Source organism: Phyllobates terribilis, unplaced genomic scaffold (genome assembly GCF_046119375.1).
Source record: "Phyllobates terribilis strain yellow unplaced genomic scaffold, ASM4611937v1 Scaffold_4__5_contigs__length_816908805, whole genome shotgun sequence".
NCBI lineage: Eukaryota > Metazoa > Chordata > Amphibia > Anura > Dendrobatidae > Phyllobates > Phyllobates terribilis.
This window is the reverse complement of record NW_027362764.1, coordinates 241691496-241763584: the sequence shown is the minus strand read 5'-3', so window position 1 is coordinate 241763584 and position 72089 is coordinate 241691496.

Here is a 72089-nt window from a genome sequence, read left to right as displayed (position 1 = left end):
TACTATCTATAATATAACGGGAGATGTGTCCTTCTGTCCGGAGCCTCTATAGACTGTGGCTGTGCACCAAGATTGAGGAGCATACACCAGCATGGTGGAGCATATACAAGGATGGAGGTAGCTTATACCAGGATGGGGGACTAGGATTGAGGAGCATACACCAAGGATGGGGGGAGAATACACCAGGAAGGGGGAAGCATATACCAGGATTGGGGAGCATATACCAGGAAGGGGAACCAGGATTGGGGAACATATACCAGGATGGGGGACCAAGATGGGTGAGAATATAGCAGGATGGAGGACCAGGATTGGGGATCATATACAAGGATGGGGACCAGGATTGGGAAGCAAACACCAGGATGGGGGACCAGGATTGGGGAGCATATACTTGGATGGGAGACAAGGATTGGGAAACATACACCAGGATTGAAGAGCATACACCAGGATGGGGGAACATATACAAGGATGGGGGCAGCATATACCAGGATGGGGGATGGGGGACTAGGATTGGGGAGCATATACCAGGATGATGGGAGCATATACCAGGATTGGTGAGCATATACCAGGATGGGGAGCATACACCAGGATGGAGATCCAGGATTGGGGTGTGTACACCAGGTTTGGGGAGCATAGACCAGGATGGGGGACCAGGATTTTGGAGCAAAGACCAGGATAAGTGACCAGGATTGAGGAGCATATACCAGGATGGGGGAGAATATACCAGGATGGGGGGCATACACCAGGGTGAGGGGCATATACAGTTATATGAAAAAGTTTGGGCACCCCTATTAATCTTAAGCTTAATGTTTTATAAAAATTGGTGTTTTTGCAACAGCTATTTCAGTTTGATATATGTAATAACTGTTGGACACAGTAATGTTCATGCCTTGAAATGAGGTTTATTGTACTAACAGAAAATGTGCAATCTGCATTCAAACAAAATTTGACAGGTGCATAAGTATGGGCGCCTCACCAGAAAAGTGACATTAATATTTAGTAGATCCTCCTTTTGCAAAAATAACAGCCTCTAGTCGCTTCCTGTAGCTTTTAAAGATTTCCTGGATCCTGGATGAAGGTATTTTTGACCATTCCTCTTTACAAAACAATTCCAGTTCAGTTAAGTTTGATGGTCGCCGAGCATGGACAGCCCTCTTCAAATGATCCCACAGATGTTCAATGATATTCAGGTCTGGGGACTGGGATGGCCATTCCAGAACATTGTAATTGTTCCTCTGCATGAATGCCTGAGTAGATTTGCAGCAGTGTTTTGGATCATTGTCTTGCTGAAAGATCCATCCCCTGCGTAACTTCAACTTTGTCACTGATTCTTGAACATTATTCTCAAGAATCTGCTGATACTGAGTGTAATCCATGCGTCCCTCAACTTTAACCAGATTCCCGGTGCCGGCATTGGCCACACAGCCCCAAAGCATGATGGAACCTCCACCAAATTTTACTGTGGGTAGCAAGTGTTTTTCTTGGAATGCTGTGTTTTTTTGCCGCCATGCAAAACACCTTTTTGTATGACCAAACAACTCAATCTTGGTTTCATCAGTCCACAGGACCTTCTTCCAAAAAGAAATTGGCTTCTCCAAATGTGCTTTTGCATACCTCAGCCGACTCTGTTTGTGGCGTGCTTGCAGAAACGGCTTCTTTTGCATCACTCTCCCATACAGCTTCTCCTTGTGCAAACTGCGTTGTATAGTTGACCGATGCACAGTGACACCATCTGCAGCAAGTTGATGCTGCAGCTCTCTGGAGGTGGTCTGAGGATTGTCCTTGACTGATCTCACCATTCTTCTTCTCTGCCTTTCTGATGTTTTTCTTGGCCTGCCACTTCTGGCCTTAACAAGAACTGTCCCTGTGTTCTTCCATTTCCTTACTATGTTCCTCACAGTGGAAACTGACAGGTTAATTCTCTGAGACAGCTTTTTGTATCCTTCCCCTGAACAACTATTTTGAATATTCTTTGTTTTCAGATCATTTGACAGTTGTTTTGAGGAGCCCATGATGCCACTCTTCAGAGGAGATTCAAACGGGAGAACAACTTGCAAGTGGCCACTTTAAGTAGCTTTTCTCATGATTGCATACACCTGGCTATGAAGTTCAAAGCTCAATGAGGTTACAAAACCAAAAAAAGTGCTTTAGTAAGTCAGTAAAAAGTAGGTAGGAGTATTTAAAACAAGAAAATGATAAGGGTGCCCATACTTATGCACCTGTCAAATTTTGTTTGAATGCAGATTGCACATTTTCTGTTAGTACAATAAACCTCATTTCAAGGCAGAAACATTACTGTGTCCAACAGTTATTACATATATCAAACTGAAATAGCTGTTGCAAAAACACCAATTTTTTGAAAACATTAAGCTTAAGATTAATAGGGGTGCCCAAACTTTTTCATATAACTGTACCAGGTTGGGGACCAGGATGAGGGAGCATATACCAGGATGGGGGAACATATACCAGGGTGGAAGAGCATATACCAGGATGGAGAACCAGGATAGGGGAGCATATACCAGGATAGAGTACCAGGCCCCCAGCGGCTACAGCAGGAGCTTCACTGATAATAGCATTATCAGTGAAGCTAACGATGTAGAGACTGGTTGAGGACCTGTAGTGATATCATGATCATGTGACCATGCTGTCACCGCAGGCCTTGCAGTCTGAAGAGCTTCAGGACCTGGCCACTGAACCTTCCCCATCAGAGTGATAGAAGCGTCCAATAAAATGGTGCCAGAGTCATTGTATGCACATACCATGCTATTTGGCACCATGCTCGTCACTTGGGCGTAGAATGGGTTCAATAGCTAATACAGTATATTTTCAACTCATTTGAATGGAAGATAAACAATATTATTCTGTAGTGGCCACTAGAGATGAGCAGTGTTCGACTAGAACTGTTCGCCAATCTCAAATTCGAGCTGTTTTGGGCGGTGTTCGAGTCGTTCGACGAACGCGAACGATTTGCAAAAAATTCGGTTGTTCGAGGTTATGTTCGATAACTGTTCGTGCACCAAAAGCGTGTCCTGCATGTCTGACGCTATTTAGAGCACCAATCATGCAGGGATTGTCTGCCACTCACTGTAATGCCACAGCCATGGTGGTTGTGGCATTACAGTGGTTGCCCAAATCGATGGGAACAGTGCTCACAGTGAAACATGAAAAGCCGGCAATTCAGCAGCGGCATACACCGGTACCCCACAATTTAGAACCGAAAGAATAGAGTATCACACATAGATTAGATAGATTGAAACATGTCAGTCACATATATAAGAATTACAGTGACAGTGTTGGATACTGTACTTGTCATTTAGTGTTAAAGGATTTATTAAAAAAAATATTAGTGTTTTCATGCACCGTCTCTTTAAAAAAGCCGGCCGGCAATTCAGCATCAGTACGCGACAATTTATAACAGAAAGAATAGAGCATCACACATAGATTAGATAGATAGAAACATGTCAGTCACATATATAAGAAGTACAGTGACAGTGTTGGTTACTGTACTTGTCATTTAGTGTTAAAGGATTTATTAAAAAAAATATAAGTGTTTTCATGCACCGTCTCTTTAAAAAAGCCGGCCGGCAATTCAGCAGCGGTACCCGACAATTTATAGCAGAAAGAATAGAGCATCGCACATAGATTATATAGATAGAAACATGTCAGTCACATATATAATAAGTACAGTGACAGTGTTGATTACTGTACTTGTCATTTAGTGTTAAAATAAAGGATTAAGTTAAAAAAAAATTGGCGTTGGGTTCCCCGTAATTTTAGTCTCTAGTGGAGGTTAAGCAGATGGCTGGGGCAGATGTTTGAAGCCTGGGAAGGGGGTAATACCCACGGAGCTTCCCAGGCTACTAATATCAGCCCCCAGCTGAATACCTAGCCTTTACTAGCTATTAAAATGGGGGACCCCCAAAAAAATGACGTGGGGTCCCCCCTATGTTAATAGCTAGCAAAGGCTAGGCAGACAGCTGGGGGCAGATATTAATAGCCCAGGAAGGGTGCCATGAATATTGGCCCCCTACCAGGCTAGAAACACCAGCCGTCAGCCGCCCCAGAAATGGCGCATCCATTGGATGCGCCAATTCAGGCACTTAGCCTCGCTCTTCCCACTGCCCTGTAGCGGTGGTAGTGGGGTAATAGGGTTGGGGTTGATGTCAGCTTATAATGCCAGCTGACATCAAGCCCAGGTTAGTAATGGAGAGGCGTCTATAAGACACCCCCATTACTAACCCCATAGTGAAAGTTAAAAAAAAACACAAACACCCAGAATAAAGTCCTTTAATTGAAATAAAGACACAATTCTATAACCATACTTACCGTCACGCCCATTACAGCTGAAGCTAACGATCTCCTGCAATAAAAGTAAAATAATAAAGCAACATCATCCTTACCTTTCCATGGTTCCCACGACGGCTCCAGCTCTGCTACATTCACATGACAGGCTGGACCGCAGCAGAACGCTGCCATCCAGCTTGCCATGCCGCAGACACTGAGAAGCGCAGGCATGCTTGCGCTCCTCAGTGTCTGGCTGTGACGGCATAAAGATGAGCCGAGGTCATATCCAATGAACTCAGCTCACCTTATGCACGTCACTGACAGCGTGGGAAAATTCTCCTGCGCATGCGGTGAGTGCAGGAGAATTTTCCCACGCTGTCAGTGACGTGCATGAAAACACTAAAAATTTTTTTTGATAAATCCTTTAACACTAAATGACAAGTACAGTAACCAACACTGTCACTGTACTACTTATATATGTGACTGACATGTTTCTATCTATCTAATCTATGTGTGATGCTCTATTCCTTCTTGTCTAAATTGTCGGGTACCGGTGTATGCCGCTGCTGAATAGCCGGCCGGCTTTTTAAAAGAGAGTGTCTTCTGAGCAGTTTGTCAGCTTTTGAACACCTTTGAAGGTGTTTTCTATATGTTTCTATGTGTTTTTGTTTGCCTGCCATTGGTTTTAACGGTGTTCGACGTTGTTCGACGGTGTTCTAAGGTGTTCAACGAACAGTTCCACGAACATCCTGGTGTTCGACAAACCGAACCGAACCCGAACACTACGGGGGTGGCTCAACACTAGTGGCCACTAAACAGTGTACAAACCTGCAGTATTCCACTCCATATATTGCTCACATCCAGCTACTTCAGATTTCAGCTTACAGGGCAGTGCTCAGGTTTCCGAACTCCACTAATATCAAATTGGTTACTTATCCTTAACCCCTTCCTGATGGGACTATTTTCAAATTTTTCGTTTTCGTATTTTTCTCAGCTTCTCCCAAGAGCTATAACTTTTTTATTTTTCCATCCACATAACCATATTAGAGCTTGTTTTTTGCTGGACAAGTTTTATTTTTGAATGACCCCATTCATTTTGTCATGTAACGTACTGAAAAGCTGTAAAAAAAATTCCAAGTGCGTTGAAATTGCAAACAAAGTGCAAATACACCATTGTTTTAGCTTTTTATTTACCATGTTCACTATACAGTAAAACTGACATGATAATATTATTCTCCAGGTCAGTGTAATTACGCAGATACAAAACATGCATTTTTTTTTTATTTACGAGGTGAAAAATTTTTTCGGAAATTTGTAAAAAAAAAAAAAATTATTTGTGTTAATATTTTCCGAGATTCGTACTGTTTTCATTTTTTGGGACATAAGCCTGTGTGAAGGCTATTTTTTGTTCCCTGAGCTGATGTTTTTACTGATACTATTTTGGGGTAGGCATGATGTTTTGATCCCTACTTACTGCATTTTATTGCAATGTTGCGGTGGTCAAAAATCATAATTGTGACATTTCAATTTCTTTGCTCATTGCGCGGTTTACTGATCGGATTAATTTATTTAATATTTTTATAGATTGGATTTTTATGAACACAGTTATACTAAATATATGTTTGTTTTACGGTAATTGTTTTATTTTTAATGGAGCAGAAGGTGAGTGATTTTGAACTGTTGTGTTTTTTTTATTTTTTTTTCATATTTTTTTAAACTTTTTCTACTGTTTACTGTATTTATTAAGCTGCGATCGTATGATCGCTTGTGCTATACATAGCAGTGCATTAGCTCTGCTATTAATAGTGAAAATCACAATCTCCTATTAACGCTGGCTTTCACAGCAGTATCGTAATGATAGGCACGGAGGTCATCAGGTCATCAGCAGACCCCCGGCTGTCATGACAAACCATCGGCGACCTGCGATCATGTTACGATGGTGGAATGATATGCCCTCCTACCAGCGTGTGTTATTAGCCACTATTAGAGATTGGCAGCAGTATTTGACAGGTTTATAGATGTGGGCAGAGCTATTCTCCAGCCATACCTCTTAAATTCACATGATGGCTGATTAAATCAGCCATCATGTGCCAGTAAAGATTTGGGCTCGGCATGCGATCTCGCATCAAAATCAGGGAGCCGGCATATGATGTACCAGTACGTCATAGGTTGGTAAGGGGTTAAGCTAGGTCATCAATTATTTAGTCTTGTTTAAAATCTTTAATTGATCTCTTCATCAATTATAGTCTTTAAACCCTTCCCAGCATTTGATAAGCATGCATATCTTAATCAGGAAGGAGTTTCTGCAATATCATATACAAGTATATCATGGAGATCATGAGGGAAAAGGAGCAGTGTCCTTTGAGATCACCATGAGAAGCCCCCTAGATGCCACGGTCAATAGCAGCTTCAGCATCAAGATTGTGAGAGGGATCTCTCATTCCACTGGTCCCACGCCTAAGTTATGGGGTGTTGATTGAAATTATGGAAATCTGAGGCCAATCAATGGCCTTTGGGTCTGCAAGTTATGGTGGTCTATTAAGTCCTAGGGTAAGAAAGGTTTAACGCGCCATATTTCAGTATAAAATTGACAGGTCTAATGCATTGCAATACATGAATATTGCAATGCATCAGTGTAGCAATCAAAATGGTTAATTTTTTTTGTTTTTTAATAAAAATAAAAGTTTAATAAAACTTGCCAAAAAGCACACAATAAAAACAGAAACAAGCATAAAATATCACAGAAAAATGTTTCACAATTAAAAACACAGTTTTTCTCTAATTAATGAACAAAAAAGTTATTTGATATTACCATGTCTGGAATGAACTGAGGAATATACCATGTTTTTCGGACTATAAAATGCACCGGACCATAAGACGCACCACAAATTTAGAGGAGAAAAATAGTAAAAAAAGAAAAAAATTATTTTTATGTAAAAATAGAAGCGGGATCACAGGAGGCAGGAGCAGGATCGCCGCTGCAGGAAGCTTGCGGCATCAGGAGTGGGGCGATGCTGTGGAACATGGCATGGGAGAATGGGGTGTCCAGGCTGTGTGATCCAGGACCCATTGATCTCCCAGTGATGGGTTACAGAAAAATGTTGCCACTGCGAGGCAGGAGTGGAGTCCCTGCTGCACACATTGATCTCCAGGTGGTGGGCTTCAGGAAAATGGCACCGGAGGCGGCGCATGACAGATTGAGATCTCGTCTCGTCACTGGCGCCATTTTCCTGGAGCCCACGGCTGGGAGTTCAATGGCTCCTGCCTCGCACCACCAGGACACCCCTTCCTCCCAGCCTATCGCCCGCAGCATTGCCCCACTCCTGCCAGCCATCAGCATCATGTAGTGGTAACCTGCCTCTTGTGACCCCACTTCACCGCCACCCTCCTCTTTGTAAGCTACATTCAGACTATAACAACTAGAACACTCACCCCCATTTCCTCCCAACTTAAGTCATAACATGGGTAACTTAATAATAAATTATAAAAAAAAAAGCAAAACTGCTGTTTTTTTCATCATACTGTTACACAAAAAATGGAATAAAAAACAACTAAAATGTCAAAAAAAGGGTATCACTAAATGTTATATTTTCTGCTATTGACATACTCTACAAATAAAATAACTTTATTCTGTGGGTCAGCAAGATTATGGTAATATCAAATTTATATAGTTTTTTTTATGTTTTACTACTAAAAGAAATACAATGTTTAAAAAAAATCATTTGCTTTTGTGTCGCCATATTCTGGGAGCTATAAATTATGTAATTTTCTGTTCATGACGCTGTACAAGAGCTTATTTATTGCAGTATAAAATGTTGTATTACGGAAAGGAGAGAGTTTCCAGTGTAGAAGTCTTAAGATAAAAATGTCTTTTTATTCCAACTTTTTAAAATGAATATCCAATCCTATATCACAATCATAGGGAGGGGAGGAATGTCAATATAACAAGCGCATTTCGGATATTACTCCTTACTCATTGCAATTGCAATCTATTAGATGCGAGAATTCTGACGCTTTGCCTGGCTCTTTTTACTTGCTCTGCTGGAGTGGCAAGTGGGGTAATAGGATTGGGGTTCATGTCAGCCTGGTATTGGCAGCTGACAAGAAGCCCAGGGGTTAGTAATGGAGAGGCGTCTATAAGACACCCCCAATACTAACCCCATAGTAAAAGATTTTAAATAAAGACACAGCAAGATTAAAATCCTTTATTTTAAATAAGAGTCCACACCATTTTTTACACATTTACTTCTCTCACAGGAGCTCAGCGCTGTACAATGCAGGAACAATTATGATCCTGTCAGTGTGTAGCCAGCTGCCAGGTAGAACTGTAGCATCTACTGATGTGACTGTTCTACAAGCGATGCGATCATCATGGGACAATGTGGGTTACGGCGGATAGGTGAGTATTATGGTGGTTTGATATTTTTTATTTTTTACAGAGGATAATGGCTTCAGGGATTATGTGTTAGGTGAGTAAAACTGTTTTTAATTTTTATTTCAATATTTATTTATTAACTTTAATTTTTTTTTTTACTTGAACACAGGATCCAGCTGATGAATACTCCCAGTGTATCCCAGAGACACTGTGCTGAGCATAAGAATTCAGCTTCATTGCTGAGTGCTGAAGTCATTAAGGTGAATGGAGTTGATAGCCAATGAACTCCGGTCACCTTACTGACGTCAGCACTATCTGACGTCAGTAAGGTGACTGGAGTTTATTGGCTATGAATTTCGCTCCCCTTTTGACATCAACATTCGGCACTGAAGCTGAGTTCTCATGCTGAGCTCAGTGTCTCCTGAATGCAGGGCTCTGTGGTCGCATCATGCCACCGCTCAGCAATGCATCCAGATGTAGCAGACTTGAAGCATGTCGTGGGACATATGGATTATCGGCAGAGAGTTGAGGATTACTGTGATTTTTTTTTTTTACATTAAATAAATGAGTAAAAGAGGGTGGGGAGTGCTTATTTAAAATCAAGGATTTTTTTCTGTGTTTTGGTCAATTAAAGGACTTTTTCTGTGTGTGATTTTTAACTTAAAATTATGGAATTAGTAATGGGGGCATTTGATAAACACCTCTCTATTACTAAACCCTGGGCATGATGTCAGCTGACATTACAAAGCTGACATCAACCCCACAAATATTACCCCACTTGCCACTGCACCAGGACAAGTTGGAAGAGCCGGGCATCTAATAGATGTGCCTTTTCTAGGGCGTCTGTGGGCTGCTTTACCTGTGCTGGTTAGCAAGAATAGGGAGGACCCCACGTCATTTATTTATATTTTTATTGCACAGGCTCCGTCTGGTGAATACTCTCATCAGCATACGTCTGCTCTCTCTGCTATCAGCGAGACCAGACCTAAGGTGATCAGCGTAATACTCTCATCTGATGATGTCTGTGACCGGTGATAACCTTTTCATCACCGGCCCCAGCTGCTGGTTCACACGCTTTCATCTGTTTGACAGCGTGGGAACTGCAGTGCTCTGACCAGCGGTAACGAACTTACCACCCATCAAAGCTGTGTTTCCTGCACTGTCACACAGATGACAGTGTGGGAAATGCTGTATGTTCCTGCCCCCCATTCATTTGAATGGGGTCCAGGTTTGGGTTCGAGTTCGGGTGCCGTTCTGGTACGCTAACCAAAGTTTTTTTTAATGTTCGTCCGAACCCGATGAATCCAAACATCCACGAGTCTGGCCATCACTAGTCTGAGACCATTACACTCCTGCTCTGTGATCCATTTTTAGCTAACAATTTAATTAATACAGAGAAATATATAAAGAAATCTTATTTGTGCATCTCAGCAGCTCAGCCATGTCCCTTCCCCTCCTTTCTTTTCTTTGTTTCTGGCTATGACAACTGGCTGAAGCAAGCGGCTCCATCTACTACCATCTCTGCAGTAGATTTACATCCCTGGGCTAAGAAAAACCACTTCATCCACTCCTTGGTCAGAAAAAATGAAAAAAGTTAATCAGGAGATTAGCCCACTGTTCTCTTTATTATTTCTATAAAACAGTGAGGGACAAATTATGTCTTATTTCCTTGTACCATATTAATTGAAGGAGATGTGGCTTCACTCAGAACTGGATATTCATTTTACAAGGAACTTGTCAGTATGTTTTTATATATGGAGGCAGTGGTATTCCGGTTTCAAATTTAAATTATACATTTTTTGTAAAGTTCTGATGTGCTAGTCAGTCTAGCATAAAAATCATATGCAAATTAGGCGTACCTGTAATGGGGGACTATCAATGCATGCCCCTAGTTCCCTGTAATGTTGACTTTTATTAAAAATCTCCAAATATAAAATGTTGCATTTATGTAATAAATGTCTATTTTGTTTTGAGTTCATTATATTTTTGCCATTCTATGTATAAGAAAAACGATCCACTTATTACAAGGAAACTGTTATTAAGCATTATGATTACTAAAAAATAGGAAATCATATTTTTCTAGAAATAACTAAAGGAAAAGCAGCAGTACTGGCAATTTGAAGGAGGTGGTGCACGCCTCGATGGACTTAATCCAACAGTCACCAACAATCACTGGTGGGAAGAGCCTGGAGAATATGCCTGCATGCATTTCTGACTCAAATATGGTTTCAAATATGGTTTCTGGGAATAAGTTTGTCGCAGTATTACGCCACTTTTATAGACACACAAGAACAACTACCAAACCTAACCTAAATTGCATTTAACATGCCAAAAAGGTTAAGAAACAGTTTTTTCCTGCATAATCACTTGTAAATAAGGCTAAATAAACCAGAGCAACCCAAAAAATATCCTTTTTAGCGTTTGTTCACACATACTGTTGTGACTTTTTTTCTCCTTTTACAATTGGGAGGGTCCTGACATTTTGTAGGTCCCTCTGTCATACAACATTTTTAGCTCGCTATGCCCCAGCATTTTACAAGCACAGCTAGAACGCACCAGTAGGTATGTTGATCTTTGACCTGGGAGGCCTCAGGTGGCTCTGTAACATGCGTTTTGGAGGGACAGCTGTTACTTAGACATTTTGGCGGTCCCTCCATCATTGACACTCAGATAGTGGAATACATATTCCATAGCAGTTTACAATATGCCCATTGTAGCATTGGGCTTGACCCTCCTCCTCCTCCTCCACCACCATGTGATACTGCGGCCCTAAATTCAAATGTTCAGAGGGCCTGCAGTAGGCAGAAAAGCTGAGTTTTGGGAGAGCCCCCATGTGGCCCTGTAACATACATTTTGAAATGCCCTCCTCTAGAAATTTTGGAGGTCCCTCTTGTGTATATTTGAGAGTGCCCACACTTATTCATATTGCAGGGCCCTCACTCTATTATTTAACTCATTTAAGGGCAGAGACTACAGAGAAAATGGCCAAGAGACATGGAGTCCTAGAAGGTAGCCATGAGTGCGGCCTGCGATCCTCAGGTATTGCTGAACTCTGTGAACCGGAAAAATAAAGCTGCACTAGTCAACTGGATGACGAGCTCAAATATATCACTTGTGCAAGTTAATGGACAAAGGATATATTGTGCCCTCCCTCCTGGATGGGTTGGAGAAGCTTCTCCAAATGGCTCAGAGATTTTGATTGTCAATATTCCCCAGATTATATAGCAAGAGAAGACTTCTTGGTACTGTACTACTTGGTCCAGTGCAGAATGTGCATCGTATTTCCAAAATTACTCCTGGGGGCTGTGTCATAGGTGCAGGAAGATTCCAAGGGCCTCCCTTGACAAACATTATTTACGATGGAGTACTGTAGTAGTTGTAGCCCTCAATTCAAGTTTTCAGAGGGCCATCAAACGGTCATCAAGAGTCAGGGTAAATTTCTATTGAATATGTATCCCTTATCTCAGTGTCACAATGTGGCACAACCTGTGACAGGGGCTTCCAATGACAAATATTATTTTGGTAGGACCACTGTACTTTCCAGATTTATGCACTGCATAATGTGCATAGGGTTTGTAAAAATTAGCCCCATGGGCTGAGTCATGGTTGACTCACTATTTCGGCTGTGACAGCTAGCTTGGCTTGTGCCATCAATATCTGAAAATCTGTCAACAAAACCCAAAATGCTAAAAAAGCCTTTTGTTAAGGGATGTGAACGTGGTGTTGTCAGTGGTGCGTGAGAAGGTACTCAGTCTGTGTCAGGTCAGAAGAAGCTTGATGCATCCACTATGTTCCTGGAAAAATTTCCCGGTCTGGAACGTAAATGTGTGTGGAAGCCAGAAGAGCGAAAGCAGATTCTGTCTTGGATAGCAGACAAGGCCTCTACGCATAATCTCAAAGAGGAAGCTTTGAGTGTCCAGCATGGAGCCAGACTTCCCAATGGGTGATATTACCCAGCCCAGCCAATATTCTGAGCCAACATTGGGTGATGAGGAGGAAGATGAGGAGGATGAGGAGGGAGAGGACTTGTTTTTCTGTACTACCGAGGGGACTCGTAATGCTACAGAGGGGACACCCAACCCAAACTTCATGTCTGTCCAGCCTGGATGGGCTGGAGAGGAGGAGGTAGAGGAGGAGGAGGAGGCGAGTCAGCATGAAGAGAGGATGGTACTGTTACTACTGTTGGGGACGCAGAACATTTGCCTTTTTACAGCTTGGCCCACATGGCACAGTTCATGTGTAAGTGTCTGTGGCAGGTTTCTATTGTGCAGGCTCCGGAAAGTGACAGTGACCCCCCAGAGTCTGCGCAATAGAACCCTGCAGCGCAGAGCACAGGTAGACGGGGCCGGGATGAAGCAAAGCGTGCTCTATGTGAGCGGCGCTTTGCGCATGCCCGTAAGTCAGGGAGCATAGTGCACGTCACGGGGCCTTTCACAGGGGAAGGGGGGGATATGATAATTAATCAGAGAGGCGGGGATTTAGGGGAATAATATGCATATAGGCGGGGATTGCTTGGCGTCCCCCGGGCGCCAAGCCTGTGGGAAAAAGAATTGATTAAAGTGCTTTTCTCTGCAATCAGACCTCTACTATGGGCCATACAGGTATGAATAGATTTACTCTTCTATACCCTGTATGGCCATAGTAGAAGTCTGATATCACCCAGGCGGTTGACAAATTCCCTTTAAACTGTCCCTGCTCTAGTATCTCTACCTCCCTACTCTACACTGAACTAGTATAGACTGCAGGTAGCCCTTAAAAGGACTTTTATTTTATCAAAAGGCCTAAACACTCTCCCTAGCAGCTCAGCGATCTCTACCTATGCTTGTAGAATGCAGGCTCCGGACGCAATGTGCATAAAATAGCGGCGGCAGGGCTTAAAGGAGTATTCCCATCTCCAAGATCCTATCCCAATATGTAGTAGGTGTAATAATAATAATATTAGCAAATATCTCCAATTAGAAATGTAGTATATTTTTTCTGATTCGCTATGTCTTTTTCCTCATGTGCAGGCATCGCAGGACCTTCGGTAACCATGGTTAAGTCCACTGATAAAGTCATAGTTAGTTAGCTAGTTGCTAGTGATCGTAACCGTGGATACCTAAGGTCCTGCAATGCCTGCTCATGAGGTAAGAGAGATAACGAATCAAAAATACTATACTACATTTCTAATTGAAGATATTTGCTAATGTTACTATTATTGCACCTACTACATATTGGAATAGGATCTTGGAGATGGGAATACCCGTTTAAATAGACTCTAAGATGCTGGGCAGCCAGCCAATCACAGTAATGCCACAACCAAGATGTCTGCGGTATTACTGTGATTGGTTAAGAAGCCCAGCATGTTTAGTGGCTGCAAAGGAGGCGGGACATCCGAATATAGCGAGGCGAGTACACAAATACTCACAATATAACGAGTAACCCGAATACCGTACTATCCGTGCAAATAGCGAATAGTAACGATTACACTAGCTCCTCACTAGTCACTACCGCTTCATTTTCATGATTGCGAGAAGCTCACTAGAGCTGAAACATTGCATGGTTAATAAAAGGTTCATGTCAGTGGAGGTGCTGCCTAACTCTACATATTTATTTAGAGAAATGATGTCATTGTTTTAGTATGAACTATTTCTGTACTGTAAAATCTGCAGATGTTAAATTTTTTTTTAATATATCTTGAATCTTATGACTTATTTCACACTATTGTTACACTTTTTTGTTAAATGGATTATATCAGGAGTCACAATAATGTGCAATCATACAAAATTAAACTTAGTGAAAGTGAGACTAATTCTCACTCCTATTTCATCAACAATGGCAAAATGCAAATGAGTGGAGCTGAGATAAATCACAGCATGAACTTTAGGGTTATTTTGTAGAAAAAAAGTTCTCATTTAGTTTGTTAATCAAGCATGCATTTCTAATTTAATTTAATTTAAATTGTATTGTATAACATTTTGGTAATGTTAAGGGAAACATTATTTAGATGTAAATATTAACCTATTCATGGCCAGTGAAATTTGGGTCTTTACCATTTGCCTGCTAAGAACCCTTGCAGGGTCAAGGAAATCTGAGATAGTGTAATTCCTGGCTACTAACTGCCATGTCTCTACCTGCATCTCATGTACAATATCATTAGCTGATTTTGAAGCCTCAAAATGAGGCCCAAATTGCCGCTGTAATTGTGATGCAAAAATGCACCGCAGGTAAAATTTCTGTAGATCCCATACACTTTGCTGGAACCGCATTATGCAGCGTTTTTTGAGCAGCAAAAATAAGCAACATCAAAAAATACTCATCGTGGGAACTTAGCCTTAACGACCAAGAACATTTTTTATATTTTATTTCATTGCATTTCAAGAGCTATAATTTGTTTTTTTACCTACTAATTAAAGGCTTGTTTTTATTCTTACAGGAATTATACTGTTAATGGTATTTTTATTAATATTTTTGGTGGGTTGAATGGAAAAATAACAGCTATTCCATCATTGTTTTTTTATAAAGTGTTTGTTAGAAACAACATGATAACTTTACATTGTCACAGAGGTAAACTTTATGCCTCATCAGCACCACCCTACTCACCGTGGTCATCATGTGGACAGCTGATTTATCCCTATTGCAGCATTTCTGCATCATAGGGCTCTTTCACATGTCAGTTTGTCAGGCACATGTGGTGGCAGTTTCCACATGTACCGGAGACACTGACACATGTAGACCCATTCAAGTGAATGGGTCTGTGTACATGTCAGTGTGTTTCCACGAACCATGTGTCCATGGCCAAAACACGTTGACATGTCTGTTTTTTACCCGTTGCATAGGCCGCAAAACATCCCACACTGATGACACACGGACGACATCCGTGTGTCATCTGACGCGCCCCCTGGGCCATATTCTTTAGGGGAATACCCGGAGCCGGATCAGATGGGGGTTGTAGTCTCCGAGTGGCTGTGACCCGGTCCGTGCCCAGGGTGTCAAGCTCAGAGTATGTGGCAGTCCTACAGATGTTACAAAGTTCGTTATGTCGACTACGCCACCCGTTGGATTGCGGTCACTACGGCCGCCGCTGCAGCAGGGTCCGCTGAGGCTGATGGTGTTGGTGCAGCTTTAGATAGTATAACCCCCAACGGGAGGGGTATGGCCTCAGGGGGTCAGGTGCAGAGGATGTGGGTTGTGGTGGTACAGCGTAGATGGTAATTAAAGACAGAGTCGGGTTGTGCAGTTCAGGGTGTTTACTTACTGCAGATATTCCGGTCACTCCGGCCTTGAGTGACCACCCGAGCCGTGCTGCGTCCACCAGGTCCTGGATTCAGCCAACCCCCAAGCAAGTCCGGAGCGTGTCCCTGAGCCCTCCTTCTTGTCCTTTCTTCTGGCCGTCCCCACCAGGGATCCACCTAGGTCCAGCTCCCTCGGGCCTTCTGTTGGGAGACCCTTGGCCTTGGGTTCCCTGACCCTACACGTGGTTTGCCTTCAGGGTGGATGTGGTGGGTGGCCGTGGCAGATCCTGCCCACGGCCTCCGGTCTCTGGCTGAGGTATGCTTTAGCCCCCACCAGTTTGGGATCCGGTACCCTATTGCCAACTCTTCACCCTGGGGTTGTACTTGGGTTCTCAGAGTTCCTTTCTGTCTCCCCCTCTGGGTCTTTCTTGCTCTCCTCTTTCACTCTCTCTGGGCCTGGGGCTGCTCTGCTCCTCTTCCTCTGGCTTCTCTGCAAAAGGCTGACTTCTCTCAGACTGACCTCTCACAGACTGACTGACTGACTGTGGCTGACTGACCCTGATCTTAGATGGTGCCCACCTTAAATACTCCCTCTATGTGTGAGCTCAGGTGACCAGCACCCAATGAGCTCCTATCTTTACCCAGGCTGCTCCCCCTATCTGCCCCTACACTACTGGGATGTACCACCCCCCTCCCACTCCAGCCAGGAACAGACTCGGTCGTACCTGCACATTTCTAAGTGGGAGTACCGTTGGTCTGCTCCTCGGAAATGGGATGTGTGTAGTGCATGCAGCTTTCTGAGCTCAGTTCCATACTCCATCCTTACCCGGGAGTGGAATATCACACCTCTGGGTTGAGGTGCAATACCCCTGTAGCAGCCGAATCCTCAGGGTGCTACATTCCCCCCTGGTAAATCACAGCACGTCCTCGGGCTGTAAGATATAAAACAACACCAAAACATACAACTTTTGCATAAACAACATAATAAAACATATAAAACAACATATATTAGCAGCATCATAAAACTTTTCATATAAAACTTTCTCGTAGTCGTTTCTTGCTTCTAGCTCCTCCTCCGGACACTGTGCAACGTGTGCCCGGGAAAAGTGCAACAGTTTCTCTAGAAAATTGGTCTTCCTATAAAACCGGTAGGGGGCGCTTTAGGAAGCGCAACTATTTACAAGGGGATATGGCCGCTCTCAGTCCTCGGCCAGGTATTTAGGAAAGGGATGACCGCTCTCAGTCCTCGGTCAGTGGGGTTAAGGGAAATACGGGTAACAGTTCAATTTGCTGGTCCCAACGGGGACTATAATAGCAGCAACAGTTCACTGTGCCCCGACGGGCAACTATATACAGCTTGTACTCTGCTGTACTCAACGACGACGTCCTCCTGCTCTTTCTTTGGGATTAACTTTAGCTTCAGACCCGTCCGGGTCCTCTTGCTCCTCCTCACACCGCAGCTCCTCCTCCGTCAGGCGATGCACATGGAGGGCGTAGGGTCTTTTGGCACACTTGTGCCGGGTGAAGGTGACCTCGTCCCCTATATACAGGTCACGTCCTCTGTGTCCCTCCGGTAGGTGGGACTCAAGGTCTCTTCTTGTCACGAAGACGTCGCCTGGGGTGCGGTGATCTCGGATGAAGCCCCACCCGTGCTGCATATTGAACTTGATCACAGTCCCGGTGGAAGGGGGACCATGAGCTGCACGGGGACTCCTCCTGGCCCGGCTCTTCTGCTCCGCGCTCTTTATTTGGGCTTGTTGTTCCCGGACCCGCCTCTCTCTCCGCTCCCTCTCAAAGACCTCGAGCTGCTGGCGGCAGCACTCTGCACGCTCCGCTGCGGCTGCCCGAGTCTCCTGAGTGAACCCCATGAGATCTTCTCCGGTGGGGTCCCACTCAAACTGTGCCTCCTCTAGCGGGGGCGAGGTCCTTTTTACGGGCTTTGGAGCCGGGATCAGGGGTTCATCTAGGGGTCTCTCTTTCCGGAGTCGGGGATGGTGAAACTCCGGTGGCCATATAAAGGGCTGCCCATCCGGGCACGTATGTTGGGCGAACAGATCTTCTCCCAGATGCGGCACTCTTGGTTTTATGGGCGCGGTGGTGGTGGCGCCCGGATTGCCCAGGCCTTGCGGCCAGGCCTGGGGCACCTGGAAAGTGAAGGGCACCGTAAGGACGGCGGCGCCCTGGGCTACTTGGCCCTGCGACCAGGCCGGTGGCTCCGCGGAGGTAGGGGGCGCTGTTGGTATTGCGGCGCCCGGGGGTACTAGGCCTTGCGACCATGCTGGTGGTACTTCCTGCTTGGTCACGCTCGGGGTCGAGGCGTGTGACGTCACAGGGGTCGCGGCTGCGGCTTCCGGTTGAGGCCTAGTCTGTGGCGGTGACGTTGCGGTTACGGGCACGGCAGGGGGTACTTTGGGCTCTGCGACGGGGAGCTGGGGCAGGTGCGCGGTTTCCCGGTTTGGGGTAGAGACGTCCCCTTTACCTGCCTCCTTTCGTTCGGCTCCCTTCTCGGCGCCGTCTCCGGCCTTCAGTCCTCCTGCGCCATCCTCAGAGGCGTTCTGTCTCCTCGTCTCGGGTGGCGTGCTCCGCTGACGAGTCTCGGTCCGCTGGGCCATCTCACGGCTCCACTCCGCCAACGTCTCTCGCTGCACCCGGGCCATCCTCCGTGCGAGGCCCTCCAGCGCGGTCTGTGCACACTCCCGATCTCGGGGGAGCTGTGCCAGGACCTCCACTAAGCCTAGTGGGGTCGTTGCTTCTAGCAGGCTCCTGACCAACGGGTCGGTGCTGCTCTGCTCTCCTTCCGTTGTCTCCAGCAGGCTCCTGGCCAGCGGGCCGGTGCTGCTCTGCTCTTCTTCCATCTCCGGGTAAGCTTCTTCTGGACTCAGCTCTAGGCTTCTTGTCTCCGGGTGCGCTCTCTCCAGACTGCTCCAGGCGACACCCATCTTTGCTCTCTTCTTCTCAGTCCTCCCACCTCGAGGGCGGTCCCGGGGCCACTTGGTGATTGTCAGCTCCAGGGGCAGTTCTTTCACGCTGACAGACACCTCTAGCATCACAGTCTCTGTTGGTGGGGGCGGTTTCCACTTTTGGCGCCATTTTCGGTCCTGGCCCACGATGGGAGGTGGCCTCTTGCCACCCTCTGGCACGCCCATAATGGCGTCCGCTCCCCCAAGGCGGGAAATCTTTGGAAATGGCGGGAATCGTCTCCCAGTGGCGGGAAACTCTGCAGATGGCGGGAAAAAGCTGTTAATGGCGGACAACCGGCGGGAAACGACCTGCGATGGAGTCCGATGGCGGGGACCCTCCGGAACCGGCGGGAGACTTCTTTTTGAGGTAAACTTGTTCTTTTCTTCAGGCACGCAGTACCCGGGTGTTGCGGGCACGTGATCCTGCCGACTACGCCAAAGTTGACGCGCCCCCTGGGCCATATTCTTTAGGGGAATACCCGGAGCCGGATCAGATGGGGGTTGTAGTCTCCGAGTGGCTGTGACCTGGTCCGTGCCCAGGGTGTCAAGCTCAGAGTATGTGGCAGTCCTACAGATGTTACAAAGTTCGTTATGTCGACTACGCCACCCGTTGGATTGCGGTCACTACGGCCGCCGCTGCAGCAGGGTCCGCTGAGGCTGATGGTGTTGGTGCAGCTTTAGATAGTATAACCCCCAACGGGAGGGGTATGGCCTCAGGAGGTCAGGTGCAGAGGATGGGGGTTGTGGTGGTACAGCGTAGATGGTAATTAAAGACAGAGTCGGGTTGTGCAGTTCAGGGTGTTTACTTACTGCAGATATTCCGGTCACTCCGGCCTTGAGTGACCACCCGAGCCGTGCTGCGTCCACCAGGTCCTGGATTCAGCCAACCCCTAAGCAAGTCCGGAGCATGTCCCTGAGCCCTCCTTCTTGTCCTTTATTCTGGCCGTCCCCACCAGGGATCCACCTAGGTCCAGCTCCCTCGGGCCTTCTGTTGGGAGACCCTTGGCCTTGGGTTCCCTGACCCTACACGTGGTTTGCCTTCAGGGTGGATGTGGTGGGTGGCCGTGGCAGATCCTGCCCACGGCCTCCGGTCTCTGGCTGAGGTATGCTTTAGCCCCCACCAGTTTGGGATCCGGTACCCTATTGCCAACTCTTCACCCTGGGGTTGTACTTGGGTTCTCAGAGTTCCTTTCTGTCTCCCCCTCTGGGTCTTTCTTGCTCTCCTCTTTCACTCTCTCTGGGCCTGGGGCTGCTCTGCTCCTCTTCCTCTGGCTTCTCTGCAAAAGGCTGACTTCTCTCAGACTGACCTCTCACAGACTGACTGACTGACTGTGGCTGACTGACCCTGATCTTAGATGGTGCCCACCTTAAATACTCCCTCTATGTGTGAGCTCAGGTGACCAGCACCCAATGAGCTCCTATCTTTACCCAGGCTGCTCCCCCTATCTGCCCCTACACTACTGGGATGTACCACCCCCCTCCCACTCCAGCCAGGAACAGACTCGGTCGTACCTGCACATTTCTAAGTGGGAGTACCGTTGGTCTGCTCCTCGGAAATGGGATGTGTGTAGTGCATGCAGCTTTCTGAGCTCAGTTCCACACTCCATCCTTACCCGGGAGTGGAATATCACACCTCTGGGTTGAGATGCAATACCCCTGTAGCAGCCGAATCCTCAGGGTGCTACACATCCATGTGAAACATACCGGCCTTTGTGTATCAGCAGTACAGTTAGCGCTGTTCCCACGTGCTGGGTGCTGAATGCTCCTCTCATCATTGTCCTCTGCCGGCGGTTCGGAGCTGAACTCGATGAACGGTGTCCTGTCACTAAACTCAGCACAGCTCCGGAGCCCGATCGCTGGAGCAAATTATTCTCCCCCGCTCCTTGGCGTGAGGGGTCACATGTAGTGTTGAGCGAGCATGCTCGACACTGCTCGGTACTCGCCCGAGCATCTCACTACTCGGGATGTTCGGCGAGCACCGAGCATTTCCGGGTTACTCGGGCAGGAGCTCGGGTCTCCGCCTTGCATGTTTGGCGCTCTTTACAGAGCCAATGAACATGCAGGGATTGCCAGCCAGTCACTGTAATGCCGCAGCCATGTTGATTGTGGGCATTACAGTGATTGGCTGGCCGCACAGCGCACAGTCGCTCCGGATCAGAAAGTGTAGGGAGAGTGCTGCTGAGCTAGGGAGAGATTTATACTGCGAAACACTTAGTGTAAGATCTCTAAAGCCTGCCAAATCAAACAAACAGTTCTTCTTAGGACTAATATCCATCCCAGATATCAGGCAGGCAGGCTGTATAGGAGAAGCAGTGGTAATACCAACAAACACTGCATTACAGTCCTGTGCGCTACTCACATTGCTAGACTTAGCCCCAGGTCTCAGGGGCAAGGAAAAATCCTTTTTCTTTAATTTAAATCCTCTTTTTTTTTTCTCAGTCAGACTGTACAAATACCCATCTTATTAACCTTTTGGTATTTCCCCCCACCCCCCCCCAAAAAAAATGAGTGTGTCTGTGAGTGTGCAGACACAAATATATCTGTTTAAAAGAGTCTGGTTTTGGCCAGATAACTAGAACTGTGGTTTTGCAGTTCCACGGTTCAAATCTCTGTATTATCCACTTTTTTGCCTTTTTTCCATAAAAAAAAACAGTTTGAGTGTCTCACTGACTGTTCAGACACAAATATATCTATTTAAAAAAGTCTGTTATATGTCAGGAAATTAGAACTGTGGTTTTCCTCTTCCACTGTTCAAATCTGGGTGTTATCCACCTTTTTGCCTTTTTTACATAAAAAAAAGCAGTTTGAGTGTCTCGCTGACTGTTCAGACACAAATATATCTGTTTAAAAGATTCTGGTGTAGGCCAGAGAACTAGGACTGTGGTTTCCCTCTTCCACTGTTCAAATCTCTTTTTTATTACCCTTTTACCATTGATAGCGCGAGTGTAAGCTATTTTACTTCATTTACAATGGGCAAGGTGCATGGCAAGGGACGGGGAACTGAACGTTCTGGTGATGATACGTGCAGAGGACGGGTCCGTGGCCAAGGTGAAAATGTGCCACAACAAACAGCCACATCTTCTAGCTCCCAGTTCTTGACCGAATTATTATGGAAGCACACAACAACACCACTATTGAGAACTGATCAGTGTGAATAGGTTATTAATTGGATAGCAGATAATACTTCCAGTCACCTGGGCACTACCACCTCTGGTCTGTCTTTCACATGGTCAAGTCTTAGTAGCCGTGTGTCTCGACCGCATACTCCTCCTCACCCTGATGCTCCTTCCTCCCACCATGCCGAGTGTCGTCAGACAGCAACTGATCCCACAGTTGGACACTCTGATGAGCTGTTCACTGGTCCATTTCAATATTTGGGCCCCTCGCCTGCTCTGCTTGAAATGGTGGAAGAGGAGATCCCATGTAGCGATGGCCAAATATTTGAACAGCCACGGCCACAGGAAGGCGACGCTGGCAATTTGTCACAAGAGGTGGACGATGACGAGACACAATTGCCACGAAGTGAGAAGGAGGACCGTGGTGCGGAAGTGGAAGAGGAGGAGGTGGTGGATGATCTAGTAACTGACCCAACATGGCTGGAGGACATGCAGAGTGAGGCCAGCAGCACACACGGGGAGGGAGGCAGAGTACCCCAACAGGCAGGAAGAAGCAGTGTGGTGGCCGCAGACAGAAAGCGGGCAACCGTTCCCCATAATACCAACATGAGGGACATTGCCATTACAACCTGAAGGTATTTCAGAATCTGGAATTTTTTTAAAGACTCTGCTGATAACCCCAAAAAGGCCATTTGTACCACCTGCCAGGCCAGCATCAGCAGGGGTGACAAAACTACCAGCCTGACCACCACCAGCATGATCAGGCACATGTCAGCAAAGCACCCGACTTTGTGGGGCAAACCCCAGGGTCTACAACCAGTGTCAGCGGGTGTCACCACTGCTTCTTCCGCTGTTGTGCGTGTAAGAGAACCCCCTGTTGTGCGTGCAAGGAAATCCCCTATCCATACTGCATGCAAAGATGCCCCGTCCTCTCAGTCTTCACTTGTTATGGCAGTTTCTCAAGAAACAGCATCAACGTCCACATCCACGTCCACGTCCCACCGCAGTGTTCAATTGTCCATATCCCAGACCTTTGAACGAAAGCGAAAATTCGCAGCCAACGCCCCACAGGCCACAGTCCTAAATCCGCACATTTCACGACTGCTTGCTTTGGAAATGCTGCCTTTTAGGCTGGTGGAGACGGAATCCTTCCGCAACCTTATGGCAGTGGCAGACCCTCGGTACTCGGTCCCCAGCCGACACTATTTTGCCCGGTGTGCCATCCCAGCACTACACAAGAACGTGTCCCAAAACATCTGCCGTGCCCTCAACAACACAGCTACTGGGAGAGCCCACCTGACAATGGACACGTGGACAAGTGCTTGTGGCCAGGGACAGTACATCTCCCCGACGGCACACTGGGTAAACATAGTGGAAGCCGGGACCCAGTCGGACCTAGGGACGGAACACATCCTCCCTACACCGAGGATTGCAGGCCCTATGTCAGTCAGAGTTGCCCCCACAGTGTACAGCTCCTGTGCATCATCCTCCTCCTCCTCATGTTCAGCCTCCATCTCAGATATCACCACATCAGTTATAAGCTGGAAGCACTGCAGTACTGCCTCAGCCAAACTGCAACAGGCTGTGCTGAAACTCATAAGCTTAGGTGATAAACCTCACACTGCTTGTGAGTTGTGGACAGTTGTGAAAGAGCAGGCAGATCTGTGGCTAAGACCGCTGAACCTACATCCAGGCATGGTCGTGTGTGACAATGACCGTAACCTGTTTGCGGCTCTGAGGCTAGGCGAGATCACACACGTACCATGCCTGGTAGAGATGAGCGTTGTTCTACTCGAACTGTTCGCCAATCTCAAATTCGAGCTGTTTTGGGCGGTGTTCGAGCCGTTCGGCGAACACGAACGATTTGAGAAAAATTCGGCTGCTCGAAGTTATGTTCGATAACTGTTCGTGCACCAAAGTCATAAATGGATTTTTTCTCAGTAATGATGAAAATTAATGTTAATACACAGTTTGAGTGTACAGCGGGGTGGGGGGAGGGGCAGGGGATGGATCTCTGCAGGAATAATGAAGATCTCCATTTTTTTTTCTCTTTCCCGCATTTGCAGTGGGGAGGTGCAGTCTGTCAGCCTATCAGCAGCGCACACACGGAGCGAACTGCTGTTTTTCACACAAGCAAGGGCATGTGTCATTGGCAGTGTATGTCACATGTCCTTGCCCTATAAGACCAAGCCATTTTCCCCGTCGCCACCATTTTCTCACTGCTGCAGCTGCGTGTTAGACGGCACCGCTGTTGCTGTGTGCGCTATACCTTGTTAATTTCAAGCCAATTTTCGCACAAATCTACAGATAGCTTGGGAGTAGGGAATAGTTGTGATTGCAGTACTTTTAAGGACTAGGTTACAGCATTTCCTACGACTTTTATCAGGCAGGTCTGTGCTCTTAAATAGATAGATTGTGGGAGTAAAGACTAATTGTAATTGCAGTCCTTTTCAGGACTAGGTTACATCAGTTCCTATCAGTTTTTGCCAGGCAGTTCTGTGCCAGTGCTGTGCAAGTTTTTTTCACAGCATTTGGCTGAATCTAGCAAAGCTAATCCTTTTTGGCCTATTGCAGAGTGTGTTAGTCAGTGGAGTAGCCTATCTGTGTTGCAAGATATACCACCTGTGTATAGAATACCAATTTTTTTACTGCCCCTAGTGAAGTAAAATCTTTTGGGCATAGCATCATTCTATTAGTCCATCTATACTGACCTCCATCAGGTTGCAAATTGAATATAATTTTTTTCTGCATCTAGCTCTGAAAAAATATTTGGGATTCTAGCAGTGTGTGGGACTTGTTCTATTAGTTCATCTATTCTGACCTCCATCAGTTTGCAAACTGAATATAATTTTTTTCTGCATCTAGCTCTGAAAAAATATTTGGCCTTCTAGCAGTGTGTGGGACTTTCTCTATTAGTCCATCTATACTGACCTCCATCAGGTTGCAAATTAAAAATAATTTTTATCTGCATCTACCTCTGAAAAAATATTTGGGCTTCTAGCTGTGTGTGGGACTTTCTCTATTAGTCCATCTATACTGACCTTCATCAGGTTGCAAACTGAATATAATTTTTTTCTGCATCTAGCTCTGAAAAAATATTTGGCCTTCTCGTAGTGTGTGGGACTTTCTCTATTAGTCCATCTATACTGACCTCCATCAGGTTGCAATTTAAAAATAATTTTTATCTGCATCTATCTCTGAAAAAATATTTGGCCTTCTAGTAGTGTGTGGGACTTTCTCTATTAGTCCATCTATACTGACCTCCATCAGGTTGCAAATTAAAAATAATTTTTATCTGCATCTACCTCTGAAAAAATATTTGGGCTTCTAGCTGTGTGTGGGACTTGTTCTATTAGTCCATCTATACTGACCTCCATCAGGTTGCAAAATGAATATAATTTTTTTCTGCATCTAGCTCTGAAAAAATATTTGGCCTTCTAGCAGTGTGTGGGACTTTCTCTATTAGTACATCTATACTGACCTCCATCAGGTTGCAAATTAAAAATAATTTTTATCTGCATCTAGCTCTGAAAAAATATTTGGCCTTCTAGCAGTGTGTGGGACTTTCTCTATTAGTCCATCTATACTGACCTCCATCAGGTTGCAAATTAAAAATATTTTTTTTTCTGCATCTACCTCTGAAAAAATATTGGGCTTCTAGCTGTGTGTGGGACTTGTTCTATTAATCCATCTATACAGACCTCCATCAGGTTGCAAACTGAATATAATTTTTTTCTGTATCTAGCTCTGAAAAAATATTTGGCCTTCTAGCAGTGTGTGGGACTTTCTCTATTAGTCCATCTATACTGACCTCCATCAGGTTGCAAATTAAAAATAATTTTTATCTGCATCTACCTCTGAAAAAATATTTGGGCTTCTAGCTGTGTGTGGGACTTGTTCTATTAGTCCATCTATACTGACCTCCATCAGGTTGCAAATTGAATATCATTTTTTTCTGCATCTAGCTCTGAAAAAATATTTGGCCTTCTAGCAGTGTGTGGGACTTGTTCTATTAGTCCACCAATACTGACCTCCATCAGGTTGAAAATCCAAAATAATTTTTTGCCTGCATCTAGCTCTGAAAAAATATTTGGCCTTCTAGCAGTGTGTGGGACTTTCTCTATTAGTCCATCTATACTGACCTCCATCAGGTTACAAACTGAATATATATTTTTTCTGCATCTAGCTCTGAAAAAATATTTGGGCTTCTAGCTGTGTGTGGGACTTGTTCTATTAGTTCATCTATACTGACCTCCATCAGGTTGCAAATCGAATATAATTTTTTTCTGCATCTAACCCAGCCAATAGTTTTGGCCTAATACCACAGTTTGGCCACTCAGCTCTGCTCGTTTCCCATCCATTGTTTTTTTGTGCAAACAACTCCAGAGTTGTGAATTAGTTAACCACCAAAATGAGTGTAAAAAGGCCTGCTGCTGGTGGAAAGGGGAATAGGCGTGTTGGGAAGGGGAAAAAAGGTTGTGTCCGTGGGGTAGGTGTTAAAGCAACAGTAACATCTGCAGAAGAAAGACCATCTTCCAGCCAAACTAAAATGTCTACTTCTTTTAGCGGACAATGTGATAAGATCCCTTTCTTACGGCCAAGCCAATCGCTGCAAATTCCAGATGAGGCACAAAAACAGCAGGTGCTTCAACGGATATCAAGTGCTCCTTTAAGTGGGCTCTCCTCCACATCAACTTCAACATCACAAATACTCCAGTCCTCAAAGGTGTCACCCCAATCGCACTTGCTTCCTCACAGCTCCCAAATCTCCAGCTGCCCGTCTGAGTATGAGGTAGAACAGATGGTTGAGTCTGCAGAGCTGTTTACTCATACTATAGCCTGGGAATCAGAGGTCGACTCCAGCGCTTCTGTGAATCCAGACGAGGAAATGATCTGCACTGATGCCCAGAATCTTTATGAGTCGGATCCAGGACCAGACGCAGAAGGTTCTGACCATAATGTAGACCCTCGTTCCCAAACTGTAACTCCTGTTGGTGGAGACAATGAGGAAGACGATGATGAGACTCAAATACCTGATTGGAGCGACAACTTTAGTTTTTTGTCAGGGCAGGAACAGGTTGGCTCTGAGGACGACGGGTGTGATAACGCACAGGGTGATGATGATGAGGTTGGAGATTCCACTTACTGTCAACCCACAGTCAGCCAAGAGATGAGGTCAGCAGAAGAGGTGGAGGAAGATGCTAGTGACGACGAGGTCAGGTTGAGCCTTCCTGGACAGAGACGCAGTACTGGAAGCACGTCAACAACTGCATCCTCAAACACAACTCTGCCTCTCACCACAAGTCGTGGTGGCTCTTCAGGTCGCATGGGTGCTAAGCCTTGCATAGCCTGGGCATTTTTTGAGATCGATAAAGATGACCCAACTCGTGTTATCTGTAACATTTGTCAGCAAAAGCTAAGTAGGGGCCAAAAAATACATAGTTTGAGTACTTCATGCATGACCCGGCACATGGACATGAAGCATAAGTTGCAGTGGGAAGCTCAGTGTGCTACAATGCGGCCTAGCCAGCCGGGCCAACCACTGTCTGCCATATCTTGTGCATCCGCGGCCTCTTCATCCTCTGTGACTGGGGGGACAGCAGTCACACCTGTTTTGGGGCGCAGACCTGCCACCTCTTTACCCGCAACAGCTAGCGTGATTGGCAGGTCATCATTTTCTTTGGAGGTGGTAACACCAGCTGGTGTTGAGTGCTGTCCGACATCGATAGCACCACCTTTGGATCAAGGCAACCTAACATGTCCGCCTGCATCTTCCTCACAGACCGGCAGTTTGCCGGGGACACCCTTATCAACCCCGTCTAAGCACAATAGCCAGCCCTCGGTCCCTCAGATGTGGACAAGTAAAAGACCATTTCCTCCTAGCCATGAGAAAGCTAAGAGGTTGAATTTCACCATCTGCAAGCTCTTGGCTACAGAAATGCTGCCTTTCCGCCTGGTGGACACAGAGGATTTTCGAGACCTTATGTCCGTCGCAGTGCCCCAGTACCAGATGCCCAGTCGGCACTACTTCTCAAAGAAAGGTGTGCCTGCGCTCCACCAGCATGTCGCACACAACATCACCGCTTCTTTGAGAAACTCTGTGTGTGACAGGGTGCATTTCACCACAGACACTTGGACGAGTAGGCATGGACAGGGGCGTTACATGTCGCTGACTGGGCACTGTGTAACTATGGTGACAGCAGGACAAGGGGCTGCTGTCCAAGTCTTGCCGTCCCCACGAGTTGTGCATCAATCCTCTTTATGTCAAAGTTCCTCCACTGCTTCTGCCTCCTCAACCTCCTCTCGGTCTTCCACCTGCACCCAAAGCCTGTCTGGTCATGCCACAAGCTTTCTAACTGTGCAGAAGGGATCCTGCACACCTCCTTACTATGCTGGCAGTAGGGCTCAACGTCATCAGGCGGTTTTTACTTTGAAATGTCTGGGAAATGTGAATCACACAGCTGAGGAGTTGTGGTCAGCTCTGGAGAACCAATTTCATGAATGGTTGTCTCCACTGGACCTGAAACCAGGGAAGGCCGTGTGCGACAATGCTGCAAACCTGGGTGCGGCCCTTCGCCGGGGCAATGTCACACACGTGCCTTGTATGGATCACGTGTTGAACCTGGTTGTCCAGCAATTTTTAGCCCACTATCCCAGACTAGATGGCCTTCTGCAGAGGGCACGGTCGCTGTGTGCTCACTTCCGCCGTTCGCATCCCGCAGCTCAGCGACTTACATCTCTACAGAAGTCGTTGGGCCTGCCACTTCACCGGCTAAAATGCGATGTGCCTACCCGGTGGAATTCAACTCTGCACATGTTGCAGCGACTGTGGCAGCACCGACAAGCCCTGGTGCAATACGTTCTGACGTATAGCCTGGGCCAACGAGATCCAGACGTGGGGCAAATCACGCTGGAGGAGTGGTCTCAGATCAGGGACCTATACACCCTTCTGCACAGTTTTGAAATGGCGACGAAGACATTTATTTCTGACGATGCCATTATCAGCATGACTATTCCGGTGATTTACATGCTGGAGCACATGTTAAACAGAATTCGGAGTCAGGTGGTGGCACAAGAGGAGGTGGAGGAAGTAGAGGAGGAGGAGTTGTATGCGGAAGGGCTAACATCTGCAAGGTCCAGACGGTCGGCAGCACCAAGGCGGCAGGCATGTGAGGGTGGGGGAGATGGTTTTACCAGGGCGCATGGTATCAGCCAAACTAGTGAGGAAGGTGCAGGAGCCCAGGAAGAAGTGGAGGACGAACTGATGGAAGACTCATCAGATGAGGGAGACCTTGATCACATTTCTGTTGTGCGAGGTTGGGGGGAGAGGACAGAGGAGGGAAGCATGATTGTTACCTCGCCACCAACACAACAGGGACTTGGTGCTCCTGGATGCGCAACACACATGAGTGCCTTCTTGCTGCACTACCTGCAACATGACCCTCGAATTGTGAGAATTAGAAATAATCCTGACTACTGGGTTGCCACACTGTTAGATCCCCGGTACAAAAGTAAATTTGCCAAAATTATTCTTGCCATAGAAATGGATGCACGCATGCAAGAGTATCAGCAGAGACTGTTGCAGAATCTTACATGTGCTTTTCCACAAAACACCAGTGGTGCACGTAGTGAATCTCACAGTTCCAACTTGCCAACCGTGGGACCGTCAAGTGTTCAGGACTCAAACCGTAACAGAACCGCAGTATCTGCTGGTAACATCAATTTTGCGGAATCATTTCACCACTTTTTTAGACCATCCTTTGCAAGGCCACAGGAGACAAGAAGTCTGACACATAGTCAACGCCTAGAGACGATGGTACAGGAGTATCTCCAAGTAAACATTGAAGCCATGACTGTGTCACTGGACCCTTGCTCTTTTTGGGCTTCCAATCTGGATAAATGGCCGGAGCTAGCCACTTACGCCTTGGAGATCTTGTCATGCCCCGCAGCCAGCGTTCTGTCTGAACGTGTGTTCAGCGCTGCTGGTGGTGTGCTAACAGATAAGCGCACTCGGCTCTCCACTGATAATGTAGTCAGACTCACGTTCATAAAGATGAACAAATCATGGATCCGAAACGACTTTTCTACCCCTGTGTCATCCTGGGGAGAGTAAAAGCTTGATGATTGGTTAAAATCACCCTACCAACCGTCTTAAGCTTTCAAATTACTAATCATGTTTATCTGTATCTTGGCTGGAAAATAATTTGGGCTTTGTAGCAGTGTGCAGTAGTGTTGAGCCACCCCCGTAGTGTTCGAGTTCGGTTCGGTTCGTCGAACACCCGTGTGTTCGCCGAACTGTTCGTCGAACTGTTCGTCGAACACCTTCGAACACCGTTAAAACCAATGGCAGGCAAACAAAAACACATAGAAACACATAGAAAACACCTTCAAAGGTGTCCAAAAGCTGACAAACTGCTCAGAAGACATAACTAACACATGGAAAAGTGACAAGTACATATAGTCATGCGAAAATAAAAGAGGTGGAGGAGTAAAAGGAGGGGGAGACACAGATATAGGCATGTCATGCCCTTCTAAAATCCAAAAAGTGAGAAGCCGACACGGCCAGTCCACTCCTGCCCGTGCCACCTCCGTGTCGCCGGGTTTGTGCCAGAGCCGCGGTGAACCCTGACGGCCAGCCCCCCTCTCCCAATACTGGTGCCTGTCCGCTGGTGGGTCGAGCGAGCCCCCCTGTGGTGGAGGCAGCTCTAAGCTTTTTAATTTAAATTGTCTCTCTAATTTGAATGAATACACTTTAAATCCATTTACAAGGATCTATTGGAGGGCAAGTCTCATGCCAGCAGCCGCGGTAATTCCAGCTCCAGTAGCGTCCACTAAAGCTGCTGCAGTTAAAAAGCTTTTATAAGGATCGAGCTCGGCTGTCCACCGCAAGGCATCCTACTGCCAGTCCCAGCCCCTATGCCTTGGGGTGCCTCATGATGCTCTTCACTAAGTATCCCATGGTCCCGAAGCATTTCCTTTGAAAAAATTAAGTGTCTAAACTACAGGTGGTGCAGCTTGCTTAACAGCCGGGATAATCCGCTGACTAGCAGACACTGCTACTAGGCACAAAGTATTTCCTGGGCTAGATGCAGTTAAAAATTTGTAATTAGATACTCTCGTTGGATGCTGAGAAAGCATTCCATAGAGTCTCCTGGCACGCCATATATGATTCTCTTAAAAAGCTTGGGGTAGGGGTCTAGGGGACCCTTTTATAGCCAAAATCACGGCCCTGTATCGCAATACGTCACCTAGGCTGAAGATAAATGGAACTGTAGCACCCTGAGGGCTCGGTTGCTACAGACGTATTGCACCTCACCCAGAGGTGTGATATCTCACTCTCAGGTAAGGATGGAGTGTGGATCAGGACCCGACACCTGCATGCATTACACCACATTGCCGTGGGGCAGGGCGACCAATATGCCCCTGAGATGGGCACGACAGTCCCTGTCCCTGGCTGGAGTGGGGGGAGGGAACACTGAGGAAGGGGAACCCTGTAGTGCAGGAGCAGGGAGGAAGCAGTTCCTGGGTGCATTGAGAAGGGAGTATAAAAGGTGAGCACCATCTTAGTTCAGTGCAGAGAAGTCTGAGCAGAAGGGCCAGGGAGCAGGGGCTCTGCATGAGCTCTGCTCCGGAGGCGGGCCTAGTAACAGAGGCCCAGGCCTGGAAGAGGGAGAAGGAAGGAAGAGGAGCGGAGAAGGCTCCAGGAACGAGGAATGAAGGGATCCCAGGGGTGCGGACGGGCGAGTCGCCACCGCACGCCCGAATCCACCTGCGTGGAGGGGTCAGGCCAAAGGGGGAGACCGGTCCCCGAACTAGTGGAGGCAGGAAACGACCCTCAGCTAGAAACCGGAGGCTCTGACATTTTATGTGGCGCAGCCCCTCGCTACACCCGCTAGGAAGGCACCACATAGGGTCAGGGAAACTGGCGCCAAGTTTACCAAGAGGAGGCCCGAGGCAGCCGGACAGAAGTGTTGGTAAGAAAGGCCAGACAAAGGACACACAAAGGGGGTCCTGTGAAGTGCTCCAAAGTTATCTGGGAGTTGTCTGAGCCCCTCACCTGGTGAGCACAGTACGACGTGGGCAGCCGTTACCTGCAGACGTGGTCTGGATAATAAGAACTGTGAGTAAAGGCCCTGAACTGCATCACTGACTCCGTGTCGTTACTGCTGCTGCCCTGCACCATCACCCCCATCCTCCGCATACACTGCCCTGAGGCTATACTCCTCCCGTGGGGAGTTATGCTATGCTCTGCTGCACCCACAACACCAGCCTCAGCGGTCTGCCCTGTAGCGGCGGTTAACTCTGACCGCAATCCACGGGTGGCGTAGTCAGACATTTAAACATCAAAACCACATAAATAGTTCCGCCACTGGTTTGACCGCCCTGAGCAACGGAACCGGGTCGCCGCCACGAAGACTACAACCACCAGCATCCACCAAAAAGGGTCCGGCTCCGGGTGTCCCAAGGCCCAGGGGGTGCGTCAGAACATTTTCATCACCTTTCACAATCACCAATGGGACAAGGCAGTGATGTCCTCTGTCCCCTCTCTTATACATCCTAGTGATGGAGCACCTGCTCTCATCAATTCGCCATAACCCCAATATTAGGTGGATTGAGGTGGGAGGCACCGAGTACAAGTGCTCTCTATTTGCTGATTATGTCCTAGTATATATCACTCAATCACACATATCCATCCATGCTGTTATGGCTGAAATAGATCACTTTGTTACATGGTAAAATTTTAAAATCAATGCAGCAAAGTCTGAGGCCCTCGATGTCTCCCTCCCCAAATCCATATAGGATTCCATCCAGTCCAACTTTCCCTTTGCCTGGCCCTAACAGGGTATCAAATACTTAGGAATTCCTATTCATAGAGACCTCTCCCATCTATGTTATCTTAATTTTGGGCCCTTTATTGAACAACTCCATACAGACCACGGTTGGCAAGTTAGAACTGTAAGATTCACTACGTGAACCACTGGTGTTTTGTGGAAAAGCACATGTACACTGCGTTCCAAATTATTATGCAAAAAGTGTTTAGGAGTGATAAGGGAAGAATTTGTTTATTTGTCAGTTAAACTCATTGATGGTGATGTGTGTCAGGGCTCTTTATATCACTGTAAGCAATTGCAGACACCTGTGCTAATTAGTTTGGCATTTGTGTCCAATGAAAGGCAAGACTACTTAAGAAGGCTCTCTCACATTATTAAGCAGCCTACATTTTCTGCCAAAATGGGAAAGAAAAAGGATGTGTCGGCTGCTGAGAAGCAACAAATTGTGGAGTGTTTAGGTCAAGGCATGACTACAATCAACATTGTGCGATGATCAGGATGAAGTGTCTTGGCAATCAAGAAGTATGTAGCTGATTCACAGTACACACGTGTGCGTGCTGATAAGGGCAAATTGAGGACTCTTTCCTACAGGCAATTACGTCAGGTTGAAAGAGCAGCGGCAAAAAAGCCTTGTCATAGCAGCAGACAAGTTTTTGAAGCTGCTTGTGCCTCCAACGTCCCCCGAACAACAAGATGCAGGGTCCTTCAGAGGTTTGCAGCTGTGCATGCGCCATCCTGTCGACCTCCTCTATCCACTTCACACAAGCAGAAACGGCTCCAGTGGGCCAAACATTACATGAAGACTGATTTCAAAACTGTTTTGTTCACGGATGAGTGCCGTGCAGACTTCTTGTCTCCTGTGGCCTTGCAAAGGATGGGCTAAAAAAGTGGTGAAATGATTTCACAAAATTGATGTTACCAGCAGATACTGTGGTTCTGTTACGGTTTGAGTGCTGAACACTTGACGGTCCCACGGTTGGCAAGTTGGAACTGTGAGATTCACTACGTGCACCACTGGTATTTTGTGGAAAAGCACATGCAAGATTCTGCAACAGTCTCTGCTGATACTCCTGCATGCGTGCATCCCTTTCTATGGCAGGAATAATTTCTGCAAATTTACTTTTGTACCGGGGATCTAACAGTGTGGCAACCCAGTAGTCAGGATTATTTCTAATTCTCACAATTCGAGGGTCATGTTGCAGGTAGTGCAGCAAGAAGGCACTCATGTGTGTTGCGCATCCAGGAGCACCAAGTCCCTGTTGTGTTGGTGGCGAGGTAACAATCATGCTTCCTTCCTCTGTTCTCTCCCCCCAACCTCGCACAACAGAAATGTGATCAAGGTCTCCCTCATCTGATGAGTCTTCCATCAGTTCGTCCTCCACTTCTTCCTGGGCTCCTGAACCTTCCTCACTAGTTTGGCTGCTACCATGCGCCCTGGTAAAACCATCTCCCCCACCCTCACATGCCTGCCGCCTTGGTGCTGCCGACCGTCTGGACCTTGCAGATGTTAGCCCTTCCGCATACAACTCCTCCTCCTCTACTTCCTCCACCTCCTCTTGTGCCACCACCTGACTCCGAATTCTGTTTAACATGTGCTCCAGCATGTAAATCACCGGAATAATCATGCTGAAAATGGCATCGTCAGCACTAAACATCTTCGTCGCCATTTCAAAACTGTGCAGAAGGGTGCATAGGTCCCTGATCTGAGACCACTCCTCCAGCGTGATTTGCCCCACCTCTGAATCTCGTTGGCCCAGGCTATACGTCAGAACGTATTGCACCAGGGCTTGTCGGTGCTGCCACAGTCGCTGCAACATGTGCAGAGTTGAATTCCACCGGGTAGGCACATCGCATTTTAGCCGGTGAAGTGGCAGGCCCAACGACTTCTGTAGAGATGTAAGTCGCTGAGCTGCGGGATGCGAACGGCGGAAGTGAGCACACAGCGACCATGCCCTCTGCAGAAGGCCATCTAGTCTGGGATAGTGGGCTAAAAATTGCTGGACAACCAGGTTCAACACGTGAGCCATACAAGGCACGTGTGTGACATTGCCCCGGCGAAGGGCCGCACCCAGGTTTGCAGCATTGTCGCACACGGCCTTCCCTGATTTCAGGTCCAGTGGAGACAACCATTCATGAAATTGGTTCTCCAGAGCTGACCACAACTCCTCAGCTGTGTGACTCACATTTCCCAGACATTTCAATGTAAAAACCGCCTGATGACGTTGAGCCCTACTGCCAACATAGTAAGGAGGTGTGCAGGATCCCTTCTGCGCAGTTAGAAAGCTTGTGGCATGACCAGACAGGCTTTGGGTGCAGGTGGAAGACCGAGAGGAGGTTGAGGAGGCAGAAGCAGTGGAGGAACTTTGACATAAAGAGGATTGACGCACAACTCGTGGGGACGGCAAGACTTGGACAGCAGCCCCTTGTCCTGCTGTCACCATAGTTACCCAGTGCCCAGTCAGCGACATGTAACGCCCCTGTCCATGCTTACTCGTCCAAGTGTCTGTGGTGAAATGCACCCTGTCACACACAGAGTTTCTCAAAGAAGCGGTGATGTTATGTGCGACATGCTGGTGGAGCGCAGGCACACCTTTCTTTGAGAAGTAGTGCCGACTGGGCATCTGGTACTGGGGCACTGCGATGGACATAAGGTCTCGAAAATCCTCTGTGTCCACCAGGCGGAAAGGCAGCATTTCTGTAGCCAAGAGCTTGCAGATGGTGAAATTCAACGTCTTAGCTTTCTCATGGCTAGGAGGAAATGGTCTTTTACTTGTCCACATCTGAGGGACCGAGGGCTGGCTATTGTGCTTAGACGGGGTTGATAAGGTTGTCCCCGGCAAACTGCCGGTCTGTGAGGAACATGCAGGCGGACATGTTAGGTTGCCTTGATCCAAAGGTGGTGCTATCGATGTCGGACAGCGCTCAACACCAGCTGGTGTTACCACGTCCAAAGAAAATGATGACCTGCCAATCACGCTGGCTGTTGCGGATAAAGAGGTGGCAGGTCTGCGCCCCAAAACAGGTGTGACTGCTGTCCCCCCAGTCACAGAGGATGAAGAGGCCGCGGATGCACAAGATATGGCAGACGGTGGTTGGCCCGGCCGGCTAGGCCGCATTGTAGCACACTGAGCTTCCCACTGCAACTTATGCTTCATGTCCATGTGCCGCTTCATGCATGAAGTACTCAAACTATGTATTTTTTGGCCTCTACTTAGCTTTTGCTGACAAATGTTACAGATAACACGAGTTGGGTCATCTTTATCGATCTGAAAAAATGCCCAGGCTATGCAAGGCTTAGCACCCATGCGACCTGAAGAGCCACCACGACTTGTGGTGAGAGGCAGAGTTGTGTTTGAGGATGCAGTTGTTGACGTGCTTCCAGTACTACGTCTCTGTCCAGGAAGGCGCAACCTGACCTCGTCGTCACTAGCATCTTCCTCCACCTCCTCTGCTGACCTCATCTCTTGGCTGACTGTGGGTTGACAGTAAGTGGGATCTCCGACCTCATCATCATCACCCTGTGCGTTATCACACCCGTCGTCCTCAGAGCCAACCTGTTCCTGCCCTGACAAAAAACTAAAGTTGTCGCTCCAATCAGGTATTTGAGTCTTATCATCGTCTTCCTCATTGTCTCCACCAACAGGAGTTACAGTTTGGTAATGAGGGTCTACATTATGGTCAGAACCTTCTGCGTCTGGTCCTGGATCCGACTCATAAAGATTCTGGGCATCAGTGCAGATCATTTCCTCGTCTGGATTCACAGAAGCGCTGGAGTCGACCTCTGATTCCCAGGCTATAGTATGAGTAAACAGCTCTGCAGACTCAACCATCTGTTCTACCTCATACTAAGACGGGCAGCTGGAGATTTGGGAGCTGTGAGGAAGCAAGTGCGATTTGGGTGACACCTTTGAGGACTGGAGTATTTGTGATGTTGAAGTTGATGTGGAGGAGAGCCCACTTAAAGGAGCACTTGATATCCGTTGAAGCACCTGCTGTTTTTGTGCCTCATCTGGAATTTGTAGCGATTGGCGTGGCCGTAAGAAAGGGATCTTATCACATTGTCCGCTAAAAGAAGTAGACATTTTAGTTTGGCTGGAAGATGGTCTTTCTTCTGCAGATGTTACTGTTGCTTTAACACCTACCCCACGGACACAACCTTTTTTCCCCTTCCCAACACGCCTATTCCCCTTCCCACCAGCAGCAGGCCTTTTTCCACTCATTTTGGTGGTTAACTAATTCACAACTCTGGAGTTGTTTGCACAAAAAAACAATGGATGGTAACCGAGCAGAGCTGAGTGGCCAAACTGTGGTATTAGGCCAAAACTATTGGCTGGGTTAGATGCAGAAAAAAATTATTTTGAATTTGCAACCTGATGGAGGTCAGTATAGATGGATTAATAGAACAAGACCCCCACACAGCTAGAAGCCCAATATTTTTTCAGAGGTAGATGCAGGAAAAAAATATATTCAGTTTGCAACCTGATGGAGGTCAGTATAGATGGACTAATACAACAAGTCCCACACACAGCTAGAAGCCCAAATATTTTTTCAGAGGTACTGTAGATGCAGATAAAAATTAGTTGTAATTTGCAACCTGATGGAGGTCAGTATAGATGGACTAATAGAGAAAGTCCGACACACTACTAGAAGGCCAAATATTTTTTCAGAGGTAGATGCAGAAAAAAATATATTCAGTTTGCAACCCGATGGAGGTCAGTATAGATGGACTAATAGAGAAAGTCCGACACACTACTAGAAGGCCAAATATTTTTTCAGAGCTAGATGCAGAAAAAAATTATATTCAGTTTGCAACCTGATGGAGGTCAGTATAGATGGATTAATAGAACAAGACCCACACACAGCTAGAAGCCCAATATTTTTTCAGAGGTAGATGCAGAAAAAAATATATTTAGTTTGCAACCTGATGGAGGTCAGTATAGATGGACTAATACAACAAGTCCCACACACAGCTAGAAGCCCAATATTTTTTCAGAGGTAGATGCAGAAAGAAATATATTCAGTTTGCAACCTGATGGAGGTCAGTATAGATGGACTAATACAACAAGTCCCACACACAGCTAGAAGCCCAAATATTTTTTCAGAGGTACTGTAGATGCAGATAAAATTAGTTTTAATTTGCAACCTGATGGAGGTCAGTATAGATGGACTAATAGAGAAAGTCCGACACACTACTAGAAGGCCAAATATTTTTTCAGAGCTAGATGCAGAAAAAAATTATATTCAGTTTGCAACCTGATGGAGGTCAGTATAGATGGATTAATAGAACAAGACCCACACACAGCTAGAAGCCCAATATTTTTTCAGAGGTAGATGCAGAAAAAAATATATTCAGTTTGCAACCTGATGGAGGTCAGTATAGATGGACTAATACAACAAGTCCCATACACAGCTAGAAGCCCAATATTTTTTCAGAGGTAGATGCAGAAAAAAATACATTCAGTTTGCAACCTGATGGAGGTCAGTATAGATGGACTAATACAACAAGTCCCACACACAGCTAGAAGCCCAAATATTTTTTCAGAGGTACTGTAGATGCAGATAAAAATTAGTTTTAATTTGCAACCTGATGGAGGTCAGTATAGATGGACTAATAGAGAAAGTCCGACACACTACTAGAAGGCCAAATATTTTTTCAGAGCTAGATGCAGAAAAAAATTATATTCAGTTTGCAACCTGATGGAGGTCAGTATAGATGGACTAATAGAGAAAGTCCGACACACTACTAGAAGGCCAAATATTTTTTCAGAGCTAGATGCAGAAAAAAATTATATTCAGTTTGCAACCTGATGGAGGTCAGTATAGATGGATTAATAGAACAAGACCCACACACAGCTAGAAGCCCAATATTTTTTCAGAGGTAGATGCAGAAAAAAATATATTCAGTTTGCAACCTGATGGAGGTCAGTATAGATGGACTAATACAACAAGTCCCACACACAGCTAGAAGCCCAATATTTTTTCAGAGGTAGATGCAGAAAAAAATATATTCAGTTTGCAACCTGATGGAGGTCAGTATAGATGGACTAATACAACAAGTCCCACACACAGCTAGAAGCCCAAATATTTTTTCAGAGGTACTGTAGATGCAGATAAAAATTAGTTTTAATTTGCAACCTGATGGAGGTCAGTATAGATGGACTAATAGAGAAAGTCCGACACACTACTAGAAGGCCAAATATTTTTTCAGAGCTAGATGCAGAAAAAAATTATATTCAGTTTGCAACCTGATGGAGGTCAGTATAGATGGACTAATACAGAAAGTCCGACACACTACTAGAAGGCCAAATATTTTTTCAGAGCTAGATGCAGAAAAAAATTATATTCAGTTTGCAACCTGATGGAGGTCAGTATAGATGGATTAATAGAACAAGACCCACACACAGCTAGAAGCCCAATATTTTTTCAGAGGTAGATGCAGGAAAAAAATATATTCAGTTTGCAACCTGATGGAGGTCAGTATAGATGGACTAATACAACAAGTCCCACACACAGGTAGAAGCCCAAATATTTTTTCAGAGGTACTGTAGATGCAGATAAAGATTAGTTTTAATTTGCAACCTGATGGAGGTCAGTATAGATGGACTAATAGAATGATGCTATGCCCAAAAGATTTTACTTCACTAGGTGCAGTAAAAAAATTGGTATTCTATACACAGGTGGTATATCTTGCAACACAGATAGGCTACTCCACTGACTAACACACTCTGCAATAGGCCAAAAAGGATTAGCTTTGCTAGATTCAGCCAAATGCTGTGAAAAAAACTTGCACAGCACTGGCACAGACCTGCCTGGCAAAAACTGATAGGAACTGATGTAACCTAGTCCTGAAAAGGACTCCAATTACAATTAGTCTTTACTCCCACAACCTATCTATTTAAGAGCACAGACCTCCCTGATAAAAGTCGTAGGAAATGCTGTAACCTAGTCCTTAAAAGGACTGCAATCACAACTATTCCCTACTCCCAAGCTATCTGTAGATTTGTGCGAAAATTGGCTTGAAATTAACAAGGTATAGCGCACACAGCAACAGCGGTGCCGTCTAACACGCAGCTGCAGCAGTGAGAAAATGGTGGCGACGGGGAAAATGGCTTGGTCTTATAGGGCAAGGACATGTGACATACACTGCCAATGACACATGCCCTTGATTGTGTGAAAAAAAGCACTTCGCTCCGTGTGTGCGCTGCTGATAGGCTGACAGATTGCACCTCCCCACTGCAAATGCGGGAAAGAGAAAAAAAAATGGAGATCTTCATTGTTCCTGCAGAGATCCATCCCCTGCCCCTCCCCCCACCCTGCTGTACACTCAAACTGCGTATTAACATTAATTTTCATCATTACTGAGAAAAAATCCAGTTATGATTTTGGTGCACGAACAGTTATCGAACATAACCTCGAACAGCCGAATTTTTCTCAAATTGTTCGTGTTCGCCGAACGGCTCGAACACCGCCCAAAACAGCTCGAATTTGAGATTGGCGAACAGTTCGAGTAGAACAACGCTCATCTCTAGTGTGCAGCACTGATTCTATTAGGCCATCTATAATAAGCTCCACCAGATTTAAAATTACTAATCATGTTTATCTGTATCTTGGCTGGAAAATAATTTGGGCTTTGTAGCAGTGTGCAGCACTGATCCTATTAGGCCATCTATACTAAGCTCCACCAGATTTAAAATTAATAATAATTTTTAGCTGCATCTAGCCCGGAAAATAATTTTGGGGCTCCGAGATGCGCAAGACACATAAGTGCCTTCTTGCTGCACTACCTGCAACATGACCCTCATATTGTCAGAATTCGAAGTAATCATGACTACTGGGTTGCCACACTCTTAGATCCCCCAAACTTTTCGATCAACCTTTTCATTTTAATAAAGACCAAAAAAATTGTCATTTTTGAAATTATAAGCATTAGCAGGTTATTAGAAACTGAAATCAAACAGTTTTCAACTCAAAACTTTATTCTAGGTGATGTTACATTTTCACATAGGACCCCTTGTTCGAATGGAGCTTCTGAACTCTCTCGTCCATTGAATTTGTCAGGTTTTGGATGGTTTCTGCTTCAATTGTTTTGCATGAGGACAGAATACCCTCCCAGAGCTGTTGCTTAGATGTGAACTGCCTCCCGCCATCATAGACACTCCTTTTGATGATGCTCCAGAGGTTCTGAATGGGGTAGAGGTCAGGGGAGCATGGGGGTCACACCATAAGTTTGTCCCCTTTTATGCCCATATCAGCCAGAGATGCAGTAGTTTTATGTGCAGCATGAGATGGTGCATTATCATGCAAAAAAATGATCTTGCTGTGAAATACACGGTTCTTCTTCTTGAACCATGGCAGGAAGTGCTGTTTGAGAAAATCCACATACATTATGGAGTTCATCTTTAGCGCCTTCAGGGATCCTAAAGGGGCCGACAATCTCTCTCCCCATGATTCCAGCCCAAAACATTACTCCACCTCCTCCTTGTTGGCGCTGTAGCCGTGTTTGCGTGGGGTGTCCATCAACCAGCCATCCTCCACTCCATCCATCTGGACCATCGAGCGCTGCACGGCACTCATCCGTGAACAAAACAGTTTTGAAATCAGTCTTCATGTAATGTTTAGCCCACTGGAGCCGTTTCTGCTTGTGTAAAGTGGATAGAGGAGGTCGACAGGATGGCGTATGCACAGCTGCAAACCTCTGAAGGACCCTGCATCTTGTTGTTCGGGGGACGTTGGAGGCACCAGCAGCTTCAAAAACTTGTCTGCTGTTATGACAAGGCTTTTTTGCCGCTGCTCTTTTAACCTGATGTAATTGCCTGTAGGAAAGAGTCCTCAATTTGCCCTTATCAGCACGCACACGTGTGTACTGTGAATCAGCTACATACTTCTTGATTGCCAAGACACTTCATCCTGATCATCGCACAATGTTGATTGTAGTCATGCCTTGACCTAAACACTCCACAATTTGTTGCTTCTCAGCAGCCGACACATCCTTTTTCTTTCCCATTTTGGCAGAAAATGTAGGCTGCTTAATAATGTGAGACAGCCTTCTTAAGTAGTCTTGCCTTTCATTGGACACACCTGCCAAACTAATTAGCACAGGTGTCTGCAATTGCTTACAGTGATATAAAGAGCCCTGACACACATCACCATCAATGAGTTTAACTGACAAACAAACAAATTCTTCCCTTATCACTCCTAAACACTTTTTGCATAATAATTTGGAACACAGTGTACATGTGCTTTTCCACAAAACACCAGTGGTTCACGTAGTGAATCTTACAGTTCTAACTTGCCAACCGTGGTCTGTATGGAGTTGTTCAATAAAGGGCCCAAAATTAAGATAACATAGATGGGAGAGGTCTCTATGAATAGGAATTCCTAAGTATTTGATACCCTGTGAGGGCCAGGCAAAGGGAAAGTTGGACTGGATGGAATCCTATATGGATTTGGGGAGGGAGACATCGAGGGCCTCAGACTTCGCTGCATTGATTTTAAAATTTGACCATGTAACAAAGTGATCTATTTCAGCCATAACAGCATGGATGGATATATGTGATTGAGTGATATATACTAGGATATCATCAGCAAATAGAGAGCACTTGTACTCGGTGCCTCCCACCTCAATCCACCTAATATTTTTGGTTATGGCGAATTGATGAGAGCAGGTGCTCCGTCACTAGGATGTATAAGAGAGGGGACAGAGGACATCCCTGCCTTGTCCCATTGGTGATTGTGAAAGGTGATGAAAATGTTCTGATGCACCCCCTGGGCCTTGGGACACCCGGAGCCGGACCCTTTTTGGTGGATGCTGGTGGTTGTAGTCTTCGTGGCAGTGACCCGGTTCCGTGGCTCAGGGTGGTCAAACCAGTGGCGGAACTATTTATGTGGTTTTGATGTTTAAATGTCCGACTACGCCACCCGTGGATTGCGGTCAGAGTGAACCGCCGCTGCAGGGCAGACCGCTGAGGCTGGTGTTGTGGGTGCAGCAGAGCGTAGCATAACTCCCCACGGGAGGAGTATAGCCTCAGGGCAGTGTATGCGGAGGATGGGGGTGATGGTGCAGGGCAGCAGCAGTAACGACACGGAGTCAGTGATGCAGTCCAGGGCCTTTACTCACAGTTCTTATTATCCAGACCACGTCTGCAGGTAACGGCTGCCCATGTCGTACTGTGCTCACCAGGTGAGGGGCTCAGACAACTCCCAGATAACTTTGGAGCGCTTCACAGGACCCCCTTTGTGTGTCCTTTGTCTGGCCTTTCTTACCAACCCTTCTGTCCGGCTGCCTCGGGCCTCCTCTTGGTAAACTTGGCGCCAGTTTCCCTGAGCCTATGTGGTGCCTTCCTAGCGGGTGTAGCGAGGGGCTGCGCCACATAAAATGTCACAGCCTCCGGTTTCTAGCTGAGGGTCGTTTCCTGCCTCCACTAGTTTCGGGGACCGGTCTCCCCCTTTGGCCTGACCCCTCCACGCAGGTGTATTCGGGCGTGCGGTGGCGACTCGCCCGTCCGCACCCATGGGATCCCTTCATTCCTCGTTCCTGGAGCCTTCTCCGCTCCTCTTCCTTCCTTCTCCCTCTTCCAGGCCTGGGCCTCTGTTACTAGGCCTTCCTCCGGAGCAGAGCTCATGCAGAGCCCCTGCTCCCTGCCACTTCTGCTCAGACTTCTCTGCACTGAACTAAGATGGTGCCCACCTTTTATACTCCCTTCTCAATGCACCCAGGAACTGCTTCCTCCCTGCTCCTGCACTACAGGGTTCCCCTTCCTCAGTGTTCCCTCCCCCCACTCCAGCCAGGGACAGGGACTGTCGTGCCCATCTCAGAGGCATATTGGTCGCCCTGCCCCACGGCAATGTGGTGTAATGCATGCAGGTGTCGGGTCCTGATCCACACTCCATCCTTACCTGAGAGTGAGATATCACACCTCTGGGTGAGGTGCAATACGTCTGTAGCAACCGAGCCCTCAGGGTGCTACAGTTCCATTTATCTTCAGCCTAGGTGACGTATTGCGATACAGGGCCGTGATTTTGGCTATAAAAGGGTCCCCTAGACCCCTACCCCAAGCTTTTTAAGAGAATCATATATGGCGTGCCAGGAGACTCTATGGAATGCTTTCTCAGCATCCAACGAGAGTATCTAATTACAAATTTTTAACTGCATCTAGCCCAGGAAATACTTTGTGCCTAGTAGCAGTGTCTGCTAGTCAGCGGATTATCCCGGCTGTTAAGCAAGCTACACCACCTGTAGTTTGGACACTTAATTTTTTCAAAGGAAATGCTTCGGGACCACAGGATACTCAGTGAAGAGCATCAGGAGGCACCCCAAGGCATAGGGGCTGGGACTGGCAGTAGGATGCCTTGCGGTGGACAGCCGAGCTCGATCCTTATAAAAGCTTTTTAACTGCAGCAGCTTTAGTGGACGCTACTGGAGCTGGAATTACGCGGCTGCTGGCATGAGACTTGCCCTCCAATAGATCCTTGTATATGGATTTAAAGTGTATTCATTCAAATTAGAGAGACAATTTAAATTAAAAAGCTTAGAGCTGCCTCCACCACAGGGGGGCTCGCTCGACCCACCAGCGGACAGGCACCAGTATTGGGAGAGGGGGGCTGGCCGTCAGGGTTCACCGTGGCTCTGGCACAAACCCGGCGACACGGAGGTAGCACGGGCAGGAGCGGACTGAACGTGTCGGCTTCTCACTTTTTGGATTTTAGAAGGGCATGACATGCCTATATCTGTGTCTCCCCCTCCTTTTACTCCTCCACCTCTTTTCTTTTCGCATGACTATATGTACTTGTCACTTTTCCATGTGTTAGTTGTGTCTTCTGAGCAGTTTGTCAGCTTTTGGACACCTTTGAAGGTGTTTTCTATGTGTTTCTATGTGTTTTTGTTTGCCTGCCATTGGTTTTAACGGTGTTCGAAGGTGTTCGACGAACAGCTCGACGAACAGTTCGGTGAACACACGGGTATTCGACGAACTGAACCGAACTCGAACACTACGGGGGTGGCTCAACACTAATGCCTGGCTCATGTGCTTAACCTCGTGGTTCAGCGGTTTCTTAAATCGTACCCTGAGTGGCCAGATCTGCTCATCAAAGTGCGCCGCCTGTCAGCTCATTTTTGGAAGTCGGCTACAGCTTCCGCCGCCCTTGCTGTGTTGCAGCAGCGTTTGCAGCTTCCGGCACACCGACTGGTGTGCGATGTCCCCACACGTTGGAACTCTACCCTCCACATGTTGCAAAGGATTTGTGAGCAGAAAAGAGCAGTTGTGGAGTACCAGCTGCAACAAGGCCGTCAATATTCCAGTCAGACTCCACACATAAGACCTCAGGAGTGGACCTGGATGTCTGACATATGTACCATCCTGACAAACTTTGAGAAGTCCACCAAGATGGTGAGTGGCGATGACGCCGTCATTAGCGTCAGCATCCCACTTGTCTGTCTTTTGCAACGCTCTCTGCAGAGAATTAAAGAGGAGGCATTGCAGCCAGAGTATGATGAGATGGATCAAGAAGCCGGAGCGGGCGATGACACTCAGCTCAGCCTCATCTCATCCCAACGTGCATTGTGGGACAATGAGGGAGAGGAGGAGGAGGAGTAAGAACAGGAGCTAGTATCATGCGCTGTAGACGGTAGTACCTGTACAACTGCCATACCATCGGTTCAGCGTGGGTGGCCTGAGGACAGGGGGGAGGAGGAGGAGGAGGAGAGCATGGTCAGTTGTCATCTTTCTGAGGACACGGAAGTCTTGCCCATTACCAGTCTGGCACGCATGGCTGACTTTATGTTACGCTGCCTTAACCGTGACCCTAGCGTTGTCAAAATGTTGGGTGACAGTCATTACTGGTTGGTGACACTTTTAGACCCCCGCTACAAGGAGAACTTTCTCTCTCTTATTCCTGAGGTGGAGAGGTCTACAAAAATGGGGGAGCAAAAGAAGGCCCTTGCTGCAGAACTGTTAAAAAAATTCCCATCTGAACACGCTAGCGGCAGAGGTCACAGTTCGTTGCCCAACCAAGGCGTACAGGCAAGAGAGACGCAGCTCCAATCCAGCAGAGGCAGGGGAAGACTGCCAACATTCTGGGACAGTTTTCCGAGACCCGCCCAGCTTACAGGCCCTGAGGAGCGGGGTACTCTCATAAAGAGTGGAAAGTTTCAAAAGATGGTGAGGGAGTACCTTGCCGACCATACCAGCATCCTCCTTGATTCATCTGTGCCTTTTAATTATTGGGTATCCAAGCTGGACACTTGGAATGAACTAGCTCTGTATGCCTTGGAGGTCCTGGCCTGCCCTGCCGCTAGCGTGTTATCGGAGCGTGTTTTTAGTGCTGCTGGGGGAATTATAACTGATAAGCGTACTTGCCTGTCAACTGACAAAGCTGACAAGCTGACCCTTATCAAAATGAACAAGGGCTGGATTGAGCCAGACTTCTCATCACCACCAAATGACAGCAAAGTAACATAAAGTCAAATCCACTGTCTTATTTCGTGAGGTGTATTCACATGCACCACTTCACACCGACACATGGGTATACGCTTCCTCATTTCGGCTGTTTTTTGCTCTTCTCCTTATCCTCAGCCTCCACCACCACTATACCACCAAGGTGGCCGTGGTCCGTGTTGCCAGCATTACACATTCCTCTGTCCTAATTTTTGGCAGCTTTTGCTTGAAAGTCATAGGCAAAGACTATGGGAGACCCACTCCTCAATAATGGGAATAATGTTTTTAATATGCTGTACTGCATGGCTCTTGTAAGGAACATTGCAAGTTCCTCTGTCCTAATTTTTGGCAGCTTTTGCTTGGAAGGCATAGGCAAAGACTATGGGAGACTCACTCCTCAATAATGGGAATAATGTTTTTAATATGCTGTACTGCATGACTCTGGTAAGGGGCATTGCAAGTTCCTCAGTCCTAAATTTTGGCAGCTTTTGCTTGGATGGCATAGGCAAAGACTATGGGAGACCCACTCCCCAATAATGGGAATAATGTTTTTAATATGCTGTACTGCATGGCTCTTGTTAGGGGCATTGCAAGTTCCTCCATCCTAATTTTTGGCAGCTTTTGCTTGGAAGGCATAGGCAAAGACTATGGGAGAACCACTCCCCAATAATCTATATATATAATCGTCTTATCCCGTCTGTCTGTCTGTCTATCTGTCTGTCTGTCTGTCTGCCTGTCTGTCCAGGAAATCCCGCGTCGCTCATTGGTCCGGCAGCGGGCAATCAGCGCCGCGGGATTTCTGAAAAAAGATGGCGGCCGTTAGCGGCTCATCTGCGGGACGGAGCTGAGCGGCGATGCAGCCAGGAGATGAGCGCCGTAAGGCGCTCATCTCCCGGCTGGCAACAGCAGAAGGAACCCGACCGCCGGACCCATCTGCGAGACGGAGATGCAGCCGGGAGATGAGCGGCGCGAGGCGCTCATCTCCCGGCCGGTAGCAGCGGAAGGACAGCCGGGATACTTCTGCTGCGAGCGCCCGCTATGTCCCGGGTTCTCACAGCGGAAGTACCCGCACAGGCAGCGCTGCCCCCCGGTCCTCACAAAGACGATTCGATGATTGGTCGCGGTCTTCGGACCCGACCAATCACTGATCTTAGCGCAAAAGTTAAACACCGCTGTGCTGATTGGTCGCCGACGCTGCGACCAATCACCGATTTGTGCGGCACATTTAAATAGCGGCCGTGACCAATTGGATGTCAGCGCCGCTCCCCGGTCCTCCCTTCACACCCTAGCCGCATGGATGTCAGCGGCGCTGCCTGTGCGGATACTTCCGCTGCGAGAACCCGGGACATGAGCGGGCGCTCGCAGCAGAAGTATCCGGACCCGCAGCGCCGCTCCCCGGTCCTCCCTTCACACCCTAGCCTCTGATGTCCCCACAGTATCCGCATGGTGTTACAAAGATCCGGACATTTGTGTTAAAAATCGCTGATTGGCCGATATTTAAATTTGGCGCCCAAATCGGTGATTGGTCGCGGGCAGCGCCTGCGACCAATCAGCGATTTTTAACACAAATGTCCGGACCTTTGTAACACCATGCAGATACTGTGGGGACATCAGCGGCTAGGGTGTGATGGGAAGACCGGGGAGCGGCGCTGCGGGTCAGGATACTTCTGCTGCGAGCAGTCGCTCATCTCCCGGCTTCTCGGAGTGGAAGTATCCACACAGGCAGCGGCGCTCCCCGGTCCTCACTAATACGATTCCGGTCCCCGCTCCTCACCAATACAATTTGCTGATTGGTCGCGCTCTCCGCACGAGACCAATCAGTGATCTTGGCGCTAAAGTTAAACACCGCTCTGCTGATTGGTCGCGGCCGCTGCCCGCGACCAATCATCGATTTGGGCGCCACATTTAAATAGCGGCCGCGACCAATCACCGATCTTGCCGCGATATTTAAACACTGCTGTGCTAATTGGTCGCGGACGCCAGCCGCGACCAATCAGCGAGCTTGTCGACAAATTTAAACAACGCTCTGCTCATTGGTCGCGGACGCCAGATGCGTCAAATCAGAGAGATTGGCGCCAAATTTAAACAATAGTTCTGCTGATTGGTCGCGGCCGGCGACCAATCAGCGATTTTGGTGCCAAATTTAAACACGCTCTCCATTCCTCACTAACACGGTTCGCTGATTGGTCGCGGCCGCCGCCCGCGACCAATCTGCAATTTTGGCGCCAAATTTAAACACCGCTCTGCTGATTGGTCGCGGCCGCAATCCGCGACGAATCAGCGAGATTGGCGCCAAATTTAAACAATGCTCTGCTGATTGGTCGAGGCCGGCGACCGCGACCAATCAACAGAGCGATGCAGAGCGGGATTAAATTTGGCCCCAAAGTCGATGATTAGTCGCGGCTGACGGCCGCGACCAATCAGCAGAGCGTTGTTTAAATTTTGCGCCAAAATCGCTGATTGGTCGCGGCCGGCGGCCTCGTCCAATCAGCAGTAATGGCGCCATTGATATTGTCTTTTTATTCCACTGGTACCTCAACTACTTTTCCAAGGGGCATTGATATTGTCTTTTTATTCCACTGGGACATCCACCACTCTTCCAAGGGGCATTGATATTGTCTTTTTATCCCACTGGGACCCCATGTCTCTTCCAAAGGGCATTAAAACAGTCTTGTTAAACCACTCTGCACTCCACCTCTCTTCCAAGGGGCATTAAAACCATCTTGTTAAGCTACTGTGACCTTCACGTCTCCTCCAAGGGGCGTAAAAAACATCTTTTTAAACCACTGTGAACTCCACGTCTCTTCCAAGGGGCATTAAAATCGTCTTTTTTAGCTACTGTGATCTTCACGTCTTTTGCAAGGGTCATTGATATTGTCTTAACATTCCACTGGGACCTCCATCACTTTTCCAAGGGGCATTGATATTGTCTTTTTATTCCACTGGGACCTCCACGTCTCTTCCAAGGGGCATTAAAACCGTCTTGTTAAACCACTCTGAACTCCACGTCTCTTTTAAGGGGCATTAAAATCGTCTTGTTAAGCTACAGTGACCTCCACGTCTCTTCCAAGGGTCATTGATATTGTCTTTTTATTCCACTGGGACCTCCACCACTCTTCCAAGGGGCATTGATATTGTCTTTTTATTCCACTTGGACCTCCACGTCTCTTCCAAGGGGCATTAAAACTGTCTTGCTAAACCACTCTGAACTCCACGTCCCTTCCAAGGGGCACTAAAACCGTCTTGTTAAGCTACTGTGACCTCCACTTCTCTTCCAAGGGGCATTAAATCTGTCTTGTTAACCCACTCTGAACTCCACGTCTCTTCCAAAGGGCATTATAATCGTCTTGCTAAGCTACTGTGACCTCCATATCTCTTCCAAGAGGCATGGATATTGTCTTTTTATTCCACTGGGACCTTCAACACTCTCACAAGGGGCATTAAAACAGACTTGTTAAACTACTGTGACCTCCACGTCTCTTCCAAGGGGCATTAAAACCGTCTTGTTAAACCACTCTGAACTCCAAGTCTCATCCAAAGGGTATTAAAATCGTCTTGTTAAGCTACTGTGACCTCCACGTCTCTTCCAAGGGTTATAGATATTATCTTTTTATTCCACTGGGACCACCACCACTCTTCCAAGGGGCATTGATATTGTTTTTTTATTACACTGGAACCTCCACGTCTCTTCCAAGGGACATTAAAACCGTCTTGTTAAACCACTCTGAACTCCATGTCTCTTCCAAGGGGCATTAAAACCGTCTTGTTAAGCTACTGTGACCTCCACGTCTCTTCCAAGGGGCATTAACACCGTCTTGTTAAACCACTCTGAACTCCACGTCTCTTCCAAGGGGCATTAAAATCGTCTTGTTAAGCTACTGTGACCTCCACGTCTCTTCCAAGGGTGATTGTTATTGTCTATTTATTCCAATGGGACCTCCACCACTCTTCCAAGGGGCATTGATATTGTCTTTTTATTCCACTGCAACCTCCACCACTCTTCCAAGGGGCATTGATATTGTCTATTTATTCCATTGCGACCTCCACCACTCTTCCAAGGGGCATTGATATTGTCTTTTTATTCCACTGGGACCTCAACCACTCTTCCAAGGGGCATTGATATTGTCTTTTTATTCCACTGGGACATCCACCACTCTTCCAAGGGGCATTGATATTGTCTTTTTATTCCACTGGGACCCCCATGTCTCTTCCAAGGGGCATTAAAATCGTCTTCTTTAGCTACTGTGATCTTCACTTCTTTTGCAAGGGTCATTGATATTGTCTTTATATTCCACTGGGACCTCCATTACTTTTCCAAGGGGCATTGATATTGTCTTTTTATTCCACTGGCACCTCCACGTCTCTTCCAAGGGGCATTAAAACCGTCTTGTTAAACCACTCTGAACTCCACGTCTCTTTCAAGTCGCATTAAAATCGTCTTGTTAATCTACTGTGACCTCCACGTCTCTTCCAAGGGTCATTGATATTTTCTTTTTATTCCACTGGGACCTCCACCACTCTTCCAAGGGGCAATGATATTGTCTTTTTATTCCACTGGGACCTCCTCGTCTCTTCCAAGGGACATTAAAACTGTCTTGTTAAACCACTCTGAACTCCACGTCTCTTCCAACGGGCACTAAAACCGTCTTGCTAAGCTACTGTGACCTCCACGTCTCTTCCAAGGGGCATTAAATCTGTCTTGTTAAACCACTCTGAACTCCATGTCTCTTCCAACGGGCATTATAATCGTCTTGCTAAGCTACTGTGACCTCCATATCTCTTCCAAGAGGCATTGATATTGTCTTTTTATTCAACTTTGACCTCCAACACTCTCCCAAGTGGCATTAAAACAGACTTGTTAAACTACTGTGACCTCCACGTCTCTTCCAAGGAGCATTAAAACCGTCTTGTTAAACCACTCTGAACTCCACGTCTCTTCCAAGGGCCATTAAAATCGTCTTGTTAAGCTACTGTGACCTCCACGTCTCTTCCAAGGGTCATAGATATTGTCTTTTTATTCCACTGGGACCACCACCACTCTTCCAAGAGGCATTGATATTGATTTTTTATTACAGTGGGACCTCCACATCTCTTCTAAGGGACATTAAAACCGTCTTGTTAAACCACTCTGAACTCCAAGTCTCTTACAAGGGGCATTAAAACCGTCTTGTTAAGCTACTGTGACCTCCACGTCTCTTCCAATGGGCATTAACACCGTCTTGTTAAACCACTCTGAACTCCACGTCTCTTCCAAGGGGCATTAAAATCGTCTTGTTAAGCTACTGTGACCTCCACGTCTCTTCCAAGGGTCATTGTTATTGTCTATTTATTCCAATGGGACCTCCACCACTCTTCCAAGGGGCATTGATATTGTCTTTTCATTTCAATGCAACCTCCACCACTCTTCCAAGGGGCATTGATATTGTCTATTTATTCCACTGCGACCTCCACCACTCTTAGAAGGGGCATTGATATTGTCTTTTTATTCCACTGGGACCTCAACCACTCTTCCCAGGGGCATTAATATTGTCTTTTTATTCCACTGGGACCTCCACCACTCTTCCAAGGGGCATTAAAACTGTCTTGTTAAACCACTCTGAACTCCACGTCTCTTCCAAGGGGCATTAAAATCGTCTTGTTTAGCTACTGTGATCTTCACGTCTTTTGCAAGGGTCATTGATATTGTCTTTATATTCCACTGGGACCTCCACCACTCTTCCAAGGGGCATTGATATTGTCTTTTCATTTCACTGCAACCTCCACCACTCTTCCAAGGGGCATTGATATTGTCTATTTATTCCACTGCGACCTCCACCACTCTTCCAAGGGGCATTGATATTGTCTTTTTATTCCACTGGGACCTCCACGTCTCTTCCAAGGGGCATTAAAACCGTCTTGTTAAACCACTTTGAACTCCACGTCTCTTTCAAGTGGCATTAAAATCGTCTTGTTAATCTACTGTGACCTCCACGTCTCTTCCAAGGGTCATTGATATTGTCTTTTTATTCCACTGGAACCTCCACCACTCTTCCAAGGGGCATTGATATTGTCTTTTTATTCCACTGGGACCTCCAACTCTCTCTCAAGGGGCATTAAAACAGACTTGTTAAACTACTGTGATCTCCACGTCTCTTCCAAGGGACATTAAAACCGTCTTATTAAACCACTCTGAACTCCAAGTCTCTTAAAAGGGGCATTAAAACCGTCTTGTTAAGCTACTGTGACCTCCACGTCTCTTCCAAGGGGCACTAATACCGTCTTGTTAAACCACTCTGAACTCCACGTCTCTTCCAAGGGGCATTAAAATCGTCTTGTTAAGCTACTGTGACCTCCACGTCTCTTCCAAGGGTCATTGTTATTGTCTATTTATTCCAATGGCACCTCCACCACTCTTCCAAGGGGCATTGATATTGTCTTTTTATGCCACTGCGACCTCCACCACTCTTCCAAGGAGCATTGATATTGTCTATTTATTCCATTGGGACCTCCACCACTCTTCCAAGGGGCATCGATATTGTCTTTTTATTCCACTGGGACCTCAACCTCTCTTCCAAGGGGCATTGATATTGTATTTTTATTCCACTGGGACCTCCACCACTCTTCCAAGGGGCATTGATATTGTCTTTTTATTCCACTGGGACCCCCATGTCGCTTCCAAGGGCCATTAAAACAGTCTTGTTAAACCACTCTGAACTCCACGTCTCTACCAAGGGGCATTAAAACCGTTTTGTTAAGCTACTGTAACCTCCACGTCTGTTCCAAGGGGCGTAAAAAAAACCTTTTTAACCCACTCTGACCCCACGTCTCTTCCAAATGACATTAAAATCGTCTTGTTAAGCTACTGTGACCTCGACGTCTCTTCCAAGGTTCATAGATATTGTGTTTTTATTCCACTGGGACTTCCACCACTCTTCCAAGGGGCATTGATATTGTTTTTTTATTCCACTGGAACCTCCATTTCTCTTCCAAGGGGCATTAAAACCGTCTTGTTAAACCACTCTGAACTCCAAGTCTCATCCAAAGGGTATTAAAAGCGTCTTGTTAAGCTACTGTGACTTCCACGTCTCCTCCTAGCGTCATAGATATTGTATTTTTGTTCCACTGGGACCTCCACCATTCTTACTAAGGGCATTGATATTATCTATTTATTCCACTTGGACCTCCACCACTCTTCCAAGGGGCATTGATATTGTCTTTTTATTCCACTGGGACCTCCACCACTCTTCCAAGGGGCATTGATATTGTCTTGTTATTCCACTTTAACCTCCACCACTCTTCCAAGGGGCATTGATAATGTCATTTTAATTCCACTAGGACCTCCACCACTCTTCCAAGGGGCATTGATATTGTCTTTTTATTCCACTGTGACCTCCACGTCACTTCCAAGGGGCATTAAAACCGTCTTGTTAAGCTACTGTGACCTCCACGTCTCTTACAAGGGTCATTAATATTGTCTTTTTATTCCACTGGGACCTCCACCACTCTTCCAAGGGGCATTGATATTGTCTTTTTATTCCACTGGGACCCCCATGTCTCTTCCAAGGGGCATTAAAACATTCTTGTTAAACCACTCTGAACTCCACGTCTCTTCCAAGGGGCCTTAAAACCGTCTTGTTAAGCTACTGTGACCTCCACGTCTCTTCCAAGGGGCGTAAATAACATCTTTTTAAACCACTGTGAACTCCACGTCTCTTCCAAGGGGCATTAAAATTGTCTTGTTAAGCTACTGTGACCTCCACGTCTCTTACAAGGGTCATAGATATTGTCTCTTTATTCCACTGGGACCTCCACCTTTCTTCCAGGGCGCATCGATATTGTCTTTTTATTCCACTGGGACCTCCACCAATCTTCAAAGGGGCATTGATATTGTCTTTTTATTCCACTGGGACCTCTACCACTCTTCCAAGGGGCATTGATATTGTCTTTTTATTCCACTGGGACCTCCTCTTCTCTTCCAAGGGCATTAAAACCATCTTGTTAAACCACTCTGAACTTCACGTCTCTTCCAACGGGCATTAAAACCATCTTGTTAAACTACTGTGACCTCCACGTCTTTTTCAAGGGGCTTTAAAACAGTCTTGTTAAGCTACTGTGACCTCCACATCTCTTCCAAGGGGAATTAAAACCGTCTTGTTATGCTACTGTGACCTCCACGTCTCATCCAAGGGGCATTAAAACTGTCTTGTTAAACCACTCTGAACTCCACGTCTCTTCCAAGGGGCATTAAGATCATCTTGTTAAGCTACTGTGACCTCCACGTCTCTTCTAAAGGTCATTAATATTGTCTTTTTATTCAACTGGGACCTCCACCACTCTTCCAAAGCGGCATTGATATTGTATTTTTATTCCACTAGGACCTCCACCACTCTTCCTAGGGGCATTGATATTGTCTTTTTATTCCACTGTGACCTCCACCACGCTTCCAAGGGGCATTGTATTGTCTTTTTATTCCACTGTAATCTTCATCACACTTCCAAGGGGAATTAATATTGTCTTTTAATTCCTCTGGGACCCCCACCACTCTTCCAAGGGGCATTGATATTGTCTTTTTATTCCACTGGGACCTCCACGTCTCTTCCAATGGTCATTAAAACCGTCTTTTTAAACCACTCTGAACTCCATGTCTCTTCCAAGGGGCATTAAAATCATTTTGTTAAGCTACTGTGTCCTCCACGTCTCTTCCAAGGGGCATTAAAACCGTCTTGTTGAGCTACTGTGACGTCCACGTCTCTTCCAAATGGCATTAAAACCGTCTTGTTAAACCTCTCTGAACTCCACGTCTCTTCCAAGGGGCATTAAAATCGTCTTGTTAAGCAACTGTGACCACCACGTCTCTTCCAAGGGTCATTGATATAGTCCTTTTATTCCACTGGGACCTCCACCAATCTTCCAAGGTCATTGATATTGTCTATTTATTCCACTGGGACCTCCACCAATCTTCAAAGGGGCATTGACATTGTCTTTTTATTCCGCTGGGACCTCTACCACTCTTCCAAGGGGCATTGATATTGTATTTTTATTCCACTGGGACCTCCACTTCTCTTCCAAGGGCATTAAAACCATCTTGTTAAACCACTCTGAACTTCACGTCTCTTTCAACGGGCATTAAAACCATCTTCTTAAGCTACTGTGACCTCCACATCTCTTTCAAGGGGCATTAAAACAGTCTTGTTAAGCTACTGTGACCTCCACGTCTCTTCCAAGGGGCATTAAAACCGTCTTTTTAAGCTACTGTGACCTCCACGTCTCTTTCAAGGGGCATTAAAACTGTCTTGTTAAACCACTCTGAACTCCACATCTCTTCCAAGGGGCATTAAGATCATCTTGTTAAGCTACTGTGACCTCCACGTCTCTTCCAAAGGTCATTGATATTGTCTTTTTATTCAACTGGGACCTCCACCACTCTTCCAAAGGGGCATTGATATTGTATTTTTATTCCACTAGGACCTCCACCACTCTTCCAAGGGGCATTGATATTGTCTTTTTATTCCACTGTGACCTCCACCACGCTTCCAAGGGGCATTGTATTGTCTTTTTATTCCACTGTAATCTTCATCACTTTTCCAAAGGGAATTAATATGGTCTTTTAATTCCACTGGGACCTCCACCACTCTTCCAAGGGGCATTGATATTGTCTTTTTATTCCACTGGGACCTCCACGTCTCTTCCAATGGTCATTAAAACCATCTTTTTAAACCACTCTGAACTCTACAGCTCTTCCAAGGAGCACTGAAATGATGTTTTTAATTACCTCTAACCTTCACGACTCTTCCAATGGGCATTGCATTTCCTCCTAATTTTAGTCAGCTTTTGCTTTTCAATGCATAGGCGAACACTAAAGGGAGACCCACTCCCCAATAATGGGTAGATGGTTTTTAGTACTCTGTAATCCACGTCTGTTTCAAGGGACATTGCAGTTCCTCATAATTTTTGGAAAGACTTCCATTCACTGCTTAGGCCAACAGTGTACAGGAGACCCATTTGCTATACATGGAAAAAACAGTTTAGTTAAGGCCCTCTGACCTCCATGTCACTTCCAAGGTGTATTGGAGTGCCTCGAAATTTTTGGTAGGCATTGCACTCACTGTATGCCCTATAACTGTGTAGCCGAACTGCTCCCTTTGGTACAGAAACATATCCTACAAGACATGTGTGGTTGATTGGCCTGATATTGATGTGAATGGTCCATGTTCCTCCTGCTCTTTCTCCTTTGCAACCACCTCATCCATCATTCATCACCTGAAGCTTTTCTTTAACCGGAGTTATAGAACTGGGATAGTAGCAGGAAAACATCCAGAAATCCTTGGAGGAGGTAGGATATGCGCCAAAACGCTGACCACCAGAGGCCTAGCCGCTGCTACATACATACGCTTGCATTCCAAGGAACAGAAATCTAAAGAGATGGATGTCCTCATGATCATGAATAATTTACTCGTTATGTAGGAGGCCAACCACTGCTGCTGTCTACCATCTGAACTTTGTGTTGAAGCCTGATTGACCCAGGACCCGCAATCCTCTATGTCTGGAGGACATGTTGCATCCCAGTGTCCAACTGTGTCCCGGCTTCCACAATATTAACCCAATGTGAAGGCGTCAGTGAGATGGACCATCCCTGGCCACATTTACTTGTCCACGTGTTTGTGGTTAGGCTGTCCTTCCCACTAAATGCACTGGGGAGGGCACAGGTAATGTTTTGGTATGCGCGCTTGTGTATAAGGTGCACCGGGACAAATGGGGGCGGCTGGGGACCGTGTGTGGGCACCCGGCCACGGGGAGGCTGGGGACCGAGTATGGACACCCGGCAGCCCCCTGGCTGCTGGGGACCAAGCGTGGACACCTGGATGCCGGGCGGCTGGGGACTGAGTATGGATACTAGGTCGCCGACGCAGCCATGACATGGTGGCCAGATTCCGCCTCCACATGCCTAAAAGGCCCCATTTCAAGTGTAAGCAAGCAAGCAGTATGGTATTGCAGCCTCGGGGTGGGTGGGTGGCAGGCTGCAAACTTGCGATTGCATTGCAAGGAATGAGGGAGGTATAATTGAACACTGCCCTGGGACAAGGACTTGTACGGGGATAGTTTCAAATCTGCATCTTCTGATGCGGTAAGGATCACTTCTGATGAGAACACTTTTAGGCAGTGACCTTGGTGTCAGAGATGCTTCCAGGGGTCTTCCCCATGCTGTTCCCATGTTTTTTCAGCACTGTATGCATGTGTCACACAGCACATGGCCAGATAAGGTTGTAAAATGTTAAAATGACATTTCCCGGTGAATGCATTTGTCACGGTTGAAAGCAATACAAAAGTGCAACAACGCATAAAAAATGCTACTTGGGAACATAGCCCAAGGTGTGGAGGAGTATTTTTGTATTTGGTCATTTATTTTACCTTATACACAAGTCTTTACCCTGGAAATGATGTTCCTTAACATATTTCATAGGAAAACAGTTTCATTTTCATTTTTGAACGTTTTATTGTGAGCCCTTAAAAGTAGCTTAATACCTCTGACCACGTTGTTGACAGTAGTGACCTGGGGATCAGAAATGCTTCCCGGGGCGATCCCCATACTGTCTCTATGTCATTTGAGCACTGTCACTATCATTTTGGGCACTTTTTAGGCTTTCTACAGACTGCCGGGGGTGCCGTTGCAAAAATTCTCGGGTCTCCCATAGACTAACATTGGGCTCGTTGGTCGGGTCGAACACCCGAGTATCACGGTGAGCTCGGCCCAAGCTTCGAGCGCCCGAGCATTTTAGTGCTCGCTCAACACTAGTCACATGGATTACAGACGGGGACACTTAGGACAGGTGAATATAAGTATTTTTTATTTTATTCTTATTTTTACAGTTGGAGACAGGGGGAGCAGACTACTACTCTCATCATGGTCCCCTGCTGGTGCTGATCCGCAGTGCCGGCAGGGGACAATGATGAGGGCAGCGTTCAGCATCCTGCACTTGGGAACAGCGCTAACCGTACCACTGCCAGACAGGTGCACACACGGATATCTCCGGTACTGTTTTTTCCAGTATCGGCAATATCTGGACGTGTGAAAGAGCACTTAGGGTGGTTTCCATCTTGCATTAGGGGTGTGTGGCAGGTCTGCAGGATTTTTACCCTGCTGTATCCTGCAGAAATTAGGTTCCCCGGTCAAACCCATGTCAGAAGGCTCTATATCTGGCAACTCCACCCACCACCCTTTGCCTGAACATTGGTTCCTAGCTTGTTTTTCCTGCTGGTGATCAGTTTGTGCTAGTGTTTTTCTGTTTCTTCTGTTACTGACCCGGCTTGCCTACCTGTCCTGTCTGACCTCTTCTCTCCTGACTTTGGCTAGATATCCTGAACCTGTGCTGCCTGCCCCGACCTCGAGCCAACTGTCCATGTTTTTGTCTTTGCCCTCCTGTACCGTGTACTTTTGCATCTGACCCTCCAGTCAGCTGCTGCAGTCCCGGGGACTGCCCTGAAGTGGTACCTGGTGAGTAACTGCAGCCAAGCCTATCCTCACCACCAGAGGAACTAGCAAAAATCAGATAGTTGCTTAGTCATGCCTCTCCAGGGTAAGCCCGGCCTGTGGCATAATGGGTCCACATCCACCAGGGTAACATTACATTGGGGCCATGGACCCCACTGATAAGTCAGGAACCATGGATCTCAAGATGACAGTACAAGTGATGTTTGGGGAGGTCCACTCTAGGTGTTAGCAACAACATGAGCTTATGCACGCAACTAATGTGATGGCAGCTCAGTTGCAGGATTTGTCCGCTTCTGTGTCCACCCTGTCCCGCATCTCACCTGTGACAGGTCCTTCTTTCTCAGCATTGACTTCATTTCCAGGGTAGCTGCCTGGAGTTCAAGTGTGTGGTGGAGCAGCTAAGCTCCAGCTTCCACTTCCATCCCACTACTATGGCGACCCAAGGAGAGCCGTGGCTTAATTAACCAGTGCCAGATCCAATTGACTCTCCATGCGCATCTTTTCCCTTTGGACCAGACCAAGATTGCTCTCATGGTCTCTGTGCTATCTGGACGAGTCCTGGCTTGGGCAAACCTTATTTGAGAGCAAGGAGGTCCCGAGATGCGCAATGTTGAGAGATTATTGGAGATATTCTGGGCAGTATTTGAGGAATGTAGCCACACCTCATCTTCCGCCTCGTCCCTGCTGACTCTAAGACAGGACACTGATACGATGGCTCACTATGATTTATGCTTTCCCACTCTGGTGGCTGAGCTGTTCTGGAATGAAGAAGCCCTGATGGCAAACTTCTGCCAGGACCTGCCTGGCCGCATCAAGGATGAGTTGGAAGGCAGAGATCTACCATCCTCTCTGGATGCCCTTATACCCCTGGCTTCTAGGATTGATCTTTTCCATGAGCAAGCTCTAGAACAAGCTAAAGAGTCTGTTGTTTTCAGGGTACCTCTCAGGTTGGCTCCAACCTTTCAGTACCCTTTGCTGCCATAAGCGCCACCTCCTGCTCTAGAGCCAATGTACACTCTCTGTACAAGAGTGACAGCGAAGGTATCAAGACAACATATGCATTTACTGTGGAAGCAATGGACTGATGAAGGTCGACTTTATAGACGAAAATGTCTTGTGTTATTTGGATTGCTACGACAAATAAAAAATCATCCTTTTTAGTCACAAGCCAGTATCAAGTTTATGATTACTGATTAACGGGATAGGATCCTAGTTGACCATCAAACGACCGGAAGTGCCGTGGTGTATTAGTTATCAGTTTTTTAATCTGTTGACAATCAAATTTTTGAGTACCACCAATCACAGCCTGCCAGACACTGTTCAGAGAGATATACTGTTATTTTTCAGCATAAAAATCCAAATTAAGAAAGGTCAAAAAATTGTCAATAGAGTTTGTTTCAAGAGGAAGGGGGCCATGACATTATTCTTTCATCTTTAAAGCCTTTACTGGCTTATCCAAGCAGTGGAGTACATCGATGCATATAATGGAACATTGTCTAGCACAAAAAGGATTGTTTTTTACAAGGAAGACAGAATGTCTCTTTCCCACAATGGATTTATTGCTTTGCCCTTGCTCTCAGCACTGAGCACCAGAAGATGAAGACTTACAGAAATGGTGAGCTGCAACACTGAGCTGTAATTTATCTTTACATACTATTCGAAGAAAGTGTCTTCTAAAAACTAGCAAACGGTTTGGAAGTTGATTTTGAGTTTATCTTCAATTCAGAAAGGTCCAACTAGCTTTAATAATTTCTCTTTAATAATACCAGCCATAGCAATATCCCACCTCCACCTTGCTAGTGTCTGAGTTGAAGTGAATGTCTATGCTTGTTACTGATCCAGCCATGGGCCCATCATCTGGTCCATCAAGAGTCACTCTCATCTCATAAGCCCACAAAATTTAAAAAAAAATCTGCCTTCAGGTAATTCTTGGCCCTAGACAAATCTGATCTCTTGCTTGGCACTGAGAAGGGGCACCACTCTGAAACATGTGTCTGCAAATGGAGTTTCTGATTTGGTTTCACATCTTAACCCCTTTATCCCCCAAGGTTGTTTGCATGTTAATGACCAGGCCAATTTTTACAATTCTGACCACTGTCAATTTGTGAGGTAATTACTCTGGAACGCTTCAACGGATCCCCCTGATTCTGAGAATGTTTTTTCGTGACATATTGTACTTCATGATTGTGGTAAAATTTCTTTGTTATCACTTGCGTTTATTTGTGAAAAAAATGGAAATTTGACGAAAATTTTGAAAATTTTGCAATTTTCAAAATTTTTATTTTTATGCCCTTAAATCAGAGATATAAAGTATGTCATGCAAAAAAGCTAATAAATAACATTTCCCACATGTCTACTTTACATCAGCACAATTTTGGAACCAACATTTTCTTTTATTAGGCAGCTATAAGGGTTAAAAGTTGACGAGCGATTTCTCATTTTCCAACAATATTTACAAAACCATTTTTTTAGTGACCACATCACATTTGACATCACTTTGAGGGGGCTTTATGACACAAAATACTCAAAAGTGACACCATTTTTAAAAACTGATCCCCTCAAGGTGCTCAAAACAACATTCAAGAACTTTATTAACCCTTCAGGTGCTTCACAGGAATTTTTGGAATGTGCAAGAAAAATATTAACATTTAACTTTTTTCACAAAAATGTTATTTTAGACCCAATTTTTTATATTTTCGCAGGGGTAAAAGGAAAAAATGGACCCCCAAATTTGCTGTGAAATTTCACCTGAGCACGCAGATACTCCATATGTGGGTAAAAAACACTGTTTGGGTGCACGGCAGGGTTCGGAAGGGAAGGAGGGCCATTTGACTTTTTGAATGTAAAATTTGCTTGAATAATTAGTGGACACCATGTTGCGTTTGGGGAGCCCCTGATGTGACTAAATAGTAGAAACTCCCCACAAGTGACACCATTTTGGAAACTAGACCCCTCAGGGAACTTATCTAGATGTGTGGTGCGCACCTTGAACCCCAGATCCTTCACAGAAGTTTAGAACATTGAGCCGTAATAATAAAATTTTCACCCTTTTCCCACAAAAATGATTTTCAGCCCCCAATTTTGCATTTTCATAAGGGTAACAGGAGAAATTGCACCATGCAATTTGTTGTGCAATTTATCCTGAGTAACTAGATATCCCATATGTGGGGAAAACCACTGTTTGGGCGCAAGGCATTGTTCGGAAGGGAAGAAGCGCCATTTGACTTTTTGATTGTAAAATTTGCTTGAATAATTAGCGGATGCCATATTGCGTTTGGAGAGACCCTGATGTGCCTAAACAGTGGAAACTCCCCTCAACTGTCACCATTTTGGAAACTAGACCCCTCAGAGAACTTATCTAGATGTGTGCTGAGCATCTTGAACCCCCAGGTGCTTCACAGAAGTTTAGAACATTGAGCCGTAAAAATAAAATGTTCACATTTTTGCAACAAAAATGTTTTTCAGCCTCCAATTTTGTATTTTCATGAGGGTAGCAGGAGAAATTGCACCATGCAATTTGTTGAGCAATTTCTCCTGAGCACGCCGATACCCCATATGTGGGGGGAAAATCACTGTTTGGGCGCTCGGTAGGGCTCAGAAGAGAAGGAGTGCCATTTAACTTTTTGAATGTAAAATTTGCTTGAATAATTAGCGGATGCCATATTGCATTTGGAAAGCCCATGATGTGCCTAAACAGTGGAAACCCCCCACAAGTACACCATTTTGGAAACTAGACCCTTCAGTGAACTTATCTATATGTGTGGTGAGCACCTTGAACCCCCAGGTGCTTCACAAAAGTTTATAACATGGAGCCGTGAAAATAAAATTTTCACATTTTTCACGCAAAAAATGTATTTCAGCCCCCAGTTTTGCATTTTCACCATGCAACTTGTTGTGCAATCTCTCCTGAGTAAGCCGATACCCCACATGTGGGGGAAAATCACTGCTTGGGCATACGGCAGGGTTCGGAAGCAAAGGAGCACCATTTGACTTTTTGAATGTAAAATTTGCTTGAATAATTAGCGGATGTGCCCCTGATGTGCATAAACAGTGGAATCCTCCCGCAAGTGACACCATTTTGGAAACTACACCCCTCAGGGAACTTATCTAGATGTGTGGTGAGCACCCTGAACCCCCAAGTGCTTTACATAAGTTTATAATATGGAGCCGTGAAAATAAAAAAATCAAACTTTTTCCAAAAAAACATGTTCTAGCCCCAATTTTTTTATTTTCACAAGGGTAAGAGGAGAAAATGTACCACAAAAATGTTTGTGAAATTTCAGCTGAGTACGCAAATATCCCATATGTGGGGAAAATACAGTGTTTGGGCGCACGGCAGAGTCCAGAAGGGAAGGAGCACTGTGTGACTTTTTGAGCGCAAAATTGATTGGAATCGAGAGCGGACGCTATGTCGCATTTGGAGAGCCCCTGATGTGCCTAAATAGTGGAAACCCCCTACAAGTGACCCCATTTTGGAAACTACACCCCTCAAGGATTTTATCAAGGGCTATAGTGAACATTTTGAACCCAGAGGTACGACACAGAATTTGATAACATTAGGTAATCATATTGAATAAGTTGTCATTAGTCTTGATACTTGAGTTTGCATTGGGTACTCAGGTATACACCATGTATCGCGCATGCTCGAGGCCCCACCTGCATGTTTCACGGTTATTAGACACCCAAAAAAAAACATGCGGAGATCGCTCATGCATGATAGGCTATCCCTGCGAGGCTTTTTTGGCCACAAAGCATATGGGGCGGAGACTCGAGCATGTCACTTGAGCACCCGCGGTACTCAGTGCATACCCGAGCACCCGATGCAAACTCAAGTAGTGAGCACTTGCGCTTAACACTACTCGCCATATCATCATCTTTTTTTTTTTTACCTTTGAAAAAAATCCCAACCTTAATCCCAACCCTAACCTTAGCTCAACCCTAACCCTAACCCCAACCCTAACCCCAACCCTAGCCCAACCTTAACCCTAGCCCAACCCTAACCCCAACCTCAACCCAAACACAACCCTAACCCCAACCCTAACCCTAGCACAACCCTAACCCTAGAATTTATTATTTACGCCATTCCTCGTGCAGTATAAGTGATTAGACGACTTTATTCTTTGTGTCGGTGCGATTACAGTGATACCAGAATCATATCGGGTTTTTATGATTGACAGCTGTCACACACTAAAAGACGCTTTTTTTTTGTAAAATATAGTTTTTGCATCGTCATATTTTGAGAGCTATAATTTTTCCATATTTTGGCTGACAGAGTCATGTCATGGCTTATTTTTTGCGGGATGAGTTGTCGTTTTTATTGGTTCCATTTTCAGGCATGTGACATTTTTTGATTGCTTTCTATTACGATTTTTGGGAGGCACAATAAACAAAAACCAACAATTCAGGAATTGGTTTTTTTTTTAATTTTTTTATTCTGTTCAGCGTGTCGTAAAATTGATAAGGTAGCTTTATTCTTTGGGTCAGTATGTTTACAGCGGTACCACATTTATATTGTTTTTCTATGCTTTGGGGCAATACACAATAATAGCTATTTTATAGAAAAAAAATATTTTTTTGCATCACTTTATTCTGAGAGCTATAACTTTTTTATTTTTTGGGTGATGGAGCTGTATGGCAGCTTGTTTTTTGTGGGACAAGATGGCGTTTCAGCGGTACTATTTTTATTTATATTCGTCTTTTTGATCGCATGTTATTCCATTTTTTGTTTGGCAGTATGATGATAAAGTATTGTTTTTTGCTTCGTTTTTTATTTATTTTTTTTACCGTGTTCACTAAAGGGGTTAACTAGTGGGACACTTTTATAGGTTAGGTCGTTCCGGACGCGGCAATAACAAATATGTGCACTTTTATTGGTTTTTTTTTGGTTTTTTTATTATAATATTTATTGATGGGTGCATTATATTTTTATTTTTGGTGGATTATTTTTACAATTTTTTTTTTCATTTTTTAACACATGTTTTACTTTTATTCTTTGTCCCACTATGGGACTTTCACTTTTTTTTTATTCTGATCGCCATTTTTATTCTGATGGTCACCATCACTGTGCTATACAGGCTGTCAACGCTGCAGATGCAGTAGATGCTTTGGTCATGCACTGCGCATGACCAAAGTATCTTCCTGCTGTCTGGTGACCTGAATGTTGTCATGACGACATCGGGTCATCATGGCAACATCCGGGAAGCCGCGGCAGACAGCGTTGGACACTGGCAGGAGAGGTGAGTATCGCGACCACCTCCCCTTGCCACCTCAATGCTGCGATCGACTTCTGAAGAGACAGAGACCCTGATTCCAGCAATGCATTGTTTACTGAGCTTCTTGCTTTCAGTTTGTTAAAATTATTGTTTTATTTGCTTTTGTTTTAGTAGTTATTTGAATATTTAGCTGATTAGCATTTTTGTTTACATGGGCAGTTTCGCAGAAAACTGCCAATCAAATACATCACTACCTGACAGAAGGATTACTAGTTACTACTAGTCCTTTAATGATAATCTCCTGATAATAAAACTTTGATTTTGTCAAAACTACACTAAGCATATTATCAGGTAATTTTTACCACACAATGAACACCATAAGGTTAAGTTCACATGTAGCATTTTAAAAGTATTTTTGCTGTGTTTTTCCGCCACGAAAATGCTGCGAAAATGCTTGTTAATCCGTCTTCCATGCATAGCAATGCAAATTCGGATGTGTTGTGCACATGGTGCGTTAATAATGAACTGAATTTGCATTGCACTGCAAAACGCAGCAGGACCATTTCTAGTGTGATCACACCGCAAATTCACGGCCATTGAGTTACATTGAAACGCAGCAAACCCGCAGGTAAATGTGGATTTGCTGCATTTCAATTAAATTCAATGGCCGCGAATGTGCGGCGCAAAAGCACTGCGTGTGGTAGCTGGGATGAAGAGGAGACCACAACTCCTCCTTTCCCTGATAACAGCGGGAGCTGCGTGAATGGAAGGAGTTGTAGTCTTCCCATCCAAGCCGCCTACCACCCTGTGTAAAAAAAAAAAAGAAAAAAAAGTAAAAGTTAAAAAATAAACCTCCATACTCACCTGTCCGGTGGCCCCCGGCAGCGATCTTCTCCTCCAGGTGGCCGGCGGTATACTACTGGGAGCGGGCATGCTCCCAGTAGTATACTGTACTTACAGGACCTGCGGTGACGTCAGTATCAGCTGATTGTCATGTGACCATCAGCTGGGCTGTCACCTGACCATCAGCTGAGACTGACGTCACTGCTCAGCTCATATTGACGGTACCGCTCAGCTGATGGTCACGTGACCATCAGCTGATACTGACATCACCTCCTAGCTGATGGTCACGTGACCATCAGCTGATCGTAAGCTGACTGAAGCTGATCAGCTGATTTTTAGCTGATCAACCCCAGTGACTTCATGCACAGCAATGTACACTGAGAGGGGGTGATTTTACACCCCTGTCAGTATACATTGCTGTCTTCTACAGCAGTGACATCAGTGATGGCTGATGTCACTGCTGTAGAAGTCACACGAATCGTCATGGAACACTTGGTGGTACATGGACTGCGTCGTTGACGGCGGACAGGTGAGGAATATGTTTTTTTTTTATCATACTTTTTTTCAGGAGATCGAGGGCTTCGCGGAGGCGTGTAATAAAAAAATTGTAGAAAATACTTTATTCTGGCCATGTCTTTTATTGAAAATGTGGCAACCATTTTACTACGCAGTTAGTAATGGGGGCGTTTTATAGACTCCTTACATTACTAACCTGGGCTTCACGTCAGCCGCCAATACAAGGCTGACGTGAACCCCAACCCCATTACTCCACTCACCACCGCTACAGGGCAGTGGAAAGAGCGGAGGCTAAGCGCAAGATTTGGTGCGTATTATGGATGCGCCATTTCTGGAACTGCTGAGGGGTAATAATAGCCGTGGAGGGGGCTAGTATCCATGGCCCCTTTCATGGCTATCAATATCAGCCCACAGCTGTCCAGTTTAGCATTTGCTGGTTAGATTTTATAGGAGGACCCCACATCAATTTTTTTTCTGGGGTCCCCTGTAATCTAGCCAGTAAAGGCTAAACAAACATTTGTTAGCTGATATTAATAGCCAATTGCAAAAAGAACTTCGGCACTCCATACATGAATATATAAGAAATATTGTATCTAGACTAATGTCACTTTGAAAAATGAAGGTTTTTTGCGCATAATTTGGCCAATTTATGTGTGCCCATCAACCACGACAAGGTCACCTTCGTATGATGGGAAACTACGCTACGCTACCACTGGATATGCCACTCTTGGGCTGTAAGCCTGTATGGACAATATGTCTCTGCTTGGGCTTTTAACCTACAATGTATGGGCTGGTAGAGCTAGTTAAAACCACCTGTGACTGAATGGGAGGGACACATGGTCAGAAAAAAGGCTGTCAAATTTCTAATAGTGTGAACACGTACCTGCTGCAATGCTCCAGGAGCGGGATCCCAAAAATGATTAATAGAAAAAAGAGAGGGGTCGCTCACTGGTCTATTCGGGTGCTCTGAAGAAAAGAGTAATCTCAATTGCAAAAAGAACTTCGGCACTCCATACATGAATATATAAGAAATATTGTATCTAGACTAATGTCACTTTGAAAAATGAAGTTTTTTTGCGCATAATTTGGCCAATTTATGTGTGCCCATCAACCACGACAAGGTCACCTTCGTATGATGGGAAACTACGCTACGCTACCACTGGATATGCCACTCTTGGGCTGTAAGCCTGTATGGACAATATGTCTCTGCTTGGGCTTTTAACCTACAATGTATGGGCTGGTAGAGCTAGTTAAAACCACCTGTGACTGAATGGGAGGGACACATGGTCAGAAAAAAGGCTGTCAAACTTCTAATAGTGTGAACACGTACCTGCTGCAATGCTCCAGGAGCGGGATCCCAAAAATGATTAATAGAAAAAAGAGAGGGGTCGCTCACTGGTCTATTCGGGTGCTCTGAAGAAAAGAGTAATCTCAATTGCAAAAAGAACTTCGGCACTCCATACATGAATATATAAGAAATATTGTATCTAGACTAATGTCACTTTGAAAAATGAAGGTTTTTTGCGCATAATTTGGCCAATTTATGTGTGCCCATCAACCACGACAAGGTCACCTTCGTATGATGGGAAACTACGCTACGCTACCACTGGATATTCCACTCTTGGGCTGTAAGCCTGTATGGACAATATGTCTCTGCTTGGGCTTTTAACCTACAATGTATGGGCTGGTAGAGCTAGTTAAAACCACCTGTGACTGAATGGGAGGGACACATGGTCAGAAAAAAGGCTGTCAAACTTCTAATAGTGTGAACTCGTACCTGCTGCAATGCTCCAGGAGCGGGATCCCAAAAATGATTAATAGAAAAAAGAGAGGGGTCGCTCACTGGTCTATTCGGGTGCTCTGAAGAAACGAGTAATCTCAATTGCAAAAAGAACTTCGGCACTCCATACATGAATATATAAGAAATATTGTATCTAGACTAATGTCACTTTGAAAAATGAAGGTTTTTTGCGCATAATTTGGCCAATTTATGTGTGCCCATCAACCACGACAAGGTCACCTTCGTATGATGGGAAACTACGCTACGCTACCACTGGATATGCCACTCTTGGGCTGTAAGCCTGTATGGACAATATGTCTCTGCTTGGGCTTTTAACCTACAATGTATGGGCTGGTAGAGCTAGTTAAAACCACCTGTGACTGAATGGGAGGGACACATGGTCAGAAAAAAGGCTGTCAAACTTCTAATAGTGTGAACACGTACCTGCTGCAATGCTCCAGGAGCGGGATCCCAAAAATGATTAATAGAAAAAAGAGAGGGGTCGCTCACTGGTCTATTCGGGTGCTCTGAAGAAAAGAGTAATCTCAATTGCAAAAAGAACTTCGGCACTCCATACATGAATATATAAGAAATATTGTATCTAGACTAATGTCACTTTGAAAAATGAAGGTTTTTTGCGCATAATTTGGCCAATTTATGTGTGCCCATCAACCACGACAAGGTCACCTTCGTATGATGGGAAACTACGCTACGCTACCACTGGATATGCCACTCTTGGGCTGTAAGCCTGTATGGACAATATGTCTCTGCTTGGGCTTTTAACCTACAATGTATGGGCTGGTAGAGCTAGTTAAAACCACCTGTGACTGAATGGGAGGGACACATGGTCAGAAAAAAGGCTGTCAAACTTCTAATAGTGTGAACACGTACCTGCTGCAATGCTCCAGGAGCGGGATCCCAAAAATGATTAATAGCAAAAAGAGAGGGGTCGCTCACTGGTCTATTCGGGTGCTCTGAAGAAAAGAGTAATCTCAATTGCAAAAAGAACTTCGGCACTCCATACATGAATATATAAGAAATATTGTATCTAGACTAATGTCACTTTGAAAAATGAAGGTTTTTTGCGCATAATTTGGCCAATTTATGTGTGCCCATCAACCACGACAAGGTCACCTTCGTATGATGGGAAACTACGCTACGCTACCACTGGATATGCCACTCTTGGGCTGTAAGCCTGTATGGACAATATGTCTCTGCTTGGGCTTTTAACCTACAATGTATGGGCTGGTAGAGCTAGTTAAAACCACCTGTGACTGAATGGGAGGGACACATGGTCAGAAAAAAGGCTGTCAAACTTCTAATAGTGTGAACACGTACCTGCTGCAATGCTCCAGGAGCGGGATCCCAAAAATGATTAATAGCAAAAAGAGAGGGGTCGCTCACTGGTCTATTCGGGTGCTCTGAAGAAAAGAGTAATCTCAATTGCAAAAAGAACTTCGGCACTCCATACATGAATATATAAGAAATATTGTATCTAGACTAATGTCACTTTGAAAAATGAAGGTTTTTTGCGCATAATTTGGCCAATTTATGTGTGCCCATCAACCACGACAAGGTCACCTTCGTATGATGGGAAACTACGCTACGCTACCACTGGATATGCCACTCTTGGGCTGTAAGCCTGTATGGACAATATGTCTCTGCTTGGGCTTTTAACCTACAATGTATGGGCTGGTAGAGCTAGTTAAAACCACCTGTGACTGAATGGGAGGGACACATGGTCAGAAAAAAGGCTGTCAAACTTCTAATAGTGTGAACACGTACCTGCTGCAATGCTCCAGGAGCGGGATCCCAAAAATGATTAATAGAAAAAAGAGAGGGGTCGCTCACTGGTCTATTCGGGTGCTCTGAAGAAAAGAGTAATCTCAATTGCAAAAAGAACTTCGGCACTCCATACATGAATATATAAGAAATATTGTATCTAGACTAATGTCACTTTGAAAAATGAAGGTTTTTTGCGCATAATTTGGCCAATTTATGTGTGCCCATCAACCAGGACAAGGTCACCTTCGTATGATGGGAAACTACGCTACGCTACCACTGGATATGCCACTCTTGGGCTGTAAGCCTGTATGGACAATATGTCTCTGCTTGGGCTTTTAACCTACAATGTATGGGCTGGTAGAGCTAGTTAAAACCACCTGTGACTGAATGGGAGGGACACATGGTCAGAAAAAAGGCTGTCAAACTTCTAATAGTGTGAACACGTACCTGCTGCAATGCTCCAGGAGCGGGATCCCAAAAATGATTAATAGCAAAAAGAGAGGGGTCGCTCACTGGTCTATTCGGGTGCTCTGAAGAAAAGAGTAATCTCAATTGCAAAAAGAACTTCGGCACTCCATACATGAATATATAAGAAATATTGTATCTAGACTAATGTCACTTTGAAAAATGAAGGTTTTTTGCGCATAATTTGGCCAATTTATGTGTGCCCATCAACCACGACAAGGTCACCTTCGTATGATGGGAAACTACGCTACGCTACCACTGGATATGCCACTCTTGGGCTGTAAGCCTGTATGGACAATATGTCTCTGCTTGGGCTTCTTGGGCTTCTTCTGATATTAATAGCCAGGGAACATTGTTGGATTATGGCCCCCTCCCCGGCTACAAATATCAGCCCCCAGTGGTCAGCTTTCCCTCTGCTGGTTATAAAAATGATGCGGGAGGCCACGCCATTTTTTTAAAAAAATTTTGTCTCTGTGCCCACCATCCGGACGTAGCAGCGCTTTGGATACATATTTTTTGCTGCATCCAAAACATTGCATTCCATTGTACGCAGGTAAATCCACATGTGTTCACTGAAACATGCGGATTTCCCGCATTTAATACAATCTAGTGGTCAAATTTCTGTTGCGGAGACTAGCAACTCCACACAAGAATTTGATATGCTGCGGTCCTGAAAGACACGCCGCATGTCAGTGTCCACGGGTGATTTGCAGCCTCTGATGCATGCATAGTGGACATGGGATTTCTAGAGATCCCCTCCACTATGCTGTAACATCTGGACGCTGCGGGTTTGACACTGTATAAACACGCAGTGTCAGACCAGCAGTTTCTCCTGATCATGGCCACGTACCTAAACTCACCTGCAGCATGTCAATTTCTGTAGCGGACACGCCAGTCTCCGCTGCAGATTTTGACTGATTGAAGTGGCATTATATGTGGTGGATTCACATTTACAGACAACAAAAGTGTGGCATTAGAACACCGCGTTTTGGACGCAGCAAAAATAAGCTGTGTCCAAAGTGCTACTGAGTGCTGATCAGGGGGACATAGTGGCTAACGAACCAGCTGTGAGATGTTATTTAATGGTCAGAGACCATGTTTGCCTAGTGGCACCTACCCAGGCTAAAAATAGCAGCTCACAGCAGCCGCATAAATTACGTGAATAGAAATGCTAATGAAGATTGTGTGAATGGGACTAACTGACACCTAGCTCTTTTGTTTTGTTATGACAAGGTGTCAATCAGACCTTTTCATGACCAAACTTAATTAAAGTAAAGAGTTAAATAAACACACAAACACAGAGCAAACACTTTATTTGAATTACAACAGACACATTCTTTAATCATTTAAATTAACCAATATACTCACCCCAGTTCTGATGGTAATCCAAGATTTAAGCAATGTCCCACCAAATATCTTTATTTAGTTCCAAAAATCATTCTTTGTACAAAAGCGCGTCAAAAACACATAAATACACATAAAAAGGTGTCAAAAACACATGTAAAATGCATGTAAAAACGCATGTGTTTTCTCTGCCAAGGAGAAGCATAATCGCACAGAAAATTTCTGCTTCTTGCGCACATAGCCTAAAACAACCCTCATAAAACAATGGCGAATTTGTTTTTTTTTACCACTTTATCTCACTTTTTTTCCCCCATTTTCTGTACATTTTTTTCTAAAGCAAATTGTGTAATTCAAAACAGAAATTCATGCAGCAAAGAACAAGACCGGATATGGCTATGTCAATAACAAAATGAAAAAGTTGTCTCTTGAAACAAAGGGTAGGAAAAAACAAAAGTGCAAAAATA